A 72,089-nucleotide genomic window follows, 5' to 3' on the forward strand; every position below is an offset into this window, starting at 1 on the left:
CTAGGCTAATGTAACGCTAATTTGATACAATCATAACAGTCGTTAAGACTTTTTAAGAAAATCAGATACAGGTTCAATATATGGCAGGGCGGTTGCATTCCAGTTCCAGTATAATTATCGTGTAGACAATGTTTAACGCATGCTGCTTCCAAAGGGTGTTGGTGTGGGTGCGGCTATTCATTTTTTTTAATGTGTTATTTCTTTTATAAATTTTTATATATTTTTATCGACGAGGGACGTCCAGAAAGTAAGTAGGGCCTACCGTTTTAAATAATTTTAAAAGAAATAATTTCCCCAATCCAAACGATTTATTTTTGAATACCTCATATATGACTACTTCTCCAAGTAGCCTAGTCACCAGAACTGTTGAGGCATTTGTCGTAGCGTGGGACGAGCTTCTGAATGCCCGCATCGTAGAAAGCTGCCGCCTGCGATGTTAGCCAATGTCCAGTCTCTCCTGTGAGATCAGTGTCTAAGCCGAAGTCCTGCCAGGCCCAAAACATGTTCAAAATTAGATGCAGGATTAGATGAAAGTCACTCGGAGCCAGGTCTGGGCTGTACAATGAGTGCTTCAACTGTTCCCATCCGAAGGAGGCGATCAGGTTTTGGGTCTGTCCAGACTTGTGAGGAGTTGCATTGTCGTGAAGCAGAACAACGCCGTCGCTAAGCATTCCGCGTCTTTTGTTTGAATCGCCCTACGCAGTTTCTAAGGTGTGTTGCAGGATACATCAGAGTTAATTGTCATCCCATTTCCCCAAAATACTACTAAAAGAACTGCCTGCCTGTCCCAAAACATTGTACACATTTATTTTTTTTTCCTGACGCGGCCTGCGTAGAGCTATTCAAAAGAGCATGCAATCTAATCAGGGGCGAGTACTAGAAAATATTATTCTTTACCAAGGTCTCAGGAGTTGCCTACCACTTTTTGTTTCTGGCGCTTGCAACACAATTGAATTAGTAGAATTAGATCGTGTCAGTTCCGGAGATTATGAGTTACAAACACAAAAAACAAAGGAGGAGAGATTAGGACAATAGAATAAGATACCAGGAAAGAAAGAGTAACCACACCAGAGTACTGCCAACAGCCTATTCCCACCACTGTTTATTCTTCTCACTTTGTAAAACCCTTGTTTTTTGTAATTTGCTCATACATGCCGCTGCTTTTCGCTGCTTTTGTTTACACTGCAAACAGTACTTGAGTTTTTCGGCTTTGATTTGGTGAAGCCCATCTCCTAAATGATTGTGTCGATGGGGCGTAAAGCGTACCAGTAACATGTTTACAATCAGGCATGATGTGGCTTGACTTACAATTTAAAAGTAAAATCATGAACTACTTTATATATTCACAACTAATTGAACCTTGAATCCATTTCTTTTTACCTTTACATGCCATGATGTACAGCTACATGACGTACTTCTACACCTAAAGCAACCGGCGTCTGTGGTGCAGCAGTGTAGCGCTCAGTTCGACTCCTGAGTGGGGAGACTTTTTATTGAGTACCGGTATCTCTCGCCACTCTCGGTAAAGATGTTGTATCCCTCTCACTCTCAACCCGGGTCGGCCCCGACAGGCAGGGTCGGGAGCCCACCTCCCGGATGGTGTAATTTGCTTAATGGTATTGATGGAGGGTATGAATCTAAAGCACACAAGGCTACATTTAGAGACCCCACCTCAACAAACAGAAAACATTTAAGTCATGTGCCAGTTCCTAAGAGTTATACCGTTACTGGAGCATACATACAGCGTATCATTGTGATAGTCGATCATACTCCTGGCACTAAAGGCTTTATGAGGACTTTCATACCATCATAAACCTTGTCCCTTGTTGTTTGTAGTATAGGGTTTTACGGCTCTCGCAAAACTGCATAAGGTCATATGAGCGCGCTAACCTTGTCCCCGAAGCATTCATATATTAATTCGAGAGCTGCATTGATTTTGTTTATAGACTTCTGTCTCCTGTAGATAGCAGTGGTCATTATAGCACGATGTAGTGCTTTTTTTCTCATGAGAAGATGAACGACTTAATTTGTCTGTATCACAGACGTTTGATAAAGTAGGCCTATCGTCTTTCTGCTTTTCAAACTTATGGTTAGAATTAGAAAAAAAAGGCAGGTGTTGTAAGACTTTATAATAATGCCATTCTTCATTGGAAAATGGTATAAAAACTTACAAATCAACAGGGCCTTTACACATCATGATCCTATTCAACCATTAGTCTGCAAAACAACTACATTAAATTAAAATGATTAACTGATGAAAACATTTGTTAAGTTTTAGTACATGTACAGGGTCCCCACCAAATCCTGTAAAAATTTTTCAAGACCCCAATTTTTTTTCAAGACCCCAATTCGAGGGAAAAATCAGGCCGCTGCGCATCAAGAATGATCCCGAAAAAGCCCATCTATCAATGATAAAAAGTCAAAATGTCTATAAATGAATGCAAATGTACATTTTGTAGTATAGTCTTCAAACACTAGATGACTACAATAATGGGTTACTGCCAACCCAGCTTCTCAGTTTTCCAAGGGAGGGCCTCATCCATTTTCCAGGAACATGTTACATAACAATGAAAGCGCGTGCTCCATTTATGTCTAATATAATACATGTATATTACATGTTTGTGAATACACACACACACACACACACATACACACATGTAGGTACATTATATCCAGTCAACAACATGTCAGTGTGGCACTGGGATCTTGAGAGACTTTGGTATTTCAGTCTGTTCTTACTTATTTATATTTTCCCATCATCATATTAGCCAACATAACAAACCATAGGCCCTATATTATATTTTTTTTAATGAATCCTGTTTTGAGCCTGAAAAAAGACCTAGAACTAGAAAATCGATTGTCAATAACCAGTCTGGGTGTCACGATTCATATAATAAATGTGAAGACGAAAACCATTGCTGCAACTCAAAGTAGAGTAATAACTAGAATGGCTCAAGTACACCTATTCAGTGTGAGAGGTGTAAGAACTGGGGGGGGGCAAGATGCAGTGACACTGAAAATCTGCCAATCTTGAACAGAAAGCTAATATATAGATATAAATTACAATCACCCCATCCAATGAAACGCAAACACTTTAGTTCAATAACAAGGCATGACGGATCCTGATTCCACATAAGGCCTGCACCAACGCGCGCTTTGCAGAGAGCTCTAAAGTAGTGTAATCAAAATGCTAAAAATGTGCTTCCAAGTTCAGTTTTTGTCCTCTAGCGTTGCCTTCTGGGTGGTAACGAAAGCAGATCTTGATTCTTCCCGATCGAGCCTCGGTGTCACACATACTTCCGTCACAGCAGTTCAATTACGTTTCCTCTTAAGGATTCATCAACCATACAGTCTAGATAGCTGCACATTACACAGGACCTATACTTTCCCCGACTTACCCATCACAAAATTCCCGACTTTTTCCCGACCTCCCGACCCATCTAAAAATTCCCGACTTTTTCTCGATTTCCCGACCCTGTAGAGATTTTACGGCGCTCACAGCTGCATAAGGTCATATGAGCGCCAGAAGATTAGAGGTGTTACAAGAGTGTAACAAACATTTTAAAAAAGAAGGGGAGATAAGGACGATAGATGTTCCATAGGAAAGAAGAAGCAAACAACACCAAAGCACCCGAAAACCACCCACAAAACATCCGTTTGTCTCGGCCTACTTAATGGTGTCATGCAAACTAAGAGAGGAAACAAACAAACAGTAAGTTTTTGCACATACCGGTATGTATTGAAGAACATCAAAAACAGGAAAGCATAACAATTTGACAAGTATATTGTTTACCAATAGGCTAGCTTTTTCAAATGACACTCCAGGAGCTGTTGAAGTTCAAGAAGTAGAGGCTTCGTTTGATAATGGCATTGTGATAACGTTTTACTTCAGGTGTCTGCAAAACACTGATCCAAATCTCTAAATGGCTTGAAAAACAAAAACAAACAAACAAACAAACAAACAAACGAGCCACTGTTTCACAAACTTCATGTACAATACAAATTACCCTCTTACGTACTACATGTAAAAGGCCTATAGTATAATGCTGCTTTTAACTTATTTTAAGTGATAACTGCTCACAAAAGGTGATGGCTATACATGACAAAGGAACATTAGGGAAGGCTGCTTATCCCAGAGTCAAAGGCTTTAGTTTTCTACCAGTTTCACAGCAGAGTTTCAAATGAAATTCTATATAAAATTAGGCTACAATATATCATTTCAACAACTCCCACACTCACAGTTACAATCACCAAGACAGCACAAAATGATTTTGTTAAAAATAAAAACACTTTATTACCCACAGGAGACATTTCATCTCGCAACTTTGCAAGAATAAAAGACACTCTCACAATTATAAACAATCATAGCAGTAGACCTACATAGTGGATCTATAAAGGCAAAAGACACATACATGTCTGAAAGAACTCCAGACACCCTCTCTGCTCAAACATGACCACACCTTGTCCACCCTGACCCGCTTTTATTTTTATTGCCAACAAATCTCTCTCTCAACGAGAATCATCTTGTGCCTGTGCCCAACCAACACCCAAGGTAACCTATGCACCTAAAGGCTGAACTGAATGGCTGCAGGGTGAGCAACGTTTAGCGAAGATCATCTAGTGTGGGATGTGGGGCATCGCTAGGCTGTAGGACCCTTCTTGTTTGTAGGCCTCCACTGCTTCCTCTCTGACATGTGGCTCTGTCAGAGTCAGGGGGACAGGTTACTTCAACTTCAAGTTCCCCCATGCATTGCAAAGCAACTCATGAATTGAAATATAATATAGGTGTCACGACATGGTAGAATCCGGCGCTCATCAATATTTGGGCATGTGGAGTTATTGGTATTATCTTAAAGCTTGTGAAGTTGTCTTGCTATCAGTGAAAAAATACCCATCTATCTTGAATAGAAGTCAAGATATCTTAGATTGACAAAGGTGGGGGTCACCTGGTTTCAAAGGTCAAATTAGTGAGAAAATAGCTGCCAAAGTGTGGTTATTTCCCATAGCTTGATGGTCTGTGGACACTTAAACTTGCATTTTGTGTGCCTTTAAGAGAGAAATAGAGAGAGAAAGAGAGGAAGCATATGTCTCTGTGTGAGAAATAAATAGAGAAGAAAATAAAAAAGGGAAAGTTAATCAATGTTTTTCAGTAAAATACATCCAGAAATGTATTCTTAATTACACAATAATGGTGTAAAGACAAATAACAAAAATTCTATAAAAATTGCCAAACTGGCAGAAAAATGCCTGTTTTTTCAAGTGCATTATTTTGACGAGTGCCTGATTTCACCATGCTGCCTCACATATTATATTCAGCAGAATGTTCGAAGGAGTTACAGTGGTCATGTCCTCCATGAAACTCCTCAACAGAGTTGACCAGGAAGAAAAGACAAAAGAAAGGAGGGAATGCCAGAAAAAGAAGAGCTGGAGCAAAAAGAAACCAGACAAAATCACAGAGATTAGTCAAACGTCACTTGAGCGTCCTGTACCGGAACTGCAACAGCATTGAAGAAAGAACAAGAGTTGTGGAGAAGGTGATTTAGTGTGCGGATGTCATCCATTTACAGGAATGGAAACACTGCAGGGTTTCAGTTACTGGTCAAGATTGGGTATGGCCAGCTTATTACAGTGAGATCTGGATTTGATTTCAAGGAATGTGTACTTGATGTTAACCACTATGCCACCAACAATCTTCACTTAGTCGCAGTAAATGAACTCAAGAATTAATCTGTGCACAACAATGACAATGCTCATAATGGCATAATGAAAGAAGACCCCAAGCTAGCCCTTGATGACCTCTTAACAACATTCCCACAAGAAACCATTATCTAAGCGGACTTCAATGCTAGGAGAGGTGACTGGGGTATTGTCATCACAAACACACGTAGAATGGCAATAGAAACTGCTCTGGACAGGAACTACGTAACATGTAGGATCACCAGGATGGCTATGAGACGAAATAACTAGGTGCTATTGACCTGGTCCTCACCACCTTGTACACAGCCATTATCAGAGAATGTAATGTCCTAAACTATTTTGATAATGACCATTACCCACGCTCTGTCTTTGTCAAGCACAAATGGATGGAAGAATAATTTTCCAAATACAAAGCCCAGAAGACATTTTCAGATACTTATCAGAATATCATGAGAAAATGTTCGAGCTCCTCCTGAATCCTGTTGCATCTAGACTCAGGTAGATGTACCTATCTTCACAAAAAGTCAAAAGAGTGGACACATGTTGGGAGCAAAGAGGAAGGAAGAAGCTTAAAAGGAAGCTAAAGATTCCACATAAAAATAAATGTCACAAATGTACGCTCGTACACCTGATCATCCAGGTGTTCATAAAGGTCCATTTCTCACCACAGCACTGGAGTGCCCTATCTTATAACAACCCCACAGTTAAAGGTGAGAACTCCAGAATTTTTAAGCTGAAGATGATGTTATTACATATACTAAAAAAAAATACATTTTTACTGAATACCCTATAAACATTTTCCTTTTTCTTCACTGGGTTATCTTGGAGGGCCAAAACTCTGCATGGTCTTGCACACTAGGTTCACATGCTCAAAGAAGGAATTGATGCTAACACGAAGAGTCCTTGCTTCTTGTGCCTCAAAGTGACTGGAATAAAAATAATAATATAAAGTTATTTAAAATAAACCTAATAATGAAGCATAAAAAAGATCTGTAAAAGTAAACAGAGGACAATTATTCTTTATACATTATGTCACACGCTCATATGACCCCATGCAGTTGCAAGCCATAAAACGCTTTCCAATACAAAAACAAAAACAAAACATAATGGAATGAAAATATAAAATTATTCCCCTCTTTAATCTCTATACTTTATAGTCACCCTCATTTCTCGTGCTATGATAATGAAAACCAACAACCATACACTACTAAAAAATCTGTGTCTGCAAGTGTCTCCAAAAGTAAAATTATTTTCATGACATAATTTCTAGAACTAGAACAACTCAGAATATTCAGAACCTTATATATATATATTATATATATATATATATATATATATATATATATATATATATATATATATATATATATATATATATATATATATATATATATATATATTAAATAACAATTAAGCATAAAATTTCTTATTTTGACATTTACCTGTCCAGTGGTGTTCCAGTATCTAAACAATAAAGATCATATCTTATTAAATATAAAACTGCATTAGAAACCAAGAAAGTACACACTGACACTACATACATGAAATCAAACGGAAAAGTCATAGAAATACTCACACATGCAATATCTGGTCACTGACTTTCAGGGTCCTTTGAACACCACCACGCTTTGGTTCTTTATCAACACTCAGAGTACCCAGGGCAATCTCAGCTTCTCGAGCTGACGGGAAAGGTATCTCAAGATCACTGGGATTTTAGCTTAAGGACAATACATGCTACAACATGGTGGAATCAGGTGCTCATCAATTTCTGGGCATATGGAATTATTAGCAATCTTCAAGCTTGTTCATTTGCCTTGCTTTTGATGTAAAAAAAACCCCCACTCATCTAAGGTGAATAGAATTTGAGATGTTAGCAATTGAAGGAGGTGGGGGGTCACCAGGTGTCAAAGGAAGAACGTCCTTTAGAATTAAATGAAAACTGAGGCTATAACTTTAAAGCAAAAGTAGAGTTGTTCCTCTTTCCTTGAGGTTTTGAATGGTCAACATTAACCCAAAAATAGTGTGTGTGAGAATTTAAAAAATAAGTAACAGGTATGACAAAAGGAAGGGTGCGATGTACAAATCCAAGGAAACTTTGAAAATAGAAATAGAAATTCAGCCAATGACGCTATCTCGACCAAATGAACATATGTTGAAATTTCATTTGTCGGTCTACAGTGATATCCCATTTTCAAGTCGTTAAATGAGTCGGTTATTTTTTAAATTTGACGAAATAGATGGGTAGCGAATGAAAACCATATAATTGGAGAAACAAATAAATTGTCCGTACTGTATTGCAGTGGAGACTGACTCGTTGGGAGCAGTATTCTTTTACTAATATAGTTGCATCTTAGCCCGATCATTTTGTAAAGAAATCTTTTTTTAATGAATTTCTTTAAAACATTACAATATTTTTAGAGGATTACCTCCCTTTTTAATGATTTCAGGACATGCATCATACAAATTCGAGGAGCTAAATGGCTAACCATTTTGAGGAGTGCATGGTTTCACCACAATGCCACACATATAGAAAATTCCATTAAAAAATACATATACTTTGTTCGCATCACTGAAAATCATTATCCCACAAAATAATCTAATAACACAGAAACTTATTGTGACAAAAACCAAATTACCCATGAACAAAAATATGATTTTTTTTTAAATGATAAAAATTGAATTTCTCCATATCAGGAAAAAAATTAATTGATACTTAAAAATTCATAACAGGATCAGAGGCATAGAACAAAGTTTAATTTAAAAACAGCTATTAGTATAATGCTCGTACAGTGCAGAGTTGGTGCGATTCATTGCTGAACTTTCCTTTCTCCCTTGTAATCATTAATTCCCCAATCCATGTATTATGAACCATTCCTCCATTCCATACAGAAACAGGAAATATTGCCTTCAGTAGTGCTTGAGGTGACATCTTTATTGTTGTGGGTTGGATATTATTTCTAGAGAGTGTTGTGCCATCATAAAATACAAAGAGCAGGAGCAAAGATAGCACTGGGAAACAAAAAAAACAAAAAAAACAACCCAAATCCAAACCTGTTTTCATCAGCTCTGGCAGCAACATCTGCATTATTGTACATTAATCTTCTTGGTACAAGAACCTTTATCAACCTCAGAACAAAACATAAAGATCAGAACTTTCCATTTTAAAAAAAAATCAATAAAAACTCCAAAGCTTTCTCTTTATGCAGTCCACAAGCCTGTTTATTTCATCTTGCACTATAATTTTGATCCATCAAGAATTAAAATACCTACTTACAAATTTGGAGAAAAGAACAATCTTGTACTAAAATGTAAGTGTTTGCTCAAGAGCAAATTAAAACTAAGCACTGAAAAACTGTAAAGGATACGCCGATAAGCAGGAAGCCATAGCAATGTCTCTTTTCTCTCATCAACTTAGTCGCAAAGAATCTGGAGGAAAAAAAAGCATGAAAATAGAGATATTTCTTAAAATGTGCACATTATATATTTTCTATTCTTACATTAATTATAATATAATTAAAACTAAATAACAGTTGTCACAAATGTCAAAACAGATAAAAAGATGATCCATCAACTTTGGCTCACAATCAGTATCAGGCACCCTGAATCCAAGGGTGCCACAATCTCAAAATTAACCCTGCTCTACTGACCATGATACACCTTTCACAACAATCGGGTAGGGTAACATTCTCCAAGAGAAGCCACCTGCTGCAGATTTAAAGAAAAGCATTACTGATGAAACTATACTATAAGATGTACTGTTCAAGACAGTCTTGTCCTTTGTAAGCAACAGAAGAGCCAGACTGACAAGAAAAGTGATCTTCATGAAGTCTTTATCCACTCTGTGGGCAATTGCTCAGTTCGCCAACCTAAGAAAGGTGATGTTACCACTGAGCGAGCCATATAATGCTGCGCATCGTGACAGCAGCTAGTAATGGCAACGTTGTGAGCCAGCAAGATCAACTGAGATGTATGAATGAGTTTCTGTGGTGTAACAACAAACTGGTGAGCCCTTAATATTTGTCTCTTTGTTCAGAGGCAAAGTGCTATTGAATGTTGACAAAATATTAATTTGGATTTAGTTGAAACTGAATAAGAATTATTATTTTATTAGCAATGAAACTATTGTCCAGTATATCGCCAACAAAAAGTAACAGACTCCGCCAGTCTTGCCCAGTTAACAAACCGCCCCTGGGAACACAATTCCGGCCACTAAAACCCTTGCAAATCAATGGAGTTTGGTTCAACATATTCAAATATGACTGCAAAACATCACATTACAGTCAAACCTGTGTAAGACGGCCACTCATTGTCAAGGAGAAAAGTGGCCGTATAAAACAGGTGGCCGTCTTATGCAGGACTGATCAAGATAAAGAAAACAAACCATTCCCATTTGAGGCCCCAATCGAAAGTAGCCCCACTATGATGTCTTTGTTGGTGTTGTTGTTGTTGGTTTGTATTTCGTTTGTAATTTTTATTTTGTTGCTGATTTTGCACAAGGGTGACAATAAAACGAAATGCGTCAGACAAGGAAGACCGAGTGCCATTAAAACAAACACATGGGTCGCCACCACTCGGAGAACGAGCGACACTTCTGTAACAAGTTCATGTTGACGTCCTTTGTTACTGCGTTACTGACTGGGTAAACAGTGACCACTCATCTCACTTACGATTTATGTATGAGTTCTGGGCGGAGCTTATGGGTTATGAGGGATTACACACTTACTTCACCAGCAGCTGAAAATTGGTAGCTATTGTCAATAGTGGGAGGGGCCTACGCAACATGATCGGTTGGAGGGACTACCTAACAACAACGACAGGTGATTGAATTATGACGGCTCGCCCACAACGCCCGGGGCCAATGCACAAAACGTAATGGAGTCACTAAGGTGACCGTCTTAGACAGGTATTATTGCTTAGTATGATAGGGGTTGTGTGTTAAATTATGGTGGCCGCGGCCGCGTTGGACAGGTGCCCGTTTTACACAGTTAAATTATATAGAAAAAACGCAAGGGGGGAAATGGAAAGTGACCGTTTGTACAGGTGGCCGTCTTATAGAGGTGGCCGTCAGGGCAGGTTCGACTGTACTTACATTGTAATACACAAAGAGGCAAGCCCCCCCTGAAATCCTCTGGCAGAGGTTATATTTTAGGTCAGGGGTATATATATGCGCCTTTTAATTTTAACACACAACCCCCCCTCATCTCCCCCTACCCCAGTTGTTGAAAACAACTGAAACATACCATGCAGTTGGGTCTAAAAGATTTAATAGTTTTTAAATAGAAGCACCTATGTTTATAGGCCCTAATATTTCATTATAATAATTTCCAGTGGACATAGTAACTTAGTAGGATTATAATTGGTCCCTCTTTCAGTTTATAGTAGACACACTTTTAGTTAAATACAATACTTCTTACTGCTCAATCTCAAAGTTTGATTGCCATGCAAAAGCTGAACTCAGACCTGCCACTCTATAAAATCTCAAAATCAGGATCTCAGGGGGACAAAATCGGGATTTGGTGCAAAAAATCGGGATCAACAGTAAATCACCAAGGTGACTGCCAGACTTACTTACAAATTTGTCAAGGGTGTCCATATATGCCCTTTGTGTGTGTTTGCTTGTTTGTTTGTTTGTGTGTGTGTTTTATAATTATTTTTTTAGACCCTGAAGCATCATGTCAAGCACTCCTAGTCCAAGTGTCTAACCTCCCCCCCCCCCCCAAAAAAAAAAAACCCCAATAAGTCCTGAAAGACACTTCAACCAATGTGCATTAACTCAGAGAATTCTGAGTGCGGGCAAAGATCAGTCACACCTTGGGGCAAGTCAACTTTTAAATCTGGGTTCTTTTTTTACTATCGACCCGTCTCATGTACACGTTTTATACGAGCGTATATATACTTTTTTTCTAGTAGTATTTTGCATGCTGAACACGAACATACGGCCGCAAATCAATAGTTATAGAGCTATTGATGTTTGAAAACAGAACTATATATTACAGTAGATACAGGGCCAATAGCGTAGTATCATTTGACTTGTTTTTAACAACATGGGAGGTTTCAGGGGGGCATGTCCCCTTGGCCTAAAAAGAATCTGGGAGTTTCAGGGAGGCATGCCCCCCCCCCCCCCCCCCTCCTCATTTCACCATGATTTGATTGGGCAAAATTGGGATTGATATCCACATGTACTTGAAAACAATTGATTTGCAGGGGTTTTTATTCCCCAAAATTTTTGGGGGGGTTGGGGGGGGGGGGGTTTGGCAAGTGTTTTAATGCTCAACTGCAAAACTGTTCACAGAGAAATTCGCGTCCGCAACCCGCAACTTGCGTGTGCAACCTTTGCCACTTTCGTGAATTTGCGAATTTTAGCCAATTTTCTGCAAAAGTTGGAAAAATAATAATAAAATTTCTTTTTAAAAAACTGAAACTTTCTTCCACAGCTAAAAATAATGACACCAAGGGGGACAATTCGTATCTGAAATAGATCTACCACTTCCTTTCCACTATGGGGTGCCCATTGCTGATGGGATTGGGTCGGGTCAGGTCGTGTTGGGATGATATCGCCCGACTATTCGCCTGAAAATGTGTTTGGTTTTGAGTTAACGGGTCGGGCGCGATCAATTTGTGCCATGATAGCCGCTTTTTGGGCAATCAATCTGGCGAGCAAACCGACCCGACCCCACCCCCCAATAGTCCTGTTTGGACTGTGAATCCTCTTCTAGCTAGATCTAGATTCCAGAGATCTATATCTAGAGTAAATTAATTGTAAACACGATCGTCTGATTATTTAACTTGCTTGGTTCCGAAGCACTAGGTAGATCTAGTAAAGACTTAGGCTAGGAGGGTAGAACTAGACATGGATTGATTCATCCAGAAAACCCCTAAAGGGGACGTCCAAATTTAATTTTATACCTGGAAAAGGGAGGGGTGGGGGGGGGGAGGTAAGCACATGCATTAGAAGGGTTTGAAATGGCGATGGTGATGAGAAAAAAAATTTTCCCTGAAAAAATTACATTCACCAAACATGTGAAAGCAAACCAGCATAGCTATGCTATGGATCTTATCATACAGACCAAGAGCATACATATAGTTCTGAATGCGCAGCTTTTTATTTGAAAGCAATAGATCTAGATCTATTCCAATTTTTGTTTGAGTCATGAAATTTATACCTAGTCCGTTATATCGTTTTGTTGCAACACCGCAAGAACTAATTCACTCGTTTTTCCCGAAACCCATACTTTGACAAAGTGAAACTAGAGCTAGATCTAGATGTTTTTGTTTTCTAAATCCTTTCCGAGTTTTTCAATTGCAATAATAAAGTATAAATGATGGATCGTGTTAAAACGAAAGAATACTGAGGCACCTTATCATAGCCGATATCGTCGATACGTCCACAAGGGGTGTGGACTCGCGCCGATATATCGGCGATACGTCCGGAAAGAATTATAACTTGATTGATTATAACCATTCAAGGGTAAAATTTTCCATTGCAGAACGAATAAATAAATTGAAGGGACTATTTCTTCTAACGCCCGGGCAAATAAAGTTGAACTCTATTTCTCCTAACGGTTTTTGATCTCGAGATTTTTTGGTTATTTGCGAGATTTAGGCGTCATCCTTTCATAATTTCATTTGCCATTCTGCAAGGACTGGGAGGAAGCATTTTTTGCATCGAATAATTCAATTAAAATTTTTTTTAGAGCTCTAGAGATTTTTAAATGTCTGAATATTCAGCAACTTCAATTGTGGTTGGAGCAACGTTCCTGGACTATTATTATACATTTTATACTTCATTTGAAAATACCTTCAAAAGGTACAGCGAGAAAACAAGACTGCTGCTCGACCTTGGCATGGAGTAACCTATTTTGCATTTGGTCGTCGTTATTCAGACTCGAGTCCGAATAACATTTTTTCATATTCAGACTCGAGTTCGAATTTAAAAAATTCTTATTCGGACTCGAGTCCGAATATGAAAAAATGTTATTCGGACTCGGGTCCGGAAAAAAGGAAGTGTCTTCGTTCTATAGATCTAACGTTCAGTGCTTTCAATTTTCCGCCATTTTTTAGTTTCCCCCACACCTTATCTGCCGATCTAATGCCCGCCGCCTCATTGATACTCCCCCCCCACCCACGTTTCCCACTTTTTTTGTTGTAGAAAAAGGTAAAATTGAAGATAATTAGCAGACCACCTGGCACCTGCATAATATTATGAGCTGTGTAAAAAAAAAAAAGACCGATTCGTTCAAATACACAAGCCTGTGTCATATCGATTGTTTACCAAGAAAAAGTTGTGTTGCCGTGTAGAGCTGAGCATACGGCAACTTTTCATTCCATAGACCAGCGCACAATTCATTATGTAGATCTACGTCAAGACTAGCTTATTATTGTAATAATGATCAGTTGCCGGGGGGAAAAAGACTGACGCGTATGCGACGTACAACGCCCGGACCAATAGTGCCCCCCCCCCCAACCACCCTCCCCGACACGCACACAGCCACACGTGTGCAGGCCGCCCATTTGACCCCGACACACGCTAACGAGCCATCTTTAATTGCTTCAGATGACCTCTTGACAAATAAACATTTATTAGAAGAGCTATAACTTTTCAGGCCGGCCTCAAATTCATCATAAGATTAAAACTCGGCTCCTGCACAAAACTAAAACGCCTAAGTTTTGCCCGAAGTGATCCCGGTCTCTACCCAGCCTGAGGCGAGTCACGAGTGAGGCAGGACAGGAAGCCGGATTCACGAGTCACAGGAAGTCGGAAATGATGTCATGCTGGACAAGAATCAGAGTCCGAATAACATTTTTTCATATTCGGACTCGAGTCCGAATAATCACTTCGTTTGCATTTATTCACCCAGCAAAAACAATCCCCCCTTTTAAGTTTTTTTTAAAATCCCCCCCCCCCCTCCGTTCACACCTTACACACACACTGACATACACACACACACATACACACACGGGCCACTCCATTCACCTAGGCCTACTTATTACCAACAAATCTCGAGAACAGAAACCGTTCGGAGAAATAAAGTATAAGTTTATTTTCCCGAACGTTCGAAGATGAAATAGAGCCTGCCGGCCTAGATCTAGAAGTCTAGATCTAGATATCTAGAGACAGAAAGAATCTATCTAGGTGTAGATAGATCTAATGTAGATCTAGATATTTAGATCTAGATTCTAGATCTAGATTTCTAGCTCTAAATAGAATGAATAGATCTACCGGTCCGAGATTCTCCATTGAGAGATGTGGGGAAAATCATGAATCTAAGGTTGAGACAGAGGCAAAGTGACCAAAGTCAGACAAAAAGTGACGCTATTTCAATTTGCTCAAAAGATTTCATAACGTTATCCCCCAAATCGACAATATAGATCTAGATCTAGATCTAGATCTAGTCACCTCTCAGTGGAGTGAGAGAGGGAGGCGAGTTTTCTGGAGTGCTCAGTCAGTCAGGGATCCTATGAACTATATGATGCCCGATTCTCACAATATCCAGTTTTTATCCTCACCCGAGTGAGAATATAATCACTCCGTAGTTAAAGATTTGACTTAAATATCATACTTTTCAAGGATTCCGTCTGTTGCGAATGCAAAAGCAGTTGTGGCCGGCAGTTGATCTCTCTAGATTTAGATCTATTTATCTATTGCCAAAACAAGACAGTGGTGTCTTTTTGTTACAAGTAGCTTTGTGTTTACTGTTGGTGTTTATAATGTTTTGAATTTGTTTTGTAATGTAAAAATTTACACACAATGAGTAGTTTCCCTTTAGTGAAAATAATGCCAGGGTATTTTAGACACTCAAGTTGAAAACACATTAGCTTATGTGGTTATACTTAAATATCGGCTTTTGTACAGCTGTAGTCTAATCATTCGTTTTTATTGCTTCAAAAATTTTCAAAACACTTATTTTAAAGCTAACAGACAAAAAGTTATTTTGATAAAGAAAAAAATACATTCTCTAGAGTTGCATTTACTTCACTCCCACTGGGCAAGCTCGTACAAAATAGAAATCTTACTTCCGGAAAGAGTTGAACAAGAAGAAAAAAAAGGTAAGAAACATACTTGCCTTGTCAACAGCTGTGTGACTTCATCGGGTTTTGTGTTGGCGTCCATTACTGTAAGCCTACTCAGTACTCAGACAGGTCATTGAGATTATTGTGTTTTTTTATATTTCATGTCTTTTTACCGTGTACTTTATGATAATAGTAGCCACGTATTATTTTAGTTTAGAAAATAAAACGCTGTAGACTTTTAATACAAGAGTAACATTAGTCATTAGTAAAACAAGAGTTTGGGGTAGGGTTCGGGGTTGGGTCAGCAGGGTTAAGATTCTTTTAAAAGGCCTTGTTTTTGTTGGGGTGGTCGTTCGTCACGGAAGTCATTCCCCTACCCCTAACCCTACCCTTACTCTACCCCCAACGGGAAGATTGAAGAGTACCGGACCACTCATACAGTATTGCGCGAGGATGTGGGATGGGTGGGAAGGATGGTTGGGGGTTGAGGGGGGGGGGGGGGTCTCCCCCCTGACAAATTATGAATGGATAGATCTACCGGTCCAAGAATCTCCATTGAGAGATATTAAAAACTGGGGAAAATCATGAATTCCTAAGGTTGAGACAAGGCAAAGTCAGTCCGCTGGTCCAGTATTGTTCAATCTTACCCCCCCCCCATCAACCCCTACCCTACCCCTCTGTTTCACAGTGGTCGCTCGTTACGGACTACAGAAGTCAGAAGTCCTCCCGTTCTTCTGGTGCTAAGCTTAATATGGCCACCTCTATTCTCATCTCACCCCGGGTGAGAATAGCGCAGGCGAGTCTTTTGGCTATTACTATTCTCACCCGGTGGGCGTTCACCATAGCCTCGGCCAACCAGTGAAGCGTTCACCCTGAACCATAGAATTATACACTGTGATAACAGAATTATAGAATTCTGTGCTGTGAACAAACGTTCTAGATCTATTACTACTGTTAGTGTTAGCCTAAAAGCGTGCAATTTTGTCTGTGGGCAGTTTGTTTTGCCCGAAAGTTCTCGCAAGATCTACTTCTCCCCTCTTCTCTCTCTCTGTCTCTTTCTGAATACTATCGATGTGGACGATCAAATTGACCAAAACAAAGTTTAAAAATGATGTTAAAACACAAAAGGAAATTAATTTGGTCGTCTACAAAGATGCTACGGGGCAATTTAACTTTTCGAATCAAGCCGAACTACATGGGTCGCCATTTTGTTTTGTCCGGAAGTTCTCACGCTACTCCTCTCTCTCTCTTTCTCTCTCTCTCTCTCTCTCTCTCTCTCTCTCTCTCTCTCTCTAGACTCTCTCTCTCTCTCTCTCTCTCTCTCTCCACTGCCCACAGACAAAATTGTACGCTTTTAGTTAGTAGGCTAACAGTACTAGTAATGGAACGTTTATTCACGGCACAGAATTCTACAATTTTTCTGTTATCACAGTGTAGAATTCTGTGGTTTAGGGTGAACGTTAAATTGGTTGGCCTAGATCTAGGCTATGGTGAACGCACGCCGGGTGAGAATAGCCAAAAGACTCGCCTGCGCTATTCTCACCCGGGGTGAGAATAGAGGTGGCCTTTTAAAAATTAAAGGGGTGAGAATAAAAATACTTGCCACCGTTGGCTATTCTCACCCGGTGTGAAACAAGACCTGTTTTTCCTAATTTTGGGACTTTCTATCGTGGTGTGGATGATCAAATGGATAAAAGCAAAGAAAAAATTAGGTTATAGCACAAAAGTAAGCTAATTTGATCGTCTACAAAGATGCTATGGCTATTTCACTTTTCGAATCGAGTCAAACTACGCGGGTCGCCATTTTGTTTTGCCCGAAAGTTCTCGCAAGATCTACTCCTCCCCTCTTCTCTCTCTCTGACATCTCTTTCTGATTACTGTCTATCGGTGTGGACGATGAAATTTACCAAAATAAAGTTTTAAAATTTTATGTTAAAACACAAAAGGAAATTAATTTGGTCGTCTACAAAGATGCTACGGCTGTTTAACTTTTCAAATCGAGCTGAACTACGCGGGTCACCATTTTGTTTTGCCCGGAAGTTCTCGTGCTACTCCTCTCTCTCTCTCTTTCTCTCTCTCTTTCTCTCTCACTCTCCACTGCCCACAGACAAAATTGTACGCTTTTAGGCTAACAGTAGTAATGGAAGGTACAAGCTCACGGCACAAAATTCTACAATTTTTCTGTTATAATATATATATCACAGTGTAAAATTCTGTGGTTCAGGGTGAACGCAAAATTGGTTGGCCTAGATCTAGGCTATAAACGGTGAACGCAAACCGGGTGAGAATAGCCTAAAGACTCGCCTGCGCTATTCTCACCTAAATATCATCTGTATCCTCGCTCTAGCCACTAAATATTCCATACCTGAAGAGAAGACCAGGTCTCCCTCTCACAGTCTGTGAAAACCCGACAAAAATGCGATATATTGCCTGTGTTACTGTGTGCAAAATTTCTCAATTTCAACTGAAAAGAAAACCTAAGGCACGTGTGAAATTGCAAAGTATTGTTTTGTTCTTTTATAAAATAAAAGGCCGGATGACAATGCCAGAAATGCCACCAAGAATTTACCACAATTAGAAGAAGACCGCCTCTTCCACATTTTTAATAGCTTGAGATCTGGTCAGACACAGCCAACACACAGGGTGAACATTCGACTGTCAAATTACGACAAAAGATTACCGTGTTTTCCTATATCGTGTCAGTTCGTCACCCGTCTGTTGAAAGAAACTGACTCTACGCTCGGAAGGTTATTCCTCCTTTGTAAGCAGCCAATTGTGTTGTGTCATCAAGGTTTTCAGTATCACAAACCTCCCAATAACTCCGCCCCAGTTTAACCTATTTGAATTAAAATAAACGCCAAATAGGGTAAAAATGAATGATCCAAGCAGTAAAGATTAGTTTTTTTAACATATAGGATGGACTGCCTAAGACCTGGTAGATTTATGTTATGGCTGTACACAATTGAGTGATGCTGTGAGCTGGCTGAACTTGCATGCCGTGTACTAAGAGTTAAATAACGAGACCAAGCCATGGTAGAAAGATTCAAAGAAGAAACTACCTCAATATAATGAGCTCCAGACAGGATAAACATTACATGTCGAGGCTGCATGCACTGAACAAATATCCATGGTTCCATAGATATAGCTCGTTTTATTGTAAAGAAATTATTATTTTTTTTTTTTTAAAGATGTTTTTTAATCGGAATTACAAGCACTTAAGATTTGGTCGTTCAAGGAAAATTCACAAATATGGATTACTACTTTTCCGACTAAATGTTCTTTGGAATTGGGATACCCCTTGAATTGTCTTTTTTCTGAGATTTTAGTGAATTTCACTGTCAACTTTGATTGTTACTTAACCTTGATATGGGTGTACATTACCCTCAATACCACAGCTATGACGGTTGTCTTCAGTCAATTGTAGCTAATACTATTATAGATATTTTTATTGCGTTTTCATAAACTAGACATCGAAAGTAAAATCTTCTCATTGATGGAACGCTTGGTGTATGTTGACAGCTCTGTTGTCTTTGGTGAGCATTAAAACAAAAGTGTGTAGAATTGCCGTGGTATGTAACCCCGTTCGTGGAATGAGCGCGGGTAGACTGACCGGTAGCTGACCCCGGTCACACTGGCCCAGCAACGCACTGCCCGCCGAAACTAAACGACCGTAGATTCGGCGCTGTGGATAGTATGGCTGTTTGTGTGATCTGCAGCAAAAAATTATACTGCAGTTTGACCCCAAAGCAGTGCATCTGTGTGCAGGAGTGAAAGTAAAAAATTGTTTCCATCCAGAAGTTGGTCCAAAGCTAGTTAATTGTCAAGGATGAGAGTCTTGTTTGTACTTGTGTAAAACGAGGTAGCATACATCATACGTGGCATTCAAGCTGACTCACGGCATGTGTGGTTTCGGTAATATTGGAGTAATTAAGATCACTGTTCTTTTGCCTGTCGCTATAAAGCATCAAATGCTGTGCACCATGAAAATGTTTCGCTTTTCCTTAATAAATACAATAGTGTAAGTAATTTGTATATTACTGTCTTTGGAGCTGGAGAATCGCCGCGGAAAGCGAAGCCCCTTTCTGTCGAAATGCGAGGTCGGCTTGTTAAAAAATTGATATTTCTGCAGAAAGATTGATGATTAAATACGGTCTTTTCATTGGTGGAGAGCTTTGGACGGGGTTTCCTGCACAGTATATTTTTGGCCTTTGGGTTTAAATTGGAAGCCTTTAAAAATAGCATCAAAGTTTTCAAAGATAATTTTTTACTCTAACTGTTCGTAAAATATCGGCACAAAAACAGCACCAGAGAAAAATCAGTTCATTTTCTATTTGATTAAAGTCATCAGCTTGGAATTATTTTTCTTTGATCCTTTCACAAAGCTCCGAAATCAAAGAAATAGACTAGACATTATTCCTCCTGTCTGGCAATCTATATGGAATTTTTGTTTTTTGGGGTTTTTTACTCAACACCTTTTGGTATGTCTGTTCAAAATCTTATTTTACTGTGTGTGTATTTTACTGAAAAACGTTGATCGAAAGCAAAAAAAATAAAAAATGTAAATTTGCATACCAAGGACTCAAATTTAGGCGGCCTTTTCTGACTAATATTTCCTTCGACACCAGGCAACCTCCACCTCCTTCAGTCTCAATCTTCTTGACTTCTTTTCATCAAGATAGATTGGGGTTGGGTTATTTTTTCAGCAAAGGCAAGAAAAATGAACAAGCAGATGATATACCCTAAAGTGGACGAGCATCTGATTCCATGATGTTGTGACACATGTAGAGCCTTTGTCTACAGTGAATGTAATCTAGTGCCTGGGACATACAATTTCAATTTTTGCGTTTAGAATTTGTGGAAGTGCATCTTTTCCTGAAGGAATGATGGTGGTTTTTTTTCCTCTTGTCCTCACAAACTATCATTAGCATGTGTGTAAGGTTATCTTTTTAGAGTGCAGGCTGGCTATTTTTACCTGAGGTATGAGGGTTGTTGTTATTTTCCACTTCAGATTGCAAAAATTAACACCTGTCACTTTCAGAGGGAGTACTTTATGGCTGTCTTGGACAGTTTCGACTGTACGTTTAACTATCCTCAAGTATTCCAGAATTCTAGGGAAATAATACAGATAGAGAGAAAAATAGAGAAGAGAAAAATCAAATGCAAAGTTATGAGGTTATTGCTTGAGGTGCATGTGGACAGTATTATCTTGTGAGTACAGATTTGCTGCACAAAGTGACTCTGAACATATCACATGATATCAACTAGCTGCTGTAGTGCATTCTTCCATCTCCAGTAGGTATTTAAGTAAAAGCATGTTTATGTATGACCTTCAGATGGGTTGATCGTTCAATACCAGCAGCTAGGGTTGGCTGGTTTCTCCCTATGGTTAATTTTTTTTTTTAACTACTGAGTTCTGTTATAAATATTTCCTTTGTGTTGCACTATTTTTAGGAAAAAAATTTAAAAAGTGAACTTTATATTAAAGGCTAAACTGATAGTCAACATATAATATGGTAATTATGAATCAAATACACAGGGGAACCATATTACTCTACTCTGAGTTCACTGTTTCTAAACCAAGCTCACCTTGAGCATAAAATGTTTGGTTAATAACTTTGTTGTCTCTGCCTGCAAGAAGTAGAGTACTTTTTCTTCTGCCTCCTATGTCTTTTTAATTCTATTCTCTTTTATCTTTTTTACGTATCTGTACTTTACGCAAATTGATGGAACTTCTTGTTTTAGATTTAAAATTTCGAATGGGATATTTGAAATTTGCAGAAATTTCATTTTTGGTTTGTGTTCCGCCTTCGTCATATCAGCTGTCTCCGATGTACATTTATTTAAATTTGAACCCTTTTGCTGGTTCACTTTTTTTTTTACAACAAGAGGGAGAATTTTTAAAAAAAATTTATCTCAGATTCCATATAGCTTTGGCAGTGCTTGCTAACTTTTTAATAAAAAAAAAAAATTTATGTTGAGAGTTAATTTAACATGCTGTCTTTGTTTCCTCACACAGCGCTTGACAAGAACTCTTACCAGAGGAGTAAAAGTTCAACAGCTGGTGGAGTTCAGTGCACATGAGTGTGAAAAGGAAAACTATGAGCACTTTTTTCTCTTATTCAGTTGTATAAATCTGTGAAATGGGTATACTGTTTTCCAAGTTGTGGAGTTTATTCGCAAATGAAGGTAAGTTACTTTTTGTATCTGTTTGAACTGTCTAAAAATGATGTTGCTTTGCTTTGTAAATTTACTTATATAGTATCCAGTATCAATGCATAAATGATGCATAAAAGGGTTTTTGTAAAGAATACTTTCAGGTTGAGATTCAGAGTAAGAATGGGTAGTCTACCTTGGGAGTCAGCGATTGATGTCAAGGGGTTATACATGACTATATCAACACCTTTGATCTTCAAATTGATTCATTTTCATTGTTTGTGATAGAGTTGGATGCACTTTTGACCTTCAATGATTATATATCACAATTAGATTAGTCTCATGTTAGTTTTAAAGATCTTGTGGAGTGACATTGATTCAAATTTTAATGTAATTAGATGACCTGATAACTATTCATTAGTTCTCATTCCATTACGTAATTTGTAACGTCTTTCATCAATTGCTACCTTACTTTCCATTAAGTAGAAGATGAACTGAATATTTTCCTACATGATCATGCTTGTTGCGTAAACTCCCAGAGTAGAGTTGTTTTATATGACCTTGTAGTTTTTAGGGCTTTCTTGTCTTTTAGTTCTCTTGTTGGGTGAAGAAATATTTATGGTGATCCTTGCTTGTATTGCAGAGCACAAGATCATCATTGTTGGACTCGACAATGCTGGAAAAACGACTATTTTGTACCAGTTGTAAGTTGTATGCACACACATGCTTTTATTGTGGTCCCATATTGCGGAAATGTTGGTTGTGTGTCCTTGCTATGTCTTCCGAAACTATCTGGTGCTAACGGTTTTACTCGAAAATTTTATGGATTCAATATAGTATTTTGTGCTTGCTTTTGCACACTTGGATGCAAATGTTCATGATAACAATAAAATTTAGTTGCAAAATACACTTGACAAACATGTCCTTGAACTGGGCTAGTTGTGTAGCAGTAGGCACTCTGATGTCTGTTCTATCTGCCTGAAATAATACTAAAGAATTCAGTGCTCTTATGGTCCAGGTATGTTCCAGGCAAAATCTGTGGAGTCAGTTATGTTCAGCTCAACAGGGTTTTTTATGTTCTTTTGTCATTTATTGAGACTGTTGTCAACATAAAATCAGTAGAAGGCTGTAACAACTGGAATGTCGTTGTTTCACTATACTTTGATCTGTACATTAGTATAGTATAATAATATTATTCTCTGTCTCTCTCTCCCCTTTCTCTTTCTCTCTCTCTCACCTTCTTTCTTTTTCCCTCCCCCCTCTCTGTCTGTCTCTGTTGTCTCTCTCTCTCTCTCTCTCTCTCTCTCTCTCTCTCTCTCTCTCTCTCTCTCTCTCTCTCTCTCTCTCTCTCCCTCCCTCCCTCCCTCTCTCACTCCCTCTCTCTCTCCTCTCTCTCTCTCTCTCTTGCTCTCTCTCTCTCCTGCTCTCTCTCTCTCCTCTCTTCCTCTCTCTCTCTTGCTCTCTCTCTCTCCCTCCCTCCTTCCCTCCCCCCCCATCTCTCTCTTTCTATATATATAATATATCTCTCTCTCTCTTTCTCTCTCTCTCTCTCTCTCTCTCTCTCTCTCTCTCTCTCTCTCACACACACACACACACATTTATGTGCTACTTTATTCAATCTCTGTTATCTCTTCTTACTCAATTAAATGTAAGGACCCACACAATTTACAAATATACATGTTTATGTTGTAAAGGATTTGTATAAACGATTCATAGAGATACACTCGAAGGTTTATATAACCTTTAATTGCATTCCTTTCAAATAGGGTCTTAATTAAAATTATTTTGGGAATAAAGACGCAAAATTTCAATAGTTGTTAAGTTTCTTTGGACAATTGTTTTTAACTTATAGAATGGGCCCCACTTTCAACCTGAACAGTCTGTACCTGTAAGGCTAAATGTCATATGGGTGGTTGGCGGGTGCTCTGGTGTGGTTTGCTCCTTCTTTCCTATCAAACATCTATCGTCCTAATCTCTCCTCCTTCTTTTTTGTGTTTGTTACTCTCTTGTAACACCTCTAATCTTCGGCACTTAATGACCTTATTGTGTTGCAAGTGCCGTAAAACATTTACTAAAGCTAAACTAAACTAAAATGTCATATTGTTCACATACATTCTGATTCTCTTGCTTGTTCAAGCAATAATTATTATTCCATCCCTCTACAGTTTGATGAATGAAGTTGTGCACACTTCCCCGACCATTGGCAGCAATGTTGAGGAGGTTGTATGGAAGAACATTCACTTCCTGATGTGGGACATTGGTGGCCAGGAGTCTCTCAGAGCGTCATGGAATACTTACTACACCAACTCAGAGGTATTTTGTTGAGTTTTACTCTAACATTTCAGTTGGTTTGTTCAATTTCTGTTGTTTACATAATTTTTTTTATTTTTCAGGGTTTTTTTGTTGAGATAGTACATGTTTTAATTAAATTTTGACCATGTGAAATAATAGTGTAACATTGGTAGACATTGCAATTACTGGATGGCAGTTTCTTATGATTTTCTTTCAACTTTAAGCAAATAAACAGCTTGTGTCATGAGGCGGTCGATCAGGCGCTCGTCATTTTTTTTTTGCGTTTGGAGTAATGCTATAATCTTAGGGTCTGTTCATTTGCTTTGCTTTTGATTTTAAAAAAACACCTATCTGTCGAAGTATTTACGATTGAAGGAGGTGGGGCTCGTCTGGTGTCAGGTGATATTGGTGAGAAAAGGCCCCAAAAGTTAGGTGACTTCAAAAGCTGTAGTGCCCTAGAAAACTGCAAATTTATTTTTATTTTTATTTTTTTGGTTCAAATCTAGGTTTTTCAGTAAGTTTCACACAGAATTGTCTTTTTAGATAGACATATAAGATAGAAGGTGTTGAGCTCAAGAAGAACCCCCCCCCCCCCCCCCCCACCCCAAAAAAAAAAACGTGGTAAAATTGCCAAACGGGAAGTAAAATATCCGTTTCTTCTTTTCCATTATATGACAAGTGCCTGATTTTACCCTGATGCCATAATTTATAATTTGATTATAAAGGAAGTAAATCAGGGGCAAAATGTTTGATCTTGAATATATTTGGAACTTTGCCTTGTGCTTTTCTTTGCCTGACTGGAAAATAGTTGGCTTATCGGGCATGCTGGAGATGTCTCTTGATTGATTGAAACAGTGTTGCTGTCGATATAGGCGTAAAACACTACTAATTACTGCTCTGCGCGAATTTCCATTCACATACACAGGTTTCTTTGTCATTATTTATTTTTATCATGCTGGTAAGAAATGTGCTTCTCTCTCCCCACTCTTTTCATTTTTTTTTTTTTAGGAAGAGGTGCAATGTTTAAGATTGGTGAAGAAAATTCTTTATAGTTTCATTTGTTGTTGTTTTTTTTGTTTTTTTTGTTGGTTAGTGTCTGTTTTTCTATGAATGGTATCAATGCCCTAAACTAAACATGCACCCTTCCACCCCCACCACCCTCTGGAAAAAAAAATTGAATTAGAAGATACAATTTTTTAATTTAAATAAAAAATGAAAAAAAAAGGTAAAACCCAAATTCAGGACAAGGCTTTAGTTTGGTCTGGAGTCTTATAGAATGAATGCTGAAGGATCTCTGTGGTCACCTGTCTCATTTATTGCCAAACATTACAGCTCTGCACCCACAAGAGTTTTAGCAATTGTATGCAAATATTACTGTATATTTGGGGCATCAGTCATCAGTGGAATCAGGCGCTCATCAATGTTGGGGCATATGGTGTTATTGATATCATCTTATTTTGCTTTTGATGCAAACAATATCCATTTATCTATGATACAAGTCAAGATATTGGCGATTGAAGGAGGTGGGGTCACCAGGTTTCAGAGATCAAATAAACGAGAAAATGGCCGCCAAAGCTAAGTTATTTCCTTAGCTTGAGAGTCTGTGGAAACTGCAAATGTACATCTTTTATGCCTTAACTTAACATTTTAAAGTAAAATCCACACAGAAATGTTTTCTTTAAAGGGCATGAAAGGTGATGAGCCAAAAAACAAGAATTCGATAAAAATTTCCAAACCTGCGGAAAAATGCCAGTTTCTTGACTTTCATTATTTTGACGAGCGTCTGATTTCACCAGACTGCCTCATGTATGATTCTGGTGGCCCCAATCTTTGGGTCACTTTTTAGAAAAAAACCCACACTTTCCAAACTTCAAAATTTGAATTGATATTCAGAATTCCTTAGAAAATGACAAAGCCGGATTGTCATGATTCTGAACTAAAGAATTCTTCAAACTGAAGGTTTAAATCGCTATTTATTGTTATATGATAGTCCAGAATTATTGAGCCATTGGTTTCCTTTCCACTTTTAAATAATCATTTTCACTCTTTGGTCACAGCTGCATGGATAAAAGCAGATGAGAATCCCCAAAACGTACCTAACTTATTGCTGACATGCTGTATTGTTTTTTAAAAATACGAGACACATATTTTCAAGAAACAACATGTCCTACCTAGTGCAATTTTTCAAAAACTTATAGTTTGAAAACAAGCAACATTTTGAGGGCACTCTGTTAGCTCAGTTGGCAATATGCTGAACTCTAGAGCTAATGGCCCAGGTTCAAATCTCAGATTAGCGTTCTTAAACTTGGGTTCTTCTGTGGAGTTCTAATAGTGTCAATAGGAGTGTTAAACCCATACACTTTTTTCATTACATGACACTTTTTAGAGGAATGATCAGAACAGTGATGACCATGTGATTATTGTGTTTGGGGAGGGGGGGTGCCGAATTGAGCCGTTGATTTCCAATTCCATTTGAATAACACAAATTTGACGGGGGGTTGGTCATTGATATTTGAGCAACATATGATAACCATGTTATATTCGTGCAATTATGTGTTTGGTATTTATGTACGCCGTTTTAAAACATTTCCCAATATAGACTGATTAAGTGGATTTTTTTTCCAATTTCTTTGATTTAATTTTAATTTAATAGATCATTAGATGTATTCCAAAGACATTTCAGCGAAACTATTGTCAATTAGTTGCGACTGCAGTGGCGGCCGAAAGCAGTACATATCGATCTAAGCTCAAGACTCTTGGTTATTGTGCTAAAGGCAGGCAGGCAGCTCATATATCAAGTTTTGTTTTGTTTCAGTTCATCATCATGGTGATAGACAGCACAGACAGAGAGAGGTTGTCCATCACCAAGGAAGAATTGTACAAGATGTTGGCACATGAGGTGAGTGTTTAGCTTCTCAAAGTCCCTGGTAATTATTTTTTACCCTGTAGCAAGGCTATGATGTTGTTTCTTATGTTTTGACATAATTGTTTGCTAGTTTCACCAAGCAGGCCAGTGGATAAACTTCGCTGTTTCCTTTCAACAGATGGTATAACTCTCTATCCAGTGGGATGGCGCCCATATGCTACAGCCTCTCTGACATAGAGGTGGCATCTTTTATTCGTAGGCCTACACATTATTTCATATTTCAAATTCTCTTTTTTGCCAATCTGTTATGACCCATTCCTGCTTTGTTCCTGTTCATAGGATCTGCGCAAGGCAGCCGTACTGATCTATGCCAACAAGCAGGATATCAAAGGCTGTATGTCACCAGCGAAAATCTCGCAACAGCTTAACTTGACTGCTGTGAAAGATCACGTGTGGCACATACAAGCCTGCTGTGGCCTTACTGGCGAGGGGTACGTAATGTACCAGTATTGTGCCTGGTTCTATTTTTCTCAGAGATTTGTATCCCTATATTGTTCTGTGATGTCTGGGATCATCAAGTTAGATGTGTTAATTTACAGTATTTAATTTAATTTCGGTCTGTCTTCAAATCAGAGATCAAAGGGTGGCTGTTAGTTCTTGGGCAGGTGGTCGATAGAGCAGGTTTGACTGTACTTAGACTGAAGACTAAACAAGCACTTCAATCCAATGCATCAACATCTGACTATCTCTGTGAGAAAGACAACACACTGTACTTTAAAATTGTTTTATCAGTCACAAGGCCCAGGCTTCACATCTCATAGTTTAAAAACATATGTGAGGCACCGTGGTGAAATCAGGTGCTAGTCAAAATAATGAAATCAATTTTTTTTTTTCCCCTAACACCTTTTACGTCCATTTAAAATCACATTTCTTTGTAGATTTTACTGAAAAACATTGTGGCGTTAGGCTCTCCGACTCGCAACGTATTAAGGTCATAGGTCGAATCCTGTCCTGGGACCGATGTTATGTCCTTTGGAAAGACATTTATACGAATTTTCCTCACTTCACCCTGATGGGAATGGGTACCCAGCTAAAGACAGTTAAAGGACTTGTCAGTTTGTTAGTGTCTGAGCGCTTAATCAGCTGCTTGCACTGTATGTTTCTTGGGAAGCTGAGAATGTTTCTGAATATGATATGATCTGCTGGGGTAATAATATAGTGTAAAGCGCATAGAGCTTGCTGTTGAGCGTGGAAATGCGCTACACAAATGCTGCTTGTGTCACGGCGCTGTGGAATCAGGCTCTCATCAATTTTTGGGCATGTAGAGTTATTAGTATCATCTTAAAGTTTGTTCATTTGCCTTGCTTTGGATGAAAAAAATATCCATTTATCTTGAATACAAGTCGAGTTATTCACAAATGAAGGAGGTGGGGGTGGGTCGTCAGGTTTCAGAGTTAAAATCACTGAGAAAATGGCTGCCAAAGATTAGTTATTTCCTATGCTTGAGAGTTCGTGGAAACTGAAAAGTTACATTTTCTGGGCCTTTAATCAACATTTTTCAGTAAAATCCACATTGAAATGTGTTCCTTAGTGGGCTTGAGAGGTGTTGAGCCTAAAAACAAAAATTTGATAAAAATTGCCAAACTGGTGGAAAAATGCCTTTTTCTTCGAGTTCATTATTTTGATGAGTGCTTGATTTCACCACGATGCCTCACATTTATTATTATTGTTCAAGGCTAACAAAATATAAATTTGCACTTTCCAAGAACTATCAGGCTTTGGAGGTCACCAAATTTATTATGATACACAACTCCATATGCTCAAAAACTGTCAAGTGCCTGATTCCACCATGACATGGCACGTATATATAATATGGATAGGTATGATCTCATATCTTTTTATTGAAAATTTAGGTATCAAAGAAACAAAATAGGTTTTTGCCTATGTAGGAGCTACACCTACAGCGCACTGGGCAGGGGATTATAGAGATATAGGACCTATCTACAGCAAAGTCAAGGAGTAAACCGCTTGACCTCTGTATGCACATGCACCTTACATGTGAAGAAAAATTCTTTCAAATGCGAGATGCCACAAGTCACAATCTTTAATGGACAATTGTTCCCTTATGGAGTTAATATAGGAGACAGGTCTGTAAAGCTATATGTCAATTGAAAGAGAAATGAAGAGATGACTTCATCCAGTGACAAGACATGTATAGAACCAGTCATAACAATGCTAACGAGTTGAAAGGACAGATACTATATAAGCGCTCTGACTCTACGCATTGGTTCTGTCTCTCACAATGTTTTTAAGAGAGACAACTCATCTTGTTTTGTTTTATTGGTCACAAAGCTGATGCTTCCTGTCAAACCATATTATATCAATAGAAAAAGAAATGAAGAGTTGGCTTTATCCATTGACAAGGTCTGGGTAGAATAAGCTATATTGATGTTAGCATTCAACGGGTCCTCTCAGACCCTCACTCAATGTGTGTAAAAAAGACAACACTCCTCACTTTGAATTGTCAGTGTTAAACGCACTTCCCATCAAATAGTTTGTATAGATATGATCTCATAGCCAGAACAACAAACTTTCATCAAAGGATGTCACTTTTTTGTTCGAAACTTTGTAGTAGCTGAGATATCAACACAACAGAACATGGGATTAACTGTTATATTTTGAGATGTGTTTTACAGTATGCTGAACTGCAGATTACTAAGATGTATGAAATACATTAACACATTACACCCTAACTCGCCCGGAATCGCCCGAGAATTCCCTTACGCGCTCTGCCCTGACTCGCCCTGAATCGCCCGCGCCGACCTAGCATCTTTAGAAACGAAGTCTCGCCTTGTCGAGACTCTGGGGCCGAGATTTTGATTTGCATAGTCATAGCAAAAAGTTTCTTCTTTCGTTTGATACCGAAACGAAATTTTTTGGGCCAGTAGTTTTAGTATTAGAGCTGATCGAAGTGCGATTGCGTTACCGACACTTCAAAAGTGTCTCGACTTGTTGAAAAGCAACACAATTGAGTTCGAGAACAGAACTAACGATTGATTTGAGCAAAAACAAGCTTGTGGCAAATCAGATGGCTCAGATTTTAATGAAAACGTTGTAGCAAGAGTTTGGGGCGATTCAGATTGATCAAATGTAGAAAATGGATAATTTAGATCTAGGGCCCGACCACGAAGCTGAGAGCGAGAGTGACAGGTCGGACACCCCGATTTAACTAAAGTTAGAACATTTCCAACTATTTGCGCTTACATAAAGTTATATTTTTCTGAAACTACTTTCAGTTTTCTTGTTAACTTTTATTTTTTCAAGATTTTTGGAATTTGTTTAGTATTTTTAAAATGTGTTTTTTAAAAGCTTGTATTCACGGGAGGTGGGTTCTTTCCCCTTGCTTAGGATCTAACAATGGACTAACACAATAGTGTTAACAACACTATCAAAGGTTTAATGCATTTAATGTTCTTTCAATTATTCAAAGCACGGTTGGATTCTTTACCAAGGTATGTTAGGTCCTTCAGAGAAGTTTTGTAGTGACTACACTGTATCCATTAAAAATATGAATGGCACTTTCCTATTAATTCCGGCGCTTAAAGCTGACATTGCAGAATTTTTTTTTCGTTCAAACTAGTTAATGGGGACTATTGTACCCGGTGAATGCATTTTGAATTTTATTCTTTGTGTACTTTTATTTCAGGTTATACCAAGGCTTGGAGTGGATAACCTCTCATATACGTCGGCGGTGACAATACTCTGACAAATTTTGATGTTCATTTGATTTTTGGTTCTTATGGAAGTATGCATTGAATAATGTTAGGAACAAATGTATTTAGCTCGAGGACTAAAAGATCAGAATTGTTTTGCTTGAAAATGAATACTGTCATGCACTCTTTAGTAATGGTCGAGGACTTTGATGGTGATGGTAAACAATGAATTTTATACCATTTTTTTTTCTGGTCGGAGAATGTTGGTGCCATGTGTCAGTGAGCAGGTGAATGTAGTGTGCGGGTGTATGGCAGCATTTTGATGTTTCAAGGTGAGGCTTTTACTGTTGTACACAGCCGCAGAAGTCTCTTCTTGACACACATGTATGGTGTTTTTTGGCATTTATTCTCTTTCTTGGGATGTTACACCTGATTTGTTCAAAATACAGAAGAAAGCACAGTTCAAAGTAGTTCTCATTGCACCGTGTTTTGCCTTAATGTGACAAATTTCCATGGAGACTGCGGATTTTTTACCCCTCTGGCTACCTCAGGCTGTCTGTGAATTGTTAGGAGTGGTCTTCAATTTGTGGTTTCTATGTATCCAGATAATCATTTTCAGTCGAAGGATCTCCTGAACTTTGATTTGTCTTACATCCTTTCAAAATAGATATAAATCACTAAGAAAGGCTATTGATTTATAGATGTATATACTTGTAAAATTGCCTTTTTTTTGGGCTTTTCCATTAGTTAACCCTGCTGATACTAATGGGTACATTGGTAGAGTTGCTATATAAATTACAGACAGACCACAGTACGAAGAGACTGGTAACAGTGCAAAAATCGAAAGGTGGAGTAGATCGATTTGGCACTGAGAAAGTTGTCATGAGTAAAGAAGACTGGAAATATTAGAAATTCTTTTTTTAGCAACCATGGCAAGTTTAGCAAAATTTCCATGAATGAATTAGAACTCACATGTTTTGTTTTGTGTAAAGGCTTAAGACGTACGGAAGCTCAGTGGCCCTGTCCTTTTAAATCTAAGCTAATGGAGGCAGCAGGGTTAAGATCATATTATGTCTACATTTGAAATTGTCTGTTCTCTGCAAATATAATAATATTGCTACAGCATGTTGGCTTTCCAAGGTGGGTTTTAGCTGCATTTTCAATAATTTACATCTTATTTGGAATGGTCATGTGATATTTGATAATCTCAACTATGTCCTGACTTTCCATGTTATGTTTGCCTCTAAGTAGTTTTTACGCCTTCCTTTCTGATTCTGTCTACACCCTTAGAGACCATCAAGCTTAATTTGACCAGAGTCTGTGGTGTAATTGTTTGGCTCTTTTCCACTTCAGGTAAAAAAAAATGTGAGTTTGATTCCCACCTGTCTTTATTGAGTAGCTCTGCCTTTCTCCTGATCTGCTGTGTCTCATTCAGGCTAGGTTAGTCTTGACAGGCAAAGTTGAAGCAGCTTCTCTGTTGAATTAAGTAATGGCATCAGTGGGTGGGATGTAAAGCATTTGCAATTGTATAATTAAGTCCTATTTTGAAGTGTGTTATGTATGAACATATAGCTGCTTTTGAGGACTTTTCAGTTTTCAGTTGAGCTTTTAAGTACACTGCTTTAGAAAAGGTACAAGAGTGAATATGCCTTGAGAGGTTTATGAGTTTTGTTTCAGAGTCTGCTGTCTCCATGGTGTTTCACAAGAATGAAGAAATGATTAGAACATTGTTTATGGGTGCCGATACTAAAGAAGCTGCAGTCAAGGAGCTGTTCTTTTATAACAAAAGTTCTTAGTCCGGTAGTTTTTGTGTAGTGTGCATTTATTTATGTGAATGCTCGAGGAACTGCCATTATACTAAAAGACGTCATGATCTGTTTTTGATTAGTAGCCTGCACTCACTCCCTTTGGGCAAAATCAGTTGGGTTTTTTTTTTCTTTTCTGGCAGCAAGAGTTTTGTCTACTAGTATTGCATCACATTTATCTTTCTTGACCATGATCCCCACCAGATTGAGCAAGTTGATATCTTTGAAGATTTTTACTCAACACAGTGAGCCAGTTGGTGTATTTGAAGATTTTTTACTCACTGCATTCACTGATTGGTGAATTTGAAGAAGTTGGTAAATCCTTGCATGCTCAGGGACACATCTGTGCTGTTATTCTTTTAAATATTTTTATGTTTCAACAATTGACAGAAATAAGAGGCAGTTTGTGTGAATGTGAGCTTTTCTGTTCGTCTTTAGATTGTTTCCATTTTAGGCAACAATGCAATTAGGGCACAAATTTCATCAAGGAAGCATATTATGTATTAATGTGTTCTGGTCAGTGGCTGCTTTAATCAACAAGATGACACAGCTGGCTCTAGTCACATTTGCACTTTGGCGTAGTATTTTTTTTGTCTGTCAATTGGGAACCTGCTCTTTTATTTTTATGTTATTTCTATTGAAAGTAAATTACCATTTTTGTGTGTGTGTCTATGGAATCTGAAAACAAGGCATTTTTGTGTGTCTGGAAATAATAATAACATGCTTGTGTACAGTTAAATATCTTAGATCTTTTTTGTTATGTATTCCCCCCCCCCCCCCCCCCCCCCGAGCCTCTATTCAGACAGGCTTGATATATATGTATGTGTGCATGCATGTGTGTGCAGGAATTTGTATGTATTTTCATCTTCTATTTCTATCATAATTAGATTCCTTGCTGACAATGGAATTCAGATATTGACGCTTTGTTTTGGCCAGTGTACACTTGGCTAAAAGAAAAAGTGGAGTCATTTACGACCATGATACATTGCTTTTCAGTATGTGCTTAGCGGACTTGAACACAACAACTGATTCCAGCGATGTTATTATGATCAGTGCCATCAGCATATTTTACACAGTTGGAATTGCTATAAAAGCAAATATTTGAAAAAATACACATTTATTTAGAAAAACTTTTTTAAAGACCTTGTTTATTATTGCCACTCCGTCCTTAGGTAATGGGAGTGAAATTTGATTTGAAAGAATTATTACAAATTTCTCAGCATTATTGCCATTTGCGCCAGTATCTATGATATATCAATTGTCTGTGCCTCTGTATTGCCTTTTGTACGTGTCTGTCCTGTTCTAATCACTATTTTATATTCTAAACTATCCTACTTTGCTGGAAAATTTGCGTCATGTTCTCTTTCGTTGAAATACTAACTTGATATGTCTTTCCTTGAAAATGCTGAGAAAAATACTCTGAAGTTTTTTTGTTCTTTGCGGTGTTGTGAGTGACAAGGACTTTTCAGAGTATTCATGATTTTCTAGTGCATTTAGTTATATTTTGGGAAATAGATACAATAAAACAGTTGCTTTTCAAAATTTGCACAATCAGGTTCTGAGGGGAATGTTTAAGTTTTCTTTGGAAGGTGTTTTCACAAAGAAGAGGGTTTGTAAAAATCAGATGCCCCTCAAGACTTCAAAGAGGGGTTTTTAACTTTTCATAAAAGTTTGATCCAAAGAGAACATCATGTCTCAGCTTTTTTTCATCCTATCCAGGAATTTTAGTTATATCGTAAGTAACAAAAATTTTTCCTTTAAAAAAATCAAAAGTGGAACTGAATGGTCAGAAAGATGTGGAATATACAATTTTCTTTGACAGTGGATGAAATGCACCTCATGTCTGGTAATGGTCTCTCTTTTTTTTTGTACATGATCTGTGTGTCTGCTTTGGCTTTGGTAGTCAGTGTAAATACAAAACAAGCATTGTTTCGATTCCTGTTATGTGACGCTGCTTTAAAAATGTATTGTTATTGCAACCTTGAGGGTTTGTCTGGATGATGCCTGGACTTGTGATTTCTGGGTCTTGTCAGGTTACTGTCAGTGATACTCGTTCAACATTCGCCCTGGTCACAATTCCGTGTCTTCAAAAAGTCCAGAGAAATAACATTTTCTTTCCTTCCATCAATTTTCTAATTCTTGAAATTCCATACATTTGGTTGATTACAGTAACTGGTAGATGCACTAAATGTCAATGTTATTTTGAAAGTTCTATCTATGACTATACTGCTTTTCAAAGGTAAAGCGATGTAACTGCCCATTTCATGATATTGAGAAAAATGTGTATTGAGACCAATCACTTACATAGCTTTACGACTTTGTAAACTATTTTTTCGGATGCAGATGCACTGTCCTGCCTTTGACACAAGTGCAGTAAGGGCAAGACCAGTATAACAAAACAATAAAACTATAAAACTCAAATGTTGCCAGATACCTTGCTTTGCCTTGGGAGATGGCAATATAGTGGCTTTTTCTGTTCAAATTAGCCCTAAGGCGACTGGGGTGATTGTAGAATGAGTGTGGTTATTTGTCAGTGAGCTTGTAGGCCTACATTTCTGTTATGAAACAATAGATTGCAAATGGCATTTGTTTTTTTCAGTTTGTTTCGTTTGCTCAAGAGAGAGCAGTTTATTTATTTGAGTTAACATGGCCGTCTTATATTGAACTCATTCGATAGTGTGTGGTCTTTCTTACATCTCTGTCTTTAGATTAGGGCTAAAAATGTTAGGTTAGTCATTTTCTTTTGCAGAAATTCTACTGCATATATATGTGTTTTTGCTTTATCAAATTATTTTTTGTCTAATTCTGTTTTTCTTCATTATTTTTTGTCTAATTCTGTTTTTCTTCAGTACCTGTTCGTTTTAAGTTACTGCAAGGAAGGACTCGAAGACGATGTGTGGGATGCGAGCTTATTCTCATTAGCATTTTCTGGGCTCTTAAGAGTTCTGATCAAAATGATAATTACCATACTACCCTTTTGAAGTCCCACATAGCTGTTTTTGAGAAATGAAACATATGGAACATGCAGTTAGCTCAGTAAACTCAGTTGGTATCATGCTGTTGATTCAAGCCACCAATAATTATATATTTCTTGAATTTGATTTCTTTGAGATTTTCCCATGTCATTCCTTTTACAGAGGCCCCACGTCTTTAATAGCCGTGCTTTGTTGAAAAGAGTGTTGATACCCACGGTATGCCTATCAAACAACTGTTCAGTCAAGTACAGTCGAACCTGCCCTGACGGCCCCCTGTGCAAACGGACACTTTCCATTTTCCCCCTTGCGTTTTTTCTATATAATTTAACTGTGTAGAAGGGGCACCTGTCCAACGCGGCCGCGGCCACCATATTTTAACACACAACCCTTATCATACCAAGCAATAACCCCTGTCTTAGACGGCCACCTTAGCGACGCCATTATGTTTTGTCATAAATCATGCTTTGGCCCCTTGCGTTGGGTGAGCCATCATAATCAAATCACCTGTCGTTATTGTTAGGTAGTCCCTCCAACCGATCATGTTGCGTAGGCCCCTCCCACTGTTAGGTAACAAATTTTCAGCTGCTGGTGAGGTAAGCATGTGATCCCTCATAACCCATAAGCCCCGCCCAGAACTCATACCCAAATCGTGAGTGAGTTGAGTGGTCACTGTTTACCCAGTCTGTAACAAAGTAACAATGGACGTCAACATGAACTTGTGACAGAAGCGTTGCTCGTTCTCCGAGCGGTGGTGACCCATGTGTTTGTTTTACCATAGCACTCGGTCCTCCTTGTCTGACACATTTCGTTTTATTGTCACCCTTTCACAAAAGGAGTAACAAAAGAACCCCCCAGCGAAAACAACACCAGTATCAACAACAACAACAACAACAATGCGACTACTTTCGGTTGGGACCTCAGAAAGGAATGGTTTGTTTTCTTCATCTTGATCAGTCCTGCCTAAGACGGCCACCTGTCTTATACGGCCAATTTTCACCTTGACAATGGATGGCAGTCTTACACAGGCTCGTCTGTGGAAGCAGATTGGGGGATGATATTGTTTCCTCCTTTTTCCTGAACTATAGTATATATATATGTACGGCATCGTGGTGAAATCAGGCGCTATTCAAAATAATGAATTCCGAGAAATCAGCATTCTTCTTCCAGTTTTGGAAAATTTTTCGAATTTTTGTTTTTTGCCTCAACACCTTGTATGTCCATTCAAAAACACTTATGTGTGGATTTTATTGAAAAATGTTGATTAAAGGCACAAAAAATGTGAATTTAAGTTTCTAAAGACTCTTAAGCTATGGAAGTCACCAAACTTTGACAGCCATTTTCTCTCTTATTTTACTTCTCAAGCCCGCCGACCCCCTCCTCCTTCAGTCGCAAATATCTCAACTTCTGTTCAAGACAAATGGATATTTTTTTCTTTGAAAGCAAGGCAAATGAACAACTTTTAAGATGATACCAATAACTCCATATGCCTAAAAATTGACGAGCGCCTGATTCCATTGCGTCATGACACATACGTAATTAACAGATTGGCAAGGATTCAAGATACAACAAAAAAGGTGTTTGGTATGGAAATATCAGAGGCATTTTACTGTTTGCAACAAAAAAACCCCCAAAAAACCCTGGATCTATAACAGCAACAAAAGCCACATGCAGACTCAGGCAGTAGTTGACTGAACTATTATGACAGGTGTCATTGTCATTTTATAGATGTCAAAACATTTTACACCACATTTTGTTATTGAATTGTTTGTTTTTTGTTGATAGTTTTAAGTTTCTGAATGTGAGAGTAGGTGTCACAATTTTCAAACTCTCGACTTGCATTCCTAAAATAAAGCTATTTGTTTTGCCCGGAAAGTGTCTGTGCTGTATGACAATGGCCGTATTTACTTGTATGAAAGATAGATGACACAATTATTGAGTTAATGTGTGTCTTTTGTTGTGTATTTTAGTGCATACAGAACTGCATTTGTATTAGTCAGTTTGGGTAGATAAAGGGATGTGATTATATTTGAAGTTTGACTCACTAGTTGATATGATACATCGTGCCATGCAGGCTTTTCATTGTAAAGCAAACTTTCTGAGAAAAAAATATAGTCTAAACTGCAAAGTATGATAGGATTTGCGTCAAATGTCAAGGAGTCCTAAAGATAATATCAATTTAATGATAACGATCAGTTTCCACTTACGTTTGTAACATGATCAGTTGGTACATTAAAGCATAGTTTTATTTGAAAGTTGCACCATTACTTCATTTGTAAAACAGAACTGTTCTGCACCTTCTAAGTAAATTTTGTTCTGTTTCTCACACAGAAATTATTCCAAGAGTCTCTACAACTTTTCTTTACTGTAAGGGATGATCAGTGTCACTGAGGTCCTGGGAATGATATTTGTGTACTAGCTTTATGCTCTCAAAACTCATTTTACAAAGCGTTGCTTATCACTAATATCACACTCCCCAATCCACCTCTGCCATAACCCTCATTCTAATGGGTCTTGACTCAGGCAGGGAACTATTACTAATTACACCGAAAGCAAAGAGAAGATGATTTTTTCCCGAACTAGAACAACCTTCCTTGTGCTGTCCAAGTTATTGACCAGAGACAAGAATATATGGCATTTGGAATTCTCAGGCTCCAGTATCATAATACCAAGTTTAGGGACTGCTAAAGTCGCTTGTAATGGTTCTTTTGCCATAGCACATAGAATGAGGAGGGTGGGGATGGGAAGGGCTGAGTGGTAGCAAATTTTTCTTCTTTTTGTTTGCTTGAAAATATGTGAGTACAGGTTGCTCTGTCATGAGCTGGCCGTGCATTTTCTGTTTTATTTACTTCGTCTGACCTGACTTGGACCCTACCTAAAGATAATCATATTTTAGAATAAAGTTACTTTGCAGGTATAGTAAATGCTTCTTTCTCATCTCCTGGAACTTCCCCCCCCCTCCCCCCGGCTCTTTATTTTGTTAGTAATAATCGGTTACTGTTGCTTTTAAAATGACTTTTCAAATCATTTGATTTCTTTTCTCTGAAACTTGACAAAAATGTTTAAAAGTGGTTTTATGTGTACTGTTTTGGGAGACAATAGTGACCCCGATGTACTCTCTTACATATATTTTCCTGCCTTAACTGTAACAGCATATTTTCCGGTTATTTCCTCATGTGTTGCGAGTTCAGATTTTCAGTGGAAAGTGATGTTAGCCAATTTTGAACAACTTAAGTTGATGTACTTGTTTTTTTCTTTAGTTCTGCCATTGTCACGAAGTGAAGTTATCAACAATTCTGTTGTTTTGTACAGTTATGTGTTGTAAATGACAATGTGTATGTTTTCATCAAACATTCATGCTAATGTTCATTGTTGTTCCAGTAAATGAATGTCATTGGTAAATCATTGGTCTGTTTTGTGAATGGAATGAATCATGAAATTTTAAGGCTTTGTAATATACTATTTTCAATGTAATGCAAGAGGCAGGATTCATTCACTGCTTTCTGTAAAGCAACAAAGTTACATATTAAAACAAAGCTTGTTATGGAACTCAGTCCTGTGTTGGATTTGTTTGAATTTTTAATGGGAGGAACTACCCTTGAGGACCATTTTCTATGTTTGTTGCCCGAGATCAAGTTAGACATAGTAAAATCTCTTAATACACAATTTTATTTTGGCATAGCTACAGCGGTTGCTATGGAAATGGCCGCCATCTTGAAAATAAACAATGAATTTCAAATCCCTAAGGCTTTCTTATTTACGGACCAAATTTGGTGAGAGTACAATGTATATATATATATCTGAACCAGACCCTATCAGAGTAACTACTAACCAGCAAGTTTTTTTTCAATAAGTGCAAAAGAAGAAAAAAAAGAGAATTTTCCCAAAGTATAACAAAATGTTTACTAAATTTAGGTTGCGTAATCACTTGCCAATGGAAAAGTGTTATTTTTTTCGCAAATATCTCTCTGTTAGTCGTTGAAGGCAGCCTTGCTATCTATGTTTCCTGAAAATTTCATGTCAAAAGGATGAAAACTAAGGAAGGAGTAGGGAAAAAGCTGCAAAAAGTTTCATTTTGTGAAAACTCACTATATTAATCTATCCTCATGTTTTCAAAGGCAGTTTACCAGGAAAATAATAATAATAATAATAAATAGCATTTGTATAGCGCATATCCTCGCTCAACAGCAGGCTCTATGCGCTTTACACTATATTATTACCCCAGCAGACCATAGAACACTCCGAAACATTCTCAGCTTCCCAGGAAGCATACAGTGCAAGCAGCTGATTAAGCGCTCAAACACTAACAAACTGACAAGATCTTTCGCTGTCTATAGCCGGGTGCCCATTCCCACCTGGGTGAAGTGAGGAAAATTCGTGTAAAATGCCTTTCCCAAGGACATAACGTCGGGTCCTTGACGGGATTCGAACCCACGACCTTACGGTTGCGAGTCCGAGAGCCTAACCACTAGGCTACCGACGAATAAAGACTTTCTCAGTTGTATTCAAGCTATTTTTAGACAAAAAACTGGTTGATCTTCAAAAATCAGCTAACATAAAATTTGCATAGCCTGACTCAAAATCTGCAAAATCAAGGGTCACCCCTTAAAGCCGTTTTCTCAGTGATTTCTAATATTGCTACTATGGTCAACCCATTTGAATGCTGTTTAAGCATCACAGTTGTTCATTGGTTATCTCAACTGCCATGACTTTGGGGAGGGAGTGTCCGGTATGTTTTTAAGGGCTTTTTTTTTCAATGATTGCTGTGTTAATGTTCCTGACTTAAAGTAAAGTTTAAGACTTGTCCGTCATTATGATGTGGCTAGGTATAGACTAAACCAACTCTCGAAAATTTGCGGATTGAATCCATGTGGGGTCTAAATATTTCTCACCATGTCTGTAATACAGTGGAATCCTGCTATAACGAGAAGGAGGGGACCGGTGCGAAATGTCCGTTATACAAGGATTCTCGTTATAAGGAATCCAGTAATAAATTCAATGGAAACAATAAAGTAGGCCTAATCTATGAGTTTGGTGTTCTGTTTATTTCTTTTTGTTATCTCCACTGATGATGACATTGTTCTACATGACCTCTAGGTCTTAGGCCCCTACTTGATCAAAAATCGAATCGGGTTTCTTTCTCTACCGCTAGCGATGTTGACAGCACGGCGTTGGCGATCAGAAAGAATGCGCTCTGGGCTAACTGGCCAGCTGTGTTGTCCCCCACCCCACCACACCCCGTGGTGTGTTTAGTCTGCTTACTGGCCTGTGCGCTGTGACAGCAGCAGCAGTATTCTGCTATAACCGACTCCCATGTTTGTCCGATAGTACTATAGCAGTATTTTATTTACAAAGATAAAGAAGGGAAAAAAACGGGGTTTTCGAATAGTGTCTTTATAACAGACTTCTCGTTTCAGGACTCGTTATAAGTGGACTCCACTGTATTTCTCTCTGCCCAGTGCCATGACATGTGATCAAGTCCTCACCAGCAAAAAAAACTTAGTTCGCAAAAGTTGTGATAGGTGAGGGATGGGCAAAACATTTCAGATGGGGGCGGGTGGCTGGAGAGCACCACTGGTTGGTCATACTTCTTGACTTTCCCTCTGTTATTTCTGTCTTTTCGTCTGTCCGTTTTACTTTTTCCCACCACTAAGTGACCATTGTGTCGATGTGCTTCTCTTTACTCAAACAATCAAGATGAGGTAGGGAATACTTCAACACGGTTTTGAACAGCATACTATAAGTATAAGTTATAAAACTAGACAAAGAATGCTTGATGGCCTTACTTTGGTATCTTTTTAAAAAAAGTTTTTTTTTCCGTTGATGGCTTGGTCGTCGTTAGACATTGAAGGACGAACTATTGACGCTAATAATGCTATTTATTAGTAGTAGTTGTAGTAGCAGTAGCACAGTGGAACTCGGATTAAACGAAGTCGTCAGGCATGACCTTTAATTTAGTTGAATCCGAGTGTTCATTATAGTTATAGCAAACATGAGGTTTTTGATTAGATAATTACAGGTACAGCGCAAGTAATGTATAATAATGTATTTTCTCAATCAGAAGTAGTTTGGTTTTAAATGAGAGACATTTTTGTTTCTTTAATACCGAAGAAATACTGGAGAATTCCAGGAAAATACACTGAACTCTACCAAGCACAAACTGAAAAAGGACAGATTCCTTCAAATGCATGCCTGTGTCATCTATCATCTATAACATATTATTTGCCAAACAAGTTATGTTGCTGTGTATAGCGTAGCATACAGCAACGTTTGATTCCACAGTCCAGCGCGCAATTCATTACATAGATCTATGTCAAAATTAGCTTATTATTGTAATATTGATCTGTAGCTTGGGAAAAATTACTGTGTCGCGTTTCTGTCTCTACTGACGTTTCACACCCACGCCGCTTGTGCCCCCTCCCCCCATCCCCCCAGACACACGCACATAAAGTCACGCGTCACATGTGTGCTAGCCGCCCGTCCCACCCTGACACACGCTAAGACATGGGTGCATGCTTTAAAAACACGTGTGTTGGTATGAAAGGAGGCCGCTGATTGGTCTCATAAAGCAGTTCATATTGCACGTGACTTCGTTGAATCCGAGCAAGCAAATTTATGTGTTCGTAAAAATCCCGAGTTATTTTTATTGATTTTTTTAAATTAAAAAAACCGGAAATGCAATTCCTTTAGTTGAATCAGAGTTTTTGTTGAATCAGAGTTCGTTGAAAAAGAATTCCACTGTAGTACTAGTACTAACTACCACGACCGGTACTATTATTATTACCATTATTATTTTGAGATTTTTATTATTATAATTATCATCATCATCATTATTATTGTTGTTGTTATTATTATTATTAGGCTAATATTTTTATTAACATTATTATAATGAATATAGCGTTAATTCATAATTGCTTTTTTTGCTTCTATATTGCTGTCAGAGGGCCAATTTTTCTTTAACTCTTTGTCTATGTGAATTTTAAAAATTTTGTTTTTTTTAGAACTGGGTGTTTTCACAGGAAGTGGCAGAACCAGCATGGTACAAGGGATGGAAAGATGGGTTATTAACCAAATGAACACCAGAATGATCAGCAGATGGACTCTGAGGTGGATATTTGATCGGGGAGCAGAGCACTCATGGCAATGACCGGAGTGCTATGATGTTGTTCCCAGGATCAAGTAATCAAATAATCAAGTAATGGTTATTTTACGATTGAAGATACACTGCTTTGGAACATTATTTTTTTTAATGTACAATTCAGTTTTCGTTTTCCATTCTGTTTTCCTTTTCTGCAACTTAAAAAGGCAGGCAATAACATACAACATACCATGAAATGTGCAAATTTGTGTGATGGTTCAGAATGTGCCGCAACACTCCCCCTGGTCTACTGCTGGTCAGAAATATTATGTTTTCTACCTCCGTAGAGTGTTAAGAACTTTTTCCACTTTGGGACTAACTCAGTAAAGAGTAGAGATGAACATGTTCCGACTGTAAAGACCCCAACACTGTGGACAAGGTGTGACAAGGTGTTCAGTAAAGAGTGCAAAGGTGGCTGGGGTCATATCTAGCTCAACTACATTGCGGGTGACTCTGTTTCAAAGCCCTAACTGGGAATCTTGAAGTTGGGTTGTTTGAAGAGTTTTCAATTTCAAGGCTGTCAACCCACTTGACGAGATTCTATTGGAGGTCCCGCCTCTTAAAGGTTCATTCAGTGTTTATAGGGGTATTACCTTTTTTAAACCTTCTCCACACTTTCACGCAGTTGTAATCAAAGATAGTACAAGACAAGATGGGCCACTTCTCTCTTTGAGCCAATTAAAAAAGTGTCCTCAAAATTTGGTGGCGCCCTCTTCACAAAAGCGCACTCTTTGCGAACAGAGTTACCCTACTTGAGTTTTTAAAAATCAAAGTGAAACTAGCATGTTTTGGGATAAATTTCGGAAGAACGCTTTTTTTAAATGGTTACGCTGACAAAAAACCTTTTCCGGAGGAAAGGGTGATGGTTTTCTTCTTTTAATTTGACTTTAGAATGAAAGGCGAGAGGTCATTAAAATTTAAAAAACCCTAAAACTACGCACTGAACGTACCCGAACTGCTGATGAACAGCAGTCGATCTGCGCACGCACGAAGGTGCTATTCCTATTCTTCTTCTGGAAAAACGAAAGAGAGCTTCAAAACAGACTGCAGCGCCATCTGAAGCAAAGAGCATACTTCCTGCGGACACTTTTTTGGCTGAGTGAACCATCTTGTTATGTACTATCATTGTTGTAATTAAATGATATAAGGTAAGCGATGAATAACTTAATAAACTGTTTGCTTTTTTTTCTTTGTTCTTCATAACTGTAGTAGTAAAATGTGGCAAACTGTTCTCTGCCACAATTGATCTCATTGGTCAAAGAGGCTTAGCCACAAGTCATTGTAATCCTTCTTTCTTCTTCTCTCCTCTGATATGCGTTGGTCATCATCGGGTATTGACGGATGAACTATTAATATATGTCACGACTCCGTGGAATCAGGCGCTCGTCAATTTTTGGGCATGTGGAGTTATTGGTGTTACTATAAAGCTTGTTCAATTGTCTATCTTTAGTTGAAAAAAGTATTCATCTATCTTTAATCGAAGTCGAAATATTTGTGATTGAAGGAAGTAGGGTAGATTTCAGATGTAAAATAAACGAGAAAATGGCTACCAAAGCTTGGTATCTTTTAATGCATGAGAGTCCTTGAAAACTGAAAATTTACATTTTTTGTACCTTTAATCAAAGTTTTTCAGAATAATCCATACGAAAATGTGTTTTTAAATGGATATAAAAGCTGTTCAGCTAAAAAACTAAAATTTTATAAAAATTGCCATTGATTTCATTATTTGGACGAGAGCTTGATTTCACCATGCTGCCTCACATATTATTCATAATTTAGTGGTGATTTATAATAGCCACACAAGACAGTTCAAGACCTTGAGATTTTAAAAAAGTACAATGACTCCGTGGACTATATCGGCAATAGATTTATTTGGCAATAAAGGGGCTAATAGTCTAAAAAGAAATACAGAAACAAAGCTTATAACAAAGAACGGGAGGGGAAAAAATGATAAAAGGAAGTTTCTATTCTCAAAATGTTTTCAAAACTTTTGTTTTCCCTTTTGGTAGAGAATAAGGGATTAAAGATTTAGTTTAATTGATCTCTATAAGTTATGGCAGAGTACATGAACATTGTATTCCTCCAGATAAGACTTTGAAAAGTTAGGTTTAATTGCTGATTTTTTGGTCGATATTTTTGCATACGTAATTGTCATTGAAAGTGAACATTTGTCTCTGTTGATCTCTAAGTTATATCACCAAAAAAATTGTCCTCCAAATTAATTTTTTAAAATATAAATATTTAGGATTCTCTGTAGATTTTCATTCCTTTTTCATAGAATATTGACATTTTCATTGTTTAATAAAATTCAATAACACAATATGAAATAATTATCACTGAATTTGAAACAAAAGCTAATATAAGAAGCAATAACAAAAATTAAGAAATAAAAATTTAAAATGGCATATCTAAGAAAAGTTTTCTCTCATGTAAGAGTCTTATTTCCTGTTCAGCTGAAATCTTGTGATTATGGTGAATTGGGGTTTCTGGGCTTCTCTAGGAAGTAGTCTCTGTTGTAGGCGGGGATGGGCTGACCATGGAAGACGTCAGAGGAGTAGCTACTGTTGTCGTAGCTTGGAGGGTCGTCACGTCTCTCTCTGCGGTTGGATTTACGTCTGTGGACAGATTGGTTGAAAAGTATGACCATAACTCTTTTATGCCCCCATCGATAAAATTTTCATAATTTGAAAAGGGAGATGTTTTGACCTTCCTTGCCACAGCCAGTCCAGGCAATATGGAACACACATGTCAACAGAAAGACAGCCTACCTATAAAATACTTCCAGCATGAGAATCGAACTTGTTCGTTTTAAGTGCATGGCATCATTGTAACAAAGTAATAAGCCTTGTTACTCATTATATTTTTTCCTTTGCTTGGTCTACATGTATTTCTATGGTCTAAGACATGCTCTATATCAACAGAACATTTTAGTGGTCTGGGCAGTACACAGAAGACGTGTAAGACCATAGAAGGACAAGCGTAAAAGAAAGAACAAAAGTCAGAAGGACACAAATACACAAGTCAATTTGCCTACATCGACATATCTCCTGAAACTGTCCTGCTACATCCTGTAGTTAAAGCCTCCAAGGATCGACCCCCCCCCCTCCCCCATATATATAAGTTAACACCACATAGCAAAAACCATAGGGTTATCACCTTTTTAAACTAGAGTCCGTACGAGGTCACGTGACACTGAAACTTTTGAGTTCGTTGGCGGTCATTTTTGTTTGGGCTAAAACGTTTGTTTACACGTGAGTGGGCGTGTCTCTGCCCTTATGTGTTTTATTTGATTCTAACGTTGTGTTTTCATCCAAAGTGAAGCAACTTGCTGTACTATTTTTAGCACGCTTCTCAACACGCAAGTCCTCTACGCCTGCCTATAAGTCCTAGGCCTAGCTAGGCTTGTGTGGAGCGGGTGAGAGGAAGGGTAATGCATCTCACGATTGGCCGCCCAACCCCTCTTTGCAAAGGACTGTGTGCTTGGTAAGAGAGGCGGGGTAGGGCTTCATTGTTTTGTCACCTTGATGTGGATTAGTATTTTGATATTGTCAAATTGTTTATGTTTTAGAAAAAATTTTAAAAGGCACTGTTCGATTGGTGCAGACTAAAGACCACTTACAATGACCGGCGCAATTTAACTGTCTTGGAACAGGTAGGCTCATTACCTATCGAACTTGAAAGCGTTGCTCATTGTGTTTCTCATTCTCAGTCTGTCAATTTCAAATTCAAGTTAATAGTAAGCACAAGTCTAATCTATTTGATCTAGGATAATGGTCGAAAAAAGAAAAATATCTGCTTCGACCCAATCTTTGTTGCTTCCCTTGATTTTCTGATACTGCCAATACCATAACACTGTTCACGTATCCCGCGAACTATGGATCCCTCAAACTATCGGCCGGTCCCGATAGACTTGAACTATCCGTGTTATATTGTAGTTGTAATTGCCTCTCGAGGAAAAATTATAATCTGCATTGACAAATGGATTAAACCAGACTTATCTGAACATCATCTTCATATTTATCACATTTCTGGACAGAAATTGCCATTTTTCTTCAGGAGAGGCGGTTACAACAGCATCAACCCCAACGTTCAAGTGAATTTTCACTACAACAACGTTTAACAACCTTATCCAATATGAAAGACATGTCGTATACTTAACTAACACTAACATCTGGCACCCATACAAACAGGACACACGACAAAGCAAGACCAATCTGAAACTATACCTTTTAGCGAGTAAGTAGATCGCCACAGCCAACAGGATCACAAGCATGAGCACAGCACACCCAGCCCCGATGAGAGCATTCCTCAAAATGTGGGAACCATCATCATCCTTCGCATCATCGAGGTGCTGCTTACAGTGCGCCAGGTCTGTTCACAAGGATTAGAATTAATTTGTTTAGTTTTTGTAAGAGTTTTATGGCATTTGCAACATGAATAAGTCATACAAGTGTCGAAGATTAGAAGTAATAGAAGTGTAACTAGGAAGTAACAGGCAAAGGAAAGGAGGAGAGATTTTGGATGATAAATGTTTGATAGGAAAGAAGGAGCAAACCACACCAGAGCACCCGTTAACCACTCAGTAAAATAGATTATAACTACCTGGGCCCCCTTTTGATGAAAGAAACGATCGGTGCTTTAATATCAACTAAAAGTCATTGGCCTACTATATTTACACTCTACTGGAATGGGGCATTAAATCTTGAGAGATGCAAAAAATTATGAGGTCTAGATCTATACTTTCAAAACAAAATGCGCCTCGCGAAATATCACTTCCCGATTTTCTAAAATTACCAAGACAGAAGCGTCGGCCTACAAAAGTGATCGGCGAAATATAGAAATTCAGCTTTTTGCAGCAAAACTGTCTCAAAACTGAAAAAAACAAGGGCGTCATGCTCTGGAGAATATTTTATAGAATCTTTTGGCGAAAACCGTATGTCGATCGAAGCTGCCATTAAAAAGCCCTTTGAATAGCAAAATTCGGCCACCACAAATTGATAATAGATGCTGACATGGTGGTGGTGGGGGTGGTGGTTAAGCTGGAGGTTGAGGTGGTGGTTGAGATGGTGGCAATGAAGAAGATTTTGGTTAAGGATTCAGTGGCTGCTTCTGCTGCAGTATTGTTGCTGTAGCTGCTTCTGCTGCAGATGATGATGATGAGCAACAGGATGATGAGGAGGAAGACGAAGAGGAGGATGTGGCTAGGAGGAAGAAGTGGCGAGGAGGAAGAAGAGAAAAAAGATTTTAAAATTGTTTGGATTTTTTGTTTTTTTTGTTAGTTTGTTTCTTTGTTGAGGAAGGATTTATGAAAAAAAGCAGGAGATGATGGTTGCACTGTTGTTGAATGACTTGAATTTGCAAATTCACTACACATTTACTTCAATGAAAAATGATGTGGAAAAGACAGTGCTTCAATTCATTCAAATAACAAGGTGGGAACTAATTGGGGCACTGTTTAATTAAAGGTCTTTGGTTACTCTATGTGGTTCTTATACTGTTCCTTTCATAAGAAACAAAATCAATAGTATATGCATAAGATTTCTAGTTGATGTATTTTTCATTTAATAAAAACTGGAAATCTATAACACATGTGTATAAGTTTTCTATTTGACATTCTATTCCTTTCATAAAAAACGGAAATCTATAACTCATGTATAAGATTTCTATTCGACCCACAAGAGCGAGAATGCACTTACCTCCCCGAATTGACCACTTTGTTGGCTGATTCGGGTCACAGAAGAAGCAGTCATCATAGACAGACACATCACCAGCTCTTACACACTTGTTGCCGATGGTGCACACATTATCCTTAAAGAACGATAAATGTTTTAGGCATATTGGTATATTTATACATGTTGGTCAATAAATAGGCTAGCATTATCAAGTAGATGGATGAACCTGGTTTTAGACTTTGTCAGCCTTGGGTGCTTTCAAGAATTGACCAAAGTGGAATATTTCTGATTTTCTTTTTTTTTTCTTCTTCAGATTTTCTGCCTCATCATAGTTTCATGAAATAAACCACACTTATTGGTAGTAATTTTCAAGAGTGACATGATAGACTAGAGATGCCTTGCACTTTCAACTTATTTCAAGACATTATAGAGGAAAACAACATGTTTTTTGTTGTTCTTTTCTTAAAATAAACCCAAACACATAAACAATCATACAAACACACACACACACATGCACGCGCACACACAGATACACACACACACACACACAAACACTTACAAGTATACACACACACGTAGGAATGTAAGCCGAGAAAGGGGGATAGGAAGAGAAAGAGAAGACATAATTAAGGGAGAGAGAATAAATGGAAGCAAGAGAACGAGAGACACAAAGAGAGAGAGAGAGAGAAAGCAAGAGAACGAGAGACACAAAGAGAGAGAGAGAACGACAGACACATTGAGAGAGAGAGAGAGAGAGAGAGAGAGTGAGAGAGAGAGATAAGGTTTCAGTTGAAGGACAAAAAAAAACGTCTACAACATACCTAGCGTTTTAGCATGACTAAATTTTATAAGAGATTACGTTTTTTGTGCTAGTCATTGTGCAAGTAAACAGAAATTCTCACCTTCTCAATGCAGGTGTTGCCATCGCATGAGTGGCATACTGGGTCATATGCTATAAAGAGCTGATAGTCAGGATATTCTTGCTGTCCATCGTTACTAACGGATACCTCCAGAGTGCGTTTAGTGGAGCGCCTCTCTCCGTAAGAGCAACGGACCTGGTCAACACTAATCAGCTCACCCTTCCTCTCAAACTTAGACCCTGGAACATGGCTCAAACCTGTTTCTGTGATCTGTTGGGAAATGGGAAATTGATTTCAGTATTGCATGTCGTTTAAGTCTTCTTTTTCATTTGAGCCGAGTTCCAATTTGTCCACATAGAAACAATTATGAAGCGGTGTGAAGTTTTTCCACACAATCTTCTTATTGACAAAACACTTTAAATATCCCTTTTTCAAAAAGATTACATTGTTGTTATGTAAGAAATAGCTCAAACCTGCATAGAAAAAAGATATACAGATTTTTCCAGAAATGCTGTCCTGGTGTATAAAGCTTCAAACAGAATAAACATCTAAAATCTAATACAAAACATTTTGAAGTGCCCTTTTCAGATATATGTCTTCAGAACCATTAAACATTGAGCCCTCCCCCCTGATCATGTCTTGCATTCATGGTCAGTGAACTGAAGGGCATCCAAGTCCCTCAGCAATGGTATGAAGATAAACAGGTTTAGTTTAGACTAGAATTTATTGTAACAAAGAAGCTGTTCTTTTAACTTCACTTAATAGAACTGCAGTAGACTTGTTCAAATATCCTGAGCTCCTATTGTTTCCTACCTCAACCTCTCTGAAGTGGCAAGTCAAGAATCTGGAATCGACGAAGTTTTGGCCAGTGATGTAGACAGCAGAGCAGTTGGAGTTCAGTCCCATTTGGCACATGCTGAAACCGTCCTCAGGGGCTACCAGTTTTGGCACGGGTATGTTGGTCACACGATGCTGACAGCCAGTGCCCACAAAGTCTGCCTCACACCTACATTGACCTGCACGAAGAATTTATTTTTTAAAACTAATGGCTAATTTAAAACAAGAAGGAAGGAAGATGCCACGACTATTTTATTTTTGGGGTTCGTTTATTTTGTTTGAGGCTGGATTTTTTTAGCTCATCAGAGTCATCAGTTTTCTAGTTTGTTTTGGGAGGGGTTTTTTTTGCTTTTTTGTTTTTCTTTTGTTAGTCTTTCAAGTTTTTAAAAGTTGTTTCTTTGCTTGCTTTTTCATTGTTGTTTAAATTTAAGAGAGTAAAAAGCTGAGATTTTAAGAAGAATTAGTGAGAAAGAAGAGGGGAGGGATGCATTTTTTCGAACCCATTCTGCCTCATACAAGGAAACATAATACCTTCCCTGGAGATGTGCTCAGCCAGATTGGGAGGAAGGTGTGGGGCTGGGGGGTGAATATCCCTTTTAAGATGCAAAACCATTTTTTTGCTATCAACCAATGTTTAGATGGGTTTTCTCCATGATTATTTTTTTAAAGTTACAGAATGAATTTCAGCTTCAAAATTTAAAGTTATACAATACAAAAATAGAAGGGCATAATACAATATTTGAGAATTCAGTCCAGTTTTGTTCACCATTTATACTGAATCACTTTTGAAAGAAATAGTTAATTATGACTTAAAATATCATTTCTATGTTGAAGATACCCACATTAGATTTATGGTCAATACTGACTAAGATGAATTTGTGAATTGTTCTGAAAATTGTACAGTGGGTAGCGCATTCAACGAGGTCACATTCAATGAGAATTCGGCTCCAACGAGGTAATCTTTAATCCACAATTTTTCCTCTATATCTCTTTGTCAATGTACGTCAGCTCCAACGAGGTTGCAAACAGACAGAAGTCGCTTTCAACAAGGTCGTGATAACCAAATAAAAGCAAAGAATTTTTCTCCTTTCTCTCCATCTCACGTGAAGCACAAGGCCCCTCCTCGATTCCAAACACATTGTGTTGCTAGACCTAGTGTGCCTCCTAATATGGGTCCCAAAGCAAAGAGGATGGGGAGGGTTAGCCTATAGTAGGGATGGGAGGGGGTGGGTGGGAAGGTGATGCGGGCTGTGTGAAACTGGGTGAACTCTGGATGGGTAGGTCTAGATCGAGACCTTCATTTTTTTCCAATTTTCTTTTCTTCCCCAGATCAGAAAACCCAAGCTCCCACCTTTACTTTATGTAGGCCTAGATGTGAGAGGGTATGTTTCCACACGAGAAGTGGGTTCCAGAAAAAAACATTAAAAAATGCAGAAATGATGATCAGAACACAGCTCAACTCAAACACATGCACACTTTCACCTACTTATGCTGTTTGCGAATTTCATCATCAGGGGGAACAACTGTTTTAATAATTGGTATTGGTACATCGTGTAAATATACACATGTTATTCATAACTTGTCTCCTTTCTTTTCTTTAGCCTTAGTCACATTCAACAAGAGGTCAGATCCAACGAGGACAACAAGCCGGTCCCGGCAACCTCATTGAATCCGACACCCACTGTATTGTTTCAGTAAAAAACTGGATGAACAAAAACAAATTGATGTTGAATAATAATAAAACAGAAGTCATTCTTGCAGGCCGTGCAAAGTCTACATTAATCAGTTTGACAAAGATCACGTGAAAATTGGTGAGGCAGAAATTGTATTTCAAGAAAAATTAAAAGTCTTGGCATCCACTTTGATTCTAGCTTGTCTGTGTCTGCTGGGGTAAATCATCTGATAGTTGCATGTATTCAGAAATAAGCAAAGTCAGTACAATAAATCATCTATCAATAATAGGAAAATTGCTTTATTTGCAAATCGCTCAGTTTGATTAAGATTTGATTATTGTTACTCTCTGTTATCAAGAACATTTTCAGAGAAAGTGAAAAGACTTCCAACTGTTCCAAATAATGCCAACATGCTGCGCGTTTAGTTTTACAGAAAAGAAAGCGAGACTTAGCTACACTTCTTCTACGGACACTGCACTAGCTCATTTTGAAAGTAGAAAACAACAGTAGAGGATGTATGAGCCTCCAGTTTTTTGAAAACTCAAATTCGAATCATAAATATAATTCTGAACTAGAAATATAATTCCTCTTATATTTTCGTCACCACAGAAGGCTTTGTACAAGTTACGGAGTGGTATCATTGTTCATAATCTTAAAACTAAGATCTCTTTCCAAACTTAAAGGTGGGTTACCAGACAGTGACACTTTGTATGTCTCAAATATCTCTCTGTTGTTTCTTTTAGTCTCTACTTTTTACAACTCCAATGAAAAGAACCAGATCGTCTTGATGCACTTCTTGTTCACAATTCTGCAATTCAAAAATGTTTTACCGTCATTGTTGGACGCCATCCATAAAATAAAACATTACAAACCTCTGTAGCAGGTACCCTTTCTATTGCAGTCAGAAGGAGAACAAGTCATGTTGGTGAAGGCAACAGCCAGATCGCTGGCGGTTTGATTCTTTTGGTATTCTGGGTCCTTGCTCAGTTCAACAAGGCACAGTTGATTGATGGCCTCTTTTGATCTATTCACCCATATAGTCGAATCTGACAGCTGCCAAGATCGAGAGAGTTTAATATCATTAGACATTATCATAAAAGTATGATACCGGTAGTTAAAATAAGAAGTGACATTTTAATTATTCTCTCATAAAGTTGGTACATCCTTTGGAGACTTGGAGCAATAAGGGTTTGGGGTTGCTGTGGCATTCACACAGAGATAAAGTTGAAAGGCTACAATGCTGCTGTAGTCCTCCCCATTATGTTTTTTTATGCCAATACCTGGACAGTGTATAAAAACCATGCCAAGAAGCTCAATCATTTCCAAATGAAATATCTTAGAAGAATTCTTGACATCAAATGAGAGAGCAATCAATTTTGAAGGTGGATTGATTAAGGGTAAAACATATGCAATACAAGATTTATCAACAGCTTTTATGATCATTTCATCTTTCACTGAATATCATTCAAACTGCTCATGCACCATAAATATAGAAAATAGCTCGGATGGTGCTCACAAAAAGCAGTCAAACTAGGCAGCAGTAGTAGTTAGAATATCTCATCCACTAATTTACTCCCATTTCAAGGAAAATAGATAAATGTTTGAAGAAACTTCTTAATTAACAAAATATGTTGTTCAGACTCTCTCAACTTTCCTATCACAATCATTTGTAAAGATAGACCAAAAAGGCACAACCACATTCAAGAAATCTCATAATACAGAAGATGTTATAAAACATTGTCCACTACATCAACTGTTCAGTTGTACTATATTTTTACCCTAATATCATCCACGCAATTGTCCACGGACTTCATGAAATTTGGTTTTTTCTTTATGTTTTCTATGGAGAAGAGAGCTGCTGTGCATTTTTCCAGGGCTTGGGTACTCAGTTCATTCAAACAGAGACTTGTTGCATCCTCTTTGGTCCGGCCAGAAGGTGTCGGCCATTTGGCAACCTGGGGGAGAAAAGAGTCTCATTAGCCCCAATCTTGAAAAATAAAAAACAAAACAAAAGAAGTTAAAGAAAATAAAAGAAGTTTCATATTCTTTTAACTCATCTTTGAGATGTATTTTCACATTTGGACATACAATGTATAAGCAAAAACTCACGGTTGACATAAGATATGCAAACGGGGTCAAAAACCAATCTCTTATATAATATAGCAGTTCCAAGTGTTAGTCAGTAATCTAAAGATTAAAAAAATATTTCCACCCCTGCCCTCATGAGGCTGCAAATAGACAATTAAGGTAGAATAAGGAGAGACGATGGAGAGCAAATGGGGGGTGGGGGTGGGGGGAGGGAGATCGAATGGGAGTGGTGGGGCATCTGACAAAGGGTGCAAAGCGTGAGAGGAAGTAAGACAGCAATAGAGAGAGAGATAGTTTTTCAAGAACTTGAAAATTTACCCTAAACAGACATTTGGGCTATAATAGAGCTGTGCCCATTTGACTTTATTAACATTATTCAACATTCATGATTTTTGTGCTGTTCACAGCTATTCAAAATGAGGCAAAGCCATTCCAATGCTGTGTGATTGTTTTTACATTTAATGGTTTTCATCTCATTTTTCTCAAACCGTAATCAAATTAGAGCATATTACATCTAACAATTTTTAGGTAGATACTCTGTACTTAATGGTTATGAGACAGTGTGATAAGAGGAGCCAACAAGAATTGCCACAACAAACATGCCTCTAAAGTGTATCCATTACTATTCAATATTCACTCATCACACCAACCATGAAATGTTCAAGCAAGGGCACTTGATTCTCAAAGTGCAGCAAATTTTTTTCCTATGAAATTAGCTGTAGCAATGAGCTCCCCTTCACCTATTCGAAATTCGAAATGTTGTGAATGGTGACATGGTGTTATCACATTGCATAGTGGACTTTACTGTGACTACTGATGATAAATGTTGCTGAAAGAAGAAGAATCAAACTAGTATTTTGACACTCTACATCTATAAAGTGGTAAATAATGCATTAACCCTTCCAGCCCCAGCCATTTTTGTGCACTCCCTAACCCCAGTCCCAGCCAATACAACGATATTTCAGAAAAAAAAAAGAGGCATGCATTCTAAAAAGTGATGTAGTATCTTCGTAATGAGGTTTAGATAATAACATCTAGCATTGTTTAAAGGTAAATGAACAAATATTATGAAAATTACAGTTTAATTAGATAAGCTAATTTCGAAAAATGTGCAAATTCGGTACCCCCCGAAACTGAGAATATACGCTCTTGGGACAGAGGGAGGTACAAGCGCTGCTGAAAATATACGCACATGGGGCTGGAAGGGTTAAGAGATGGCCACTTCTGTTTCTGACAAAATTTCGAATTTTTACTCCCATATGTTACCGGTGTTTGAGATGTAGTGTTTAGGCGCTACATCTACATCAAACAGGAGACTCGAGATCTATTCCCGAGTGGAGAAAGTTTTTTATGAATTATGTAAGTCTTACTGCTGGGATGTTGTATCCCTCTCAGCCCATGTTGGCCCTGATAGGCAAGGTCGAAGCATGTCGCCTTAACTAATTATTAGTGATCTAAATTTCTAAAACAATAAAAGAGCTCCCATGTTATCTTTGTGAAAATACAAAATACAAGTAATACTGTTACGTACCGGGGTATTGATTTCCTCAGGTGTTTCAGCATTTTCTGCCTGCCTCTTTCTTCTTCTCCTTGTTCTCGGAATGGCATTCTGGTTGTATGCTTCCACTAGTTTGTTTGTTATGTCTTCCCCTTTTAATTATGAAAAAAAACATTTGAAAATCTGTGTTAGATCTAGTCTTCATTTAAAGTATGTTGATATTGAGTGTGCGTTGCTGTTGTTGGTTTTACTATTGAAATATTATGCTCCATTAGATACAAAGAAGGTCAAATCAAAGTAGGAGCCACAAGATCCCCTTCCTTGACAACAAAATGAAGGAACATAGTCCATGAATAACAACACATTCTAACTGCACTCGTATACAAATCTTCAATTTCTTTATTGCAGTTACAGTACATCGGATAAAAATGGGGATTAGACGTAAAGAGTAATAATTCTACTTTAAACTATCAGTGAAAAATACGATTTAAAGAGCTAAGAGAATCTGGAGAAGTAAGAGAATTGTCCTTTGCCATCTGTGATGGCTGAACATTAAGTGGTTTTAGAAATAATAAGCCTACTGTTTGGAAATACACAACAGCATCAAAACAAATTCATGGACATCCCTTGCCTTAACTACATTTTTTTCTTGTTCTTCTCGAAAATATAGGTTAATTAGTGCAATGAATTTTGTTTGTGATTATATGTTTCTAACTTCTCTCTCTCTCTCTCTCTCTCTCTCTCTCTCTCTCTCTCTCTCTCTCTCTTTGAGTGTGTTTTTGTGTGTGTGTGTGGGGGGGGGGTGTATTTGTGTGCATTTGTGCATTTCATGCACATATATGTGAGTGTGTGTGTGTGTGTGTATTTCTGGGAGCGCCTTTATGTGTGGGAAGTATCTGAATTCGGGTGGAGGGGGCAACATAATACATAGATATCATCTGAAAACTTTAACATAATGACTTATTTTGTAGAGAAAACCAACCTTCAACAAATCCACAATAAGCAATATGGTCTAATGGGCCCCACATAGCTGTTGTAACATTGTCTTGAGTCCAGTCTACGAAGGCAGAATCGGCTGCAAACTTCTGTTCAACGTTTGGAGCAAAAATGTCAACCAAATTCTCAACCTGAGAAGAAGTTCTGAAGACAAAAAAAAATACATTAAAAATTTGTATTTAAGCATGTTAGTGTTCATATCTGACAGTACCAGTTATATTCTATGAAGTAGTTGTTATAACTTTTTGGCAATAGTGTATGCTGTTAATGATATAAGAAAATTATGTAGAAGACAAAAAAAGAAGGAGAAAACCTAACCAAAAATAGGAACAGAACATAAAAACTTGGTTTGGCATAAAAATAACTCATGAAGGCAAAATAGTGAAAGACAGGGCACTTCATGGCACAAAAGTTTGGGAAGCAATGTACAAGTACTGCAAATCTGAGAGAAGGAAGAAGTTCCTGGTTAGCATGGTCCTGTTCATCGGATCTTATCTCTCTATCCTGCTAAGTTGTTTTTTTCTCCCAATCCCAACTTTCCATTTCAAATCCCACTCATCATTGAAAAAATGATATGGGTTTAATGCCCCTATCAACATTATTAGGTTATATAAGAGGTGGGACCTTCGGGTTTAACGTCCATCTCCGAAAAGACCAAGTCAACTTGGAAATGTAAAATGCCTTTCCCAAGGACACAACATCGGACCAAGCTGAAGCTCTACTAACCCCTGAACTCGCAATCTCAAGATTACGAGTCTGATAGCCTAGACGCCACACCCATCATTGATGGGAGCGAAGATTTGACGAAAACATGTACTGTTGTTATTTAAATTTAGCCTGTACTCGATTCAATGTTAATCCTTTTAAAAAAAACCTGGGCATCTTTTATAATATACTCAGTCCGACACTGGGCAGAGAGACAATATTTCAGGAAAGAAATAAATTAGCCTAGAAAGGCAAATAATGAGAATGAAGCTAATTAAAATCTTCATAAAATCAGTAAACTGTATGCTTCTGGAATTTGAACCTTGAACTACCACGACACAGTGTTCAGCCATCAACCTTCATAAGTCCACCCTATTCTCTCAGTGTAAAATCCTTCACTAACTGGTAGGAAGTCAAAGCATGGCTTAATGCCCCTTTCAACTTTGTAAGTTTATTTGCGAGGCTGGATTTTAATAAGGTTGAGTTAAGTAGGTGGAGAGCCTTCAAAAAGTCCCCAGACAACCCAAAATAGACCAGCACAATAAACTGAGCTACTGACGTGTCGCCAAGAAGTCAATGCTGCAACTCACCGCCTCCACTTTGAAGTGAAGTTAACGGGCGAGAGAACACCGTCCTCGTTTTCAGCATCACTCAAGGAGTACTGGCTGAAATCTGGCATCTCAAAGTCGTTGTAACCGTCACCGTCAAAAACACCGCATAAACCTGCGGAAATGATTGGATTAGAAAAAAAGCATTATTCTCCCGCAATACAATAAGGTACGGTACAAAAATCTGTTATATTGCCTTAATTCTTTGTCACATATCAAATAAAAATAAACAGTGGGGAGAAAATGCACAATGTCATCCAATGTGCAGTATCTATAACCTGAGTTTCTCAGAAATTATTTCATTATTGAACTTGACTACAGAAAAACTACGAACTCGATGGGTCACGTTTAGCATTCTAAAAATACCTCAAGATCAGAACTAAAAATATTTGTAAGATTTCTTCAGCTGGCCCAACTGCAATTTCTCTGCTCACATAGCTGAAACATCACAACATAAATAAATTTCAAAGCTGTAGCACCATTTTTATTGGAATAGGAAAGGATTTTGTACGGTATATGAAAAAAAAACAACACCTATTGGCAAAGGCTCATATTATGTCAAACTCTGGACTGCAGGTCATATGTTTCATTAGAAAGTATATAATTATCTAGATTGAGATGCAGTGAATGTACCTTCCACACATTGACATTATATAAGAGGCATGATTGTCCATCTTAAATGCTTAGCTCTGGTGCACAATATATAAACTTGTAGTACTGCCAAAGATTCTCCACTACCAAGATGTTCCAATTGCCCTATCTACCTTAAGCTAGCGTGTGACGGCCCGTGGTACGAGTGTAAACAAACGTTCCAGCGCTCTAGATTGAAAGCATGCAATTCTGCTTGCGGGCAGAGAGAGAGAGAAAGAGAGAGAAAGAGAGAGAGTGAGGGAGAGAGAGAGGGGGATGGAGGGAGGGAGAAAGAATTAAAGGGAGGCCGGGACACAGAGAGAGAGAGAGACAGAGAGAGAGAGAGACAGAGAGAGAGAGAGAGAGAGAGACTTGCTGTTTCATACCACTACGAAGAGACAAGGACAGTTTGAATCTGCCCCATATTGCCATATTGTTATATAAAAGATTGTGACATCAAGTCATAAAAAGAATTTGTAAAGCAAGACTGTGTGTCGCCACCGTAAGTTCACTTCTTAACAAAGAAATTTACTCTCATAGCACAATGTCAATGTTGTCTGGTAATTCTGTAATTAGTATGATTTCGACCAATGACAACGTGCTAGACTAACTTCAACACTTTAAACATTATTGTGATATCAAATGACTAGACAGCAAACTATATAAGTTAGAATTGGTGAACATCTGGCCAGCACTAAAGCAGTGCAAATTATTTTCTAGCACAATTCTAATGGGTTTTTTTGTACCAACCCCACTCCCCCGTTCCCGTTCGTTTTCTCCTCGCTTCCACCTGCTCTTACACATCAGCTTACCCATGTCAATACGCACTGTCAAAAATACACACTATACAAGTGATATATATTTTTACAACCCTGGTCGATTGGTTGATCATAGTCAGTTGATGTTTGTTTGCAAACAAGGCCGAGTACATGTTTGCACTGACGCAACAGTGACCAAGTGTCATTTGCTGTCCACGTCGAAATAGCTCGCAGAGAAGTCTTTACAGGGAATCAGACCTAGACTGCTCACCTCTCTAGCTTCAACAGCACAAGGTCTGCTTCAACTATCAAGGCACCCCGGAAATAGCAGGTCACAAGAGAGTGACAAACATACAAAAGAAGTAGAGGAAAATGACAATAGTAAGGATCAGGAACGAAAAAGCAGCAGTTCCCTGTTGTAGATCAGGCACAGTTATGAGCGTGACATGAGTCAGCCCATTTACAAATCTACTGTGCTTGAACGAGAAATGTCCCCCCTTTGGGAATGGCCTAAAGACACTGCAGTCAGTGGCACTGCCCCAGGGGGTAAAGGCATTCAAAAAAGCATCTCCGACCATTGATTTAAACAGTCAAGTGACTCGTAGTGTTTAACCTTAGTCACTAGCCTGATAGGGATTTCCCGAGTTAGCCCATTAAAGACATTGTTTCCCCTGAATTAGCCAAATCAGCTTCAGTTATACTATAATTTCACTTATTGAGACAATTTGAGTAAGGTGTTATTTTTTTTAGGAAGGTCTATCTATTGTGATAGCCCCTATACTGTTTATTCCCCCCCCCCCCCCAACCTCCCAGATTTTGCGACAGTTTACTTTTTTTTTAAACAGTTTTTACTATAATGCTTCTATCACCATATGACTGCCTGACTTCTAGAGGCAGACATAATTACTCTGACTCATCTCATCTTTTTACAAAGTCAAGAAATATCTTATTTTTCTAGATACATTGCCTGGAAGATGTGGAAATTAAAGGCTGTCCTTTTCTTTGACAGTTATTTCTTAAAACCTTTTTTTTTTACCATGATGACAACCTACTACTTGTAACCTCGGTTCCACTTGAAGGCCATGAGAAAATAATTTCAAACCTCCATTGTTTTTCTCATCTCAATTCTTAATTTCCTAGCCCCAATCATTGTTTCAACACTGTCTCCCCTCATCATTGGCTTTTGGTGGTTTTGGCTTATACATAATATGTGAGGCAGCGTAGTGAAATCATATACTCGTCAAAATAATGAAATCAAAGAAATTGGCATTTTTCTGGCAGTTGAGCAATTTTTTTCTAATTTTCAAAATTTTGGCTCAACACTTTTTCAGTCCATTAAAAAACACATTTCTATGTGGATTTTACTGAAAAACACTGACTAAAAGCCCAAAAATTGTAATTTTTCAGTTTCCAATGACTCTCAAGCTATAGATATTACCCAACTTTGGTTGCCATTTCTCACCAATTTTACCTCTGAAACCAGGTGACCCTGACCTCCTTCAATTGCACAATTTCAACTTTATTTGACATAGATGGATTTTTTTTCCACCAAAAGCAAGGCAAATAAACAGGCTTTAAGATGATACCAATAACCCCATATGTCCAAAATCTGACGAGCGCCTGATTCCACATTATGACACATATTATCGTTGGCAATATTGCTCACATCATTTACTAAGCTCAGGTAGCCACACTTTTTAATTTTTTCAATTGTAGTTTCTACAATTGAAAAAATTCAAAACTATAGGCTTAGTATTTGAACAGCTGTATGACGATACAGACTGAAGTTATCAGAACATAAAAGCTCAGATAGAGATGACACTAACCTTGTGTCTTGTCAAAGTCTCGGGGAGAGGGCATTATCCACAAGTTGATATACTCGCCATCTGACTTGATGGTCACCACTGTGCCTGTCTCCACCAGCACCACCTGGTACGACAAGGATTATATGTGAAAACAGCTTTCTGTATTTGCTTTCCCACATTTGTTTATTCTGTTTTCTGTTCATTTCATGGGATTAGCAATATTTACAAACAGAACTGAACTATTTTGTTCTGTGTGGTATATCAGAATGAGGAAATTGCAAATGACTCAAAATACCACTGTGACACTAGCATTGGAAAAAAAAAAAAGATCCTGAATTAAACGTGTTGAAAGCTAGCCTATGCACTGGCTTCCAGTTGAATAAATAATCCAATATAAAGTTTGTACCATCTGTTCTTAATGCCTTAACAATAATGCTCTATCATATATGTCTGGGCTTTTAACACCATAAGTTCCATTCCGTCAGTTACTCTCAGTATTCATGTCATTGATGTAAAGCAGTCAGAGTTAATACTTGTATGGGATAGAGCCCTATATAAATGAAATCTATTCTTCTTCTTCTTCTTCTTCTTCTTCTTCTTCTTATTATTATTATTATTATTATTATTATTACTATCAAGATTATTATTATTTTTATTATTGTATTGTTATTGTTATTATTATCATCACTTTATATTCTCACAGAATGGAAAGAACACAGAGGTTTTACATAAAGTAAATTGTAATTTTACCCTCATATATTACAGGCAAACTTCACTTCATGTTCTTAACTTACTTTCATCTTGACATTACAGTGGCATTATCTATTCCTAACATTTAACAGAATCACACTCTACAGATCAACAAATTAGTTTTTGTTTTTGCACAAATGTCAATGTCACCCTGTACACTTACGCTGATAGCATGTGTTTATATTCTCTCCAAGTAAGATTTGCAACCAAACAGCATTGACTGATTGGTAGATGTACTGGTTCTTGCAAGTTGGTATTATCCATAGCTTTGAATTAGAATATCCAAGACTGGGCTCTGTCATGACCGCCTTCCTTTGCTCTCTATGAAAAGTTTGCTGTTTTAGTGCTCATCATGGTCTCCTAAATGAAGGGCAAGCAACAGTGTCACTATAATCGAGTGCACAACAACCTTCCCCTCCTTGCCCTATATTTTGGTTCAAATAGAGTCTAATAGTACGCCCCATGCTGAACTGGAATTACGTCAGAGCGCGCAGTCTTGGATATAACAAGGAAAGTCTATGAAACCATAATAGCTACAATGTATCATCAAGGTCAGATAGAAACATCTGATATTAATGTTTTGATGTGAAGAGGTGAAAGAGTCAGTGTATGGCATTGCAGCAGGTAGTCTAACTGTGCTCTGTTCTATTTCATAGCTCGTCAAATCCATCCCTATAGTATGTATTTGGCCATTATTTGGCTAACTTGCTGCAATTCATAATTGAAACTACCCCATTCCCCAACTCCCATCTTTTTCCATCTTTAAAGACAGCTTAAGTTTTTATTTCCTTGGCATTGTTGTTACTTCTGTTGTTATCAAATTAATCATCATATATTTTCAATCATCATTATTTTATTGGTGTTATTATTATCACTATTGCTGTTCTTGCTGTTGCTGTTGCTGCTGCTGCTGCTGCTGCTGCTGGTAGTGGTGATGGTGGGTCTGGTGCTAGTTTAGATGGTGGCAGTGGTGCTGGGGGTGACGGCAATGGTTATGGTGATGGTTGTGGTGATGGTTGTGGTGGTGGTTGTGGTGGTAGTTGTGGTGGTGGTGGTTGTGGTGAAGGTTGTGGTGGTAGTTGTAGTGGTGGTTCTGCTGCTGCTGCTGCTTCTGGGGGCAATTGCAGCAGCCCTTGAGCTTAGTAAAAATATTTTAACAAATACAAAGTAAAAAAAGAAAAAACAAACAAAAACAAAAATAACTCACATAGGTTGTCCTCATATCATCTCCTTTGAAAACACGAAGCATCTCATTCTGTTCATCTGGGGCAGAATTTGCTGGGTCGGGAGTTAATTGAACATTCTCTGAGTCTTTATCACACAGGTCATAGATGAAGCGGACTCTTGATGCAAAAACTGTCACAGCACAGTTGCAGGTGCCATATTTAGCACATTGCTTGAATTCAGCGACAACCTGATAAGCAAAATAATTTTTAAACTGTTCATGTTTCATATTTTTTAAGGCAGTATGTTTGATCCTGAGATTTGTAGGAAAATCCAAGTAAATCGAAATAACATATTATTATATGCTGGATTGAATATCTTACCCATTTGGAATGAAATCCTCATCTGGAGTGAGAGAGAGAGAGAGACAGAGAGAGAGAGACAGACAGACAGACAGACAGACAGACAGACAGACAGACAGACAGACAGACAGAGAGGGAGAGAGAGAGAACAAAGAGAAAGAGAAAGAGAGAGGGAAGAAAGAGAGAAGACGAGAGGGAACGAGAAGGAGGGAAGAGTGAGAGAGAAAGGGGAGACACGGTGAAAGGAGAGACAGAGAAAAAGAGAGGAGAGGGCAAAGAGAGGAGGAGACAGGCAGCGAGAGGGAAAGAGAGAGAGAGAGAGAGAGAGAGAGAGAGAGAGAGAGAGAGAGAGAGAAAGAGAAAGAGAGAGCGACAGAGACAGAGACTCTTGATTCATTAAATAATATTATGTCAGATTATATAAACAGACTGACGTCTATTTGGAAATCAGATTGAGAACCTGTATTTTTGGCCTATATATCTATATTAAGTGACTTACAGCTGTCGCGTACTCAATGTTCCTGTACAACACGAAGCTTCCTGTGTCCATTACGTTGTAATCGCTGCAGTATGAGAAAAATGCGGACAAGAATTACTCTCTAGTGCATAATTTGCTAGCACTAACATGAACAAAGTTGTTGGGTTTTTTTTAATGAGAGACAAAACTAGCTACAAATCAAAAATAACTTTTGTAACTACATGCACTGATGCAGACTTGCTCATTGTTTATACACAGATGCAATGCACTATACAGGCATGCTCACAGCAGGGTTGGCAATAACTGTCAGACATCTCCTTCCAAAGAATGTATTGAATCCATTGAAACGTAAGCAGGTGAAGTGACTAAGAAAAAAACTTTCATCTGCAATTAAACAATCGGAAGTTTTGTAGTCATTACCAGGTGGGTTTTGTACAAAATGCAATAGGAATATATGGATCAAGATTAACTACAGACTGCTTACATTTTGCTGAACTGTAATATAGTTTAAGACTTACTTAAGCTTCCTGTGTTTCGTTGCCCTAGAATAGGGTTAAGGTTGGCAACAGCTCCTTATCTTCTGCTTATAGATTAACCATGGCTCCCCATATTGTGTTGACCAATGCACTAGCTTTTGCAACAGTTGTGTTCGCCTTAGAAGTAACACTTAGTCTTGCTTTCTAACATGTCTAAATCAACTTACTGGTGCCCTGTTGATGTAAAACAATACTGGCTGGCTACCATGGGTGAAACGCATTTTTCTTACAAGGCAAAGACCTCTATTACAATTTGATAATGTCAAAATATGCTTAAAACTGTCAATATTTGAATTATATTTTCTTTGGAATTCAATCTGAGATTTGATGTAAGTCAAGGAGAAGAATACGAAAGAACTATTAGAACAAAATCTGTTTCCCTCCCAATCATCAAATTAGAATCCTAAAAGTGAAAGTACTGTATGCAACATTATTCCCTTGCTCTAATTGTTCATTTGTTTTAATTAAAGCTGCTTACATGTTGTCAAAGGTCTGCAAGTGAGGATCATTGATGGAAGAACACGTCGATTGGGGAAGATCTCTGTCTTCAACAAAAATCTGAAACAAGAGAAAAGTCATAGAATCGTGAACTGCATGAGCACACACTAGTGCTTCTGAATCAAATTATTAATTAATTAATCAAATGTGTGTACCTTCATTAAAAAATCGTACTATTCAATTCTGTGATTTCCACACATGAGGAAATTTTGCCCTTTAGAAGACTGTATCGGAGTATTTCTAGATTTTGTTCCTTCAAATGGACAAAACCAACCTAAACACCTGGGTTTGATTCTAACAAGAGAATAACTATAGCCTAGACAGGTAATTACTTACCCATGACATTTAGATGTAAATCATAAATCCTTTTGCGGCAACATTTTTATACCTATTATTTTTCAGGTGACTATAGCTCAGCAATTTCCATAAAGGTAAGTTTCAAACTTTCAGACTTTCCCACACCTATTCATTGTGCATTTGACAGGAAACTTTACCTTGTTTTTCTGAACAAAAAGTAAGAAGCAGCTAGAGCAGCTGACCCGTGATTTCACTCCTCTCTCAAATGCAGCATCGTAAGACTCAAAAATTAAAACCAAAAAGACTTCTATTCTCCGGAAAAGGAAAGTCACTATTTTTGGTTCCAACAGGCTCATGCATAAGATGATTAAATGGCTTTTCAAGAAAATTATAAGACAAAATGACTTAGAGAAAGCAGTGCAGGATTGACATTTAAATTTAAATGCTGCAGCAACACAAAGCAAGGGTAAAGCATCCTAGACAAGTTCCTTTATTTCATTTCCTGAAAAGGCTAAAACACAGAAACACTCATGACAATTAACATAGCTCCATCCCTGGAAGGCTAAGTTAACTGATTGTAACATTTTTAGCCGGGCATTTTAATGAAATACAGTAGTTTCTGCCTAAGATCCCACCACTTGCGATCCCGTTTCACTTAAGATCCCGCCGTTTTAAGGGACACTAGGTACAGCTGAAGTGAAAATTTTTGTTTGGGCTCTAAATTAAGTATACTGAGATTCCCAATAACCAATATGGGTCAAGAAACAGGAACACACTAGATCTATCCCTATACGATTTCACTGTCAATTTTCTGAATTCTTTAGATGCAATGGGTTCGAGGGACCAAAATTCGTGCAAATTCTAGGCAGGGATTCTGAAAAAGATTGAATTGATACAGCCTTGATATTTTCTCACAGCGTTTCTGTATATACAACCTGCAACATACTAAAGATTTACTTTCCTTAGTGTCATACTTTTCTTGTCGCTGCCCTTCTAGTGTCATATATGATACTCAGACAAAAAATTGACCACAAATCAGAGTGATACAGTCAATCTTTTTTACGCTGACAGAAAATGTATTACAATATCACAATAATCTTTTAGTACATTGCAATATTATCTAGAAACAGTCATGCAAAGTGGGATTGAGCTGTGACTTATAGGCCTACTGTCAGAAATATCTCTGTGAAGGTGAACCACCCCCCTAAGAAAATCATAGTTTTGAGAAAACTGGAAAAAAAAAACCGAATTCATACTGGTCTATTTCAACACATTATTAAAAAACATGGCATATGTGAGCACTTTATAAGATGCTTTAGACACTTCAAAACGTTCCAATTGATAAAGCAGATGCTGCTCTACTATAATAGTCCAAAATCGAAAAATCAGGTCTGAATACCAAAATCGACTTTTTCTGGCTATTGGCTACTGCCGAGGTGTACCATAAGAAAACATAATTTTTACTACACAAGATCCACTCTGATTCATTCTGCAGGTCTACATTCGGGTAAGATCCCATATTTCAGATCATAAATTAAGGAACAAAATCCTTGGCGGGTACAACTGATCAACCAAGAGTGAAAAGTTGAGATCAATAAACTGCCCATAGTGTCCAGCCACTCTCGTAAATGTGACCACATGAGCGTTAACTGAATGAAATGGTTCTCTGTTTGCTCTAGATGGGATCAAATCAATGTGTGAACTCGCCAATGCATATGTTTTCCCCAAACATCACACTCACATCTGAGCTCTCCACCTAAACTTACATCACATGCAGGGTGGGTAGAGATTCATGATAGGATAATAAGTGAAAATGGCATGCCTCATGCCACTGTGATAGGTCATCAAGGTTGAACACTCTTTGCCCGTCATATGTCATAAACCCATCCAAGGGTCATGTCAGTTCAGTTTAGAGTGAAGATAGACCATTTTACCTTAACAATGGCTCACCATATATTCTTGCCTTAGTGCATCAGCTAAGATCCCATTCGTCTAAGATCCCGCATTTTCCTTGCGCCCAAGCATCGTCATGATCTTAGGCGGAAATTACTGTACATCATTTCCCCCCCCTGCCAAAGAGGATCTGAGGCATTTTCAGCCAGCTTACAAACATCTAACTCTCCTGAGCTATGATTCTAGATGTGAAAAGTTGTCCTTTCTCTGTCTGTGTAGGAAAAGTTTTTCTAGTCGGAGAGAACCAGGGTGCACAGTCAGTTTAATTGGTATTATGATGGACTACAGAGAGAATGACCTTGATTTGAATCCTCAAGAGTCGTTTTGAATTTGGGTTGTTTTGGGGAGTTTTTAAGACTCACCACCCATTCGGCATGGTCCTATCAAAGATAGTCATTACATTTGGAGGTCCGGCATCTAGATGACCTCACAGTGTTCAAAACAGCATTGAACCTATACAGTTACAATGACCAATGAAGAGAAGCAGAACAAAAGAATAAGTGGGCTGGAAAGGGAAAGTATTCCTAACATTTAAGCTCTACATCACTGCTAACAAAAGTATATTTTGACAAATTATGTTTTTAGACTTTGTCACACAGTTTGCAAGAAACTCTGCTCTTCATGTACTAGAAAACAAAGATTCAATAAACAATCTTTCAAAAAAAGGGGAGCATTTATAAAACTTTAGTTATTGTGTCTTTATTCTCTTCATCAAAAGATTATTAAATGATGAAAAAATTTTAAAATATAGATACACTTGTAATTATAAATATCAATCATTTCACCTTCACAGAAGGAAGGAAGTAGGCTTCAGATTCTTCTTCCTTCGCAAACTCTTCATTGTTGTCCATAATCTTCACAGTCAAGGGCACCACTTTAAAGTAAAGTTCGACCTCCTGGTTGCCATCAATGCGCAGGTCTTGACGGGCATTGATCGTGATAGTCACATTATCCCCTTCTGTACTGTATCTTTGTGAGGGATAGGGGAAGTACACTTGAGGTATGGGCTCATCAATTCTGGAACCCTTCAGGCATCTGCAAGGTGTCAATGCAATACATAAGTTTCCATTTGAGTTTAGCACTTTGCTTTGGACTATAATTATATTCCAACAATGGGAAATGTGAGAACAAAAGCTCAAAATGTTGAGGTTATATAGAAGGTAGAAACTAGAACCAAGAAACAATATTATGACATTGAATCTTATTGGACAAGAAGGTAATTTTGTGTGGTAATCATCATCACATTTGTCTATGGTGTATACATCAATAACCACACTTCAAAACAAAACAAAATGAAGCTTTTTTTATCAGCCTGTTTCCAGAAAGCCAAAGTGGAAAAATTGTAGTATTGTTGAACGCATAAAAACTATTAGTGTTGTGGAAAAACTGTTACAATCATCAAAACTTCACATGTGTCACGATGATGTGGAATCAGGTGCTCGTCAATTTTTGGGCATATGGAGTCATTGGTATCACTTAAAGCATGTCCATTTGTCTTTCTTTTGATGAAAAAAATCATCCATCTATCTTCAGTAGAAGTTGAGATATTTCAGATTGAAGGAGGTTAAGGTCACTTGGTTTCAGAAGTAAAATTAGAGAGAAAATGGCTGCCAAAGTTTGGTGACCTCCAAAGCTTGAGAGTCCTTAGAAACTGAAAATTTACATTTTTTTGTGCCTTTAATCAACAGTTTCCAGTATAATCCACTCAGCGATGTGTTTTTAATGGACATAAAAGGCATTGAGCCAAAAAATAAAAATTTGATAAAAACTGCCGAACAGGGAAAAAATGCCATTTTCTTTGATTTCATTACTTTGAAGAGTGCCTGATTTTGCCACAATGCCTTGCGTATTAAATTGTCAACACTAAAAGGTCTCTTATTTTATCATCATTCATCTCAATTGCATTATCCCCAACAAACAATCAAACAAGTTACATAAATCTTGGTCTGTGATATAATCTTATTCTCATGCAAAATCATCATGTTTGTCTTAGTCAGCAAGATCTCTGAATATTTTAAAGAAACTGATGAAACAAACAAAATTACAAGACTGAAAAAGAAACAGTATTTTAAACCACCCATCACACATCCTTTCCACATAAATTTTAAGATAACTCAATGGCAGATACATACCACCAAGAACCAACAAAAAAAGATTCAAAAGAAATTTCCTGTCAACTGCGATAAGGCTGCTGTTAAAATGAAGATTGCTGCATATTGCAGTTGATTTGTAAAAAAAAATAAAGGCTCATTATATATACAAATATAATTATACAACTTTTAAAAATCTGTGATAAATTCCTGTGTGTGGTTTCTGATCTGATGTGACATATCGTATTATTGTCAGCTTTCCTTTTTCTTTTGTATTAAATTTCTTGAAAGTAATGTACAATTATGATTTTATGTATATCTCCATGTGTTTTTACAGTTCAAGAAAAGCCTCGGAAGATTTCCTACCAGGGGCGATAAGTTAATATCTTATTTTATCTTATCTTAATAATGAGAGACAGGGCAACTTTGAAACCAAAATTTCTAGGTGAAATATTGCATCCAATACCCAAGGGCATATTGCACTCTATGCTGTTCTCGTTTGTATCCCAGATTTGTTCTTGAATAGTACGGGGTAGGTAGAGCACAACAAAATGGACTAATCTGTGGAACACTAACCTGGGAACATCACTGTCTTTGACAGGTCCAGACTCGACCTTGATATAGAAGTCGCTATTGCCACCTGCTAACTTCCAAAGAAAAACTGTGGGAGATCCAGCCTCTGAGATGTACATCTCAGTGGAACTTCTGTCTACAGACTAGAGAAAAAGAAAATGTTCCTGGTACTACAATAAAAAGAGTAATGTAATAAAAACAGATAATGTATTATAATGGAAACCTAAATTTGTTCCGACTGGTTCAGAATTTGATCTATCATCTTGTATAAAAGCATCTTTTCCATCCATTCATCTTCATACATATTATAATGACATTTATCTTATTTTAATAAGAGTAATTATTTCATCTCTAAATTACTATTAAGCAAATGTGTGAGTGTGCATGTGTATGTGAGTGTGTGTGTGTGTGTGTGTGTGTGTGTGTGTGTGCGTGTGCGCATAAGTGTGTGTTTGTTTGATGAGCATGGTTTTTTGTTGTTTTTTTGGGGGGGGAGGGGGGGTTGGTAAGTGTTTTATGGCGCTCGCAACTGCATAAGGTCACATGAGCGTGCGAGACACATTAAACATTTTCAGTTGATAGGAAATTTTGAATTTTGCCTGGGTGACGGCTGAAGCCTACTCTTATCGATTTTAGAACACCAAGGGATCTTTAACGAGCGCAACTTGCACATGGGACCTCCGAGATTTTTCGCCCTTGTCCGAGAAGGCTATAGGTGTAGATCTTTCCTACCAGAAGATCAGGGGTGTGGCTGAAAGACAGCAGTAAGAAGGAGCCAAGGAGTAGTACTCGGCGTCACTTTTCGCCCGATTCTGTTACCTTTAGTAAGCGTGACTCAGCAGCCTGCCGGACCTCCCCGGCTCGAGGCGACTTTGCCGGTGTCGGTTAGGAAGTCCGCATTTTTGACTATGTTTAAAACGATGGATGTACTAAAAGCTCAATGTCTTGAGATTTATTCTGCGTTAGAATGGTTAATTTCTGTGCCTTAGTTTTTGTTTTAGACAAGTGTTTGTAGAGTACCCGATTTGTCCTATTTTAGTTACAAACTTTCGAATAAATGATTGTTAATTCTAAAAAAGCATGACAGATCTCTCCAAAATCTGTGTTAAACTGACTACGGAGATCATGTCTTTTACCATGAGAAATCTTAAATCTGTGCGAGTAGTAATAGTCAAGTTATAGGAGAAGAAAGATGCACATCTGCATTTTTTAACTAAAGACGATCTGCGTTGGCTCTTATTTTACTATTAAACCAGAGAAAGTTACTCTGTGGTTGTTCATGAATCATGCTGTGTCTGTGGCAGCCTGAATACAACTAAAAAGATATAATATAAGCGATTAAAGAATAACACAAAACCGTGTAAATACATGGGTAGAGATAAACTTCTTGTATGGAATAAAAATAATGACAGCTAAAACATTCATTCTTAGTTTTTGTGTCGGAAACATTCGCGAACACATTTATGTATGTAAAGAAATCAGTCACCTTGTCATTTATTGCAAAAAGTCATAGAAATGAAAAATAAAGCTGGAAAAGTCTAGTGCTGATTCAGTGTCCCTGGAAAGCTAAAAATTATTCCTATAACCTAATTACGGGAAGTCATCCCTATTATTCACTCAACTTACAAAACTTAGACTTAGCGTTTGAAGAAAAGTAAGGAATATCTGGGTGTAACAGATACTGTTCGTGTATTACATTGAAGATGTATGCTAGCACTAATATCGATTTGTACTTTTCATAAAGAAACTTCATGGTAACTTTCATAAACATTTGAGAAAATATGCGAATATTCACGATTATATTAGACACATAAAGTTGTATTTGGAGGCATTACTTCATACCGAATTGTGTGCCCCATAATTAAAGTTGCAAAATTACAGCTTTCTATTATATGTGCAGGTACCATCTTTTCTGAGTATCTGCACCAATGCTATGTTGTTCATGTTCCAAAAGTTCGACAAATTTTGTAGAGGCCTTTTTTTAATACTGATTTTTTTTCATTCACGCTAGTAAAAAAAAAAATTACAATTTAGCACTGCCGACTCCAGCGCGTCTAACGAATTAACCAGACAAGTTACAACGTCTGTTCTTTTTTTTAGTCTTAAGAGCAGAAATGCGTGCTTTGGGTGCACTAAATGAGAATTACCATAAATACAAAGATACACCTAAAATTGTATGTTGAAAAGTAGCAAAAATTAAGTCGGCCCAGACAGAACGGCGACAGAGAGCTGACCCCCATGACTCCGACGTGATAAGGCGCCCAGCGGGGAAATCCCAGCGGAAACTAAAATTCCACTGCCGGTGCACCGTGAGTAGTACATATGCTGCAGAAAGAGTTGGGAGCCCAGAGGAGGGGGCAAAGGAGGTGGGGGTAGAAAGTGGAGATGAAAGCAGACGACAGAACATACATTGCTAGAGACCAGGAAAGGAGGTGAAAGGAGACCATTTTAGAGAAGAAATTTTTTCCGTCGCTACCCAGATTCGAACCCGGGACCTTTGAAAGAGAGGCGAACACCTTAAACTCTAGGCGACGAGAGTCCCCTGGGCATGTTTGACTACTCATTTAGTTCACAATCGTGTACATGATTAAGTGCCTTGATATGTACATGC

The 72,089-nt window shown here is 37.9% G+C and overlaps 3 protein-coding genes across 4 annotated transcripts in view; 1 reads left to right on the forward strand and 2 right to left on the reverse strand.

The window, feature by feature from the left end:
• Positions 1-6,509: 6,509 nt before the first annotated feature.
• Positions 6,510-15,450, reverse strand: LOC101859370 (EKC/KEOPS complex subunit Lage3). Its single transcript, XM_005089560.3, has 4 exons — positions 15,258-15,450; positions 9,063-9,123; positions 7,274-7,402; positions 6,510-6,623 (listed from the first exon to the last, which is right to left on the reverse strand). The coding sequence occupies exons 2-4, from the start codon at positions 9,080-9,082 to the stop codon at positions 6,515-6,517; spliced, it is 258 nt and encodes an 85-aa protein (XP_005089617.1). The 5' UTR covers positions 9,083-9,123; positions 15,258-15,450; the 3' UTR covers positions 6,510-6,514.
• Positions 15,451-15,737: 287 nt separating this feature from the next.
• LOC101859609 (ADP-ribosylation factor-like protein 5B) lies at positions 15,738-32,086 on the forward strand. Of its 2 annotated transcripts, none has more exons than XM_005089561.3 (7): positions 15,738-15,812; positions 21,725-21,894; positions 22,505-22,565; positions 24,027-24,174; positions 26,969-27,052; positions 27,359-27,510; positions 30,726-32,086. In XM_005089561.3, exons 2-7 carry the CDS (start codon positions 21,849-21,851, stop codon positions 30,772-30,774), a joined length of 540 nt encoding a protein of 179 aa, XP_005089618.1. In that variant the 5' UTR covers positions 15,738-15,812; positions 21,725-21,848; the 3' UTR covers positions 30,775-32,086. The 2 variants fall into 2 exon arrangements, with proteins under 2 accessions (XP_005089618.1, XP_005089619.1); XM_005089562.3 differs by having other exon boundaries at positions 15,756-15,837.
• A 12,413-nt stretch (positions 32,087-44,499) lies between these two features.
• Positions 44,500-72,089, reverse strand: part of LOC101851458 — an 88,710-nt gene continuing 61,120 nt past the window's right edge. The window contains exons 32-47 of the mRNA XM_005089614.3: positions 69,482-69,621; positions 67,601-67,850; positions 64,546-64,625; positions 63,553-63,616; positions 62,735-62,941; positions 60,799-60,901; positions 57,567-57,699; positions 56,258-56,415; positions 55,309-55,427; positions 53,468-53,644; positions 52,562-52,742; positions 49,993-50,195; positions 49,222-49,449; positions 48,344-48,455; positions 46,874-47,018; positions 44,500-45,262 (exon numbers count right to left, since the gene is read on the reverse strand). Of these exons, the coding sequence (XP_005089671.3) occupies positions 45,115-45,262; positions 46,874-47,018; positions 48,344-48,455; positions 49,222-49,449; positions 49,993-50,195; positions 52,562-52,742; positions 53,468-53,644; positions 55,309-55,427; positions 56,258-56,415; positions 57,567-57,699; positions 60,799-60,901; positions 62,735-62,941; positions 63,553-63,616; positions 64,546-64,625; positions 67,601-67,850; positions 69,482-69,621 (2,448 nt within the window). The 3' untranslated portion in view covers positions 44,500-45,114. The remainder of the gene's footprint in view (positions 45,263-46,873; positions 47,019-48,343; positions 48,456-49,221; positions 49,450-49,992; positions 50,196-52,561; positions 52,743-53,467; positions 53,645-55,308; positions 55,428-56,257; positions 56,416-57,566; positions 57,700-60,798; positions 60,902-62,734; positions 62,942-63,552; positions 63,617-64,545; positions 64,626-67,600; positions 67,851-69,481; positions 69,622-72,089) is intronic.

This window comes from Aplysia californica, unplaced genomic scaffold, assembly GCF_000002075.1.
Source record: "Aplysia californica isolate F4 #8 unplaced genomic scaffold, AplCal3.0 scaffold00007, whole genome shotgun sequence".
In the NCBI taxonomy this organism is placed as follows: domain Eukaryota; kingdom Metazoa; phylum Mollusca; class Gastropoda; order Aplysiida; family Aplysiidae; genus Aplysia; species Aplysia californica.

What these genes read in the sequence shown, in the direction of transcription:
- LOC101859370 (XM_005089560.3), bottom strand. Translation starts at nt 9,082, where the DNA reads ATGGCTTCCTGCTTATCGGC. An exon ending in ATGGCTTCCTGCTTATCGGC is followed by an intron (nt 7,403 to 9,062) that starts GTATCCTTTACA and finishes CTAAAATCCCAG; the next exon opens with TGATCTTGAGATACCTTTCC. An exon ending in AGTGACCAGATATTGCATGT is followed by an intron (nt 6,624 to 7,273) that starts GTGAGTATTTCT and finishes TTTTTATTCCAG; the next exon opens with TCACTTTGAGGCACAAGAAG.
- LOC101859609 (XM_005089561.3), top strand. Translation starts at nt 21,849, where the DNA reads ATGGGTATACTGTTTTCCAAGTTGTGGAGTTTATTCGCAAATGAAG. An exon ending in GAGTTTATTCGCAAATGAAG is followed by an intron (nt 21,895 to 22,504) that starts GTAAGTTACTTT and finishes CTTGTATTGCAG; the next exon opens with AGCACAAGATCATCATTGTT. An exon ending in TGTGGCCTTACTGGCGAGGG is followed by an intron (nt 27,511 to 30,725) that starts GTACGTAATGTA and finishes CTTTTATTTCAG; the next exon opens with GTTATACCAAGGCTTGGAGT.